This window comes from Dendrobates tinctorius, unplaced genomic scaffold (assembly GCF_039654945.1).
Source record: "Dendrobates tinctorius isolate UK_male_01 unplaced genomic scaffold, ASM3965494v1 ptg000136l, whole genome shotgun sequence".
Taxonomy (NCBI): domain Eukaryota; kingdom Metazoa; phylum Chordata; class Amphibia; order Anura; family Dendrobatidae; genus Dendrobates; species Dendrobates tinctorius.
The window spans coordinates 4,134,091-4,204,827 of NW_027361804.1; the positions used below are offsets into that span (position 1 = coordinate 4,134,091).

Genomic DNA, 70,737 nt, shown 5'->3' on the forward strand with positions numbered 1-70,737 from the left:
ATGGGACTCCTCCTATAAGGACACAGGTGATAGATGTATATGAGGCTCCCCTCCTATAAGGACACAGGTGATAGATGTAATTAAGGCTCCCCTCCTATAAGGACACAGGTGATAGATGTACATGGGGCTCCTCGTCCTATAAGGACACAGGTGATAGATGTACATGAGGCTCCTCCTATAAGGACACAGGTGATAGATGTATATGGGGCTCCTCTTCCTATAAGGACACAGGTGATAGATGTACATGAGGCTCCTCCTACTATAAGGACACAGGTGATAGATGTAGATGAGGCTCCTCCTCCTATAAGGACACAGGTGATAGATGTATATGAGGCTCCTCCTCCTATAAGGACACAGGTGATAGATGTATATGGGGCTCATCCTCCTATAAGGACACAGGTGATAGATGTATATGGGGCTCCTCTTCCTATAAGGACACAGGTGATAGATGTACATGAGGCTCCTCCTCCTCCTATAAGGACACAGGTGATAGATGTATATGGGGCTCCTCTTCCTATAAGGACACAGGTGATAGATGTATATGGGGCTCCTCCTCCTATAAGGACACAGGTGATAGATGAACATGAGGCTCCTCCTCCTATAAGGACACAGGTGATAGACGTACATGAGGCTACTCCTCCTATAAGGACACAGGTGATAGATGTACATGAGGCTCCTCCTATAAGGACACAGGTGATAGATGTATATGGGGATCCTCTTCCTATAAGGACACAGGTGATAGATGTACATGAGGCTCCTCCTATAAGGACACAGGTGATAGATGTAGATGAGGCTCCTCCTCCTATAAGGACACAGGTGATAGATGTATATGAGGCTCCTCCTCCTCCTATAAGGACACAGGTGATAGATGTATATGAGGCTCCTCCTCCTATAAGGACACAGGTGATAGATGTATATGGGGCTCCTCTTCCTATAAGGACACAGGTGATAGATGTACATGAGGCTCCTCCTCCTCCTATAAGGACACAGGTGAAAGATGTATATGGGGCTCCTCTTCCTATAAGGACACAGGTGATAGATGTATATGGGGCTCCTCCTCCTATAAGGACACAGGTGATAGATGTACATGAGGCTCCTCCTCCTATAAGGACACAGGTGATAGATGTACATGAGGCTACTCCTCCTATAAGGACACAGGTGATAGATGTATATGAGGCTCCTCCTCCTCCTATAAGGACACAGGTGATAGATGTATATGAGGCTCCTCCTCCTCCTATAAGGACACAGGTGATAGATGTATATGAGGCTCCTCCTCCTCCTATAAGGACACAGGTGATAGATGTATATGAGGCTCCTCCTGCTCCTATAAGGACACAGGTGATAGATGTATATGAGGCTCCTCCTCCTATAAGGACACAGGTGATAGATGTATATGAGGCTCCTCCTCCTCCTATAAGGACACAGGTGATAGATGTATATGAGGCTCCTCCTATAAGGACATAGGTGATAGATGTACATGAGGCTCCTCCTCCTATAAGGACACAGGTGATAGATGTATATGAGGCTCCTCCTATAAGGACACAGGTGATAGATGTATATGAGGCTCCTCCTCCTCCTATAAGGACACAGGTGATAGATGTATATGAGGCTCCTCCTCCTATAAGGACACAGGTGATAGATGTATATGAGGCTCCTCCTCTTCCTATAAGGACACAGGTGATAGATGTATATGAGGCTCCTCCTCCTCCTATAAGGACACAGGTGATAGATGTATATGAGGCTCCTCCTCCTCCTATAAGGACACAGGTGATAGATGTATATGAGGCTCCTCCTCCTCCTATAAGGACATAGGTGATAGATGTACATGAGGCTCCTCCTCCTATAAGGACACAGGTGATAGATGTACATGAGGCTCCTCCTCCTATAAGGACACAGGTGATAGATGTACATGAGGCTCCTCCTCCTATAAGGACACAGGTGATAGATGTACATGAGGCTCCTCCTCCTATAAGGACACAGGTGATAGATGGACATGAGGCTCCTCCTCCTATGACACAGGTGATAGATGTATATGAGGCTCCTCCTCCTCATATAAGGACACAGGTGATAGATTTATATGAGGCTCCTCCTCCTATAAAGACACAGGTGATAGATGTACATGAGGCTACTCCTCCTATAAGGACACAGGTGATAGATGTACATGAGGCTCCTCCTCCTATAAGGAAACAGGTGATAGATGTGTATGGGGTTCTCCTCCTATAAGGACACAGATGATAGATGTATATGGGGCTCCCCCTCCTATAAGGACACAGGTGATAGATGTATATGGGGCTCCTCCTCCTATAAGGACACAGGTGATGTATATGAGGCTCCTCCTCCTATAAGGACACAGGTGATAGATGTATATGGGGCTCCCCCTCCTATAAGGAAACAGGTGATAGATGTGTATGGGGTTCTCCTCCTATAAGGACACAGGTGATAGATGTATATGTGGCTCCCCCTCCTATAAGGACACAGGTGATAGATGTATATGGGGCTCCTCCTCCTATAAGGACACAGGTGATAGATGTATATGAGGCTCCTCCTCCTATAAGGACACAGGTGATAGATCTATATGAGGCTCCTCCTCCTATAAGGACACAGGTGATAGATCTATATGAGGCTCCTCCTCCTATAAGGACACAGGTGATAGATGTATATGGGGCTCCCCCTCCTATAAGGAAACAGGTGATAGATGTGTATGGGGTTCTCCTCCTATAAGGACACAGGTGATAGATGTATATGGGGCTCCTCCTCCTATAAGGACACAGGTGATAGATGTATATGGGGCTCCTCCTCCTATAAGGACACAGGTGATAGATGTACGTGAGGCTCCTCCTCCTATAAAGACACAGGTGATAGATGTATATGGGGCTCCTCCTCCTATAAGGACACAGGTGATAGATGTATATGAGGCTCCTCCTCCTATAAGGACACAGGTGATAGATGTATATGAGGCTCCTCCTCCTATATGGACACAGGTGATAGATGTATATGAGGCTCTTCCTCCTATAAGGACACAGGTGATAGATGTATATGAGGCTCCCCCTCCTATAAGGAAACCGGTGATAGATGTATATGAGGCGCCTCCTCCTATAAGGACACAGGTGATAGACGTATATGAGGCTCCTCCTCCTCCTATAAGGACACAGGTGATAGATGTATATGAGGCTCCTCCTCCTATAAGGACACAGGTGATAGATGTATATGAGGCTCCTCCTCCTATAAGGACACAGGTGATAGATGTATATGAGGCTCCTCCTCCTATATGGACACAGGTGATAGATGTATATGAGGCTCTTCCTCCTATAAGGACACAGGTGATAGATGTATATGAGGCTCCCCCTCCTATAAGGAAACCGGTGATAGATGTATATGAGGCTCCTCCTCCTATAAGGACACAGGTGATAGACGTATATGAGGCTCCTCCTCCTCCTATAAGGACACAGGTGATAGATGTATATGAGGCTCCTCCTCCTATAAGGACACAGGTGATAGATGTATATGAGGCTCCTCCTCCTATAAGGACACAGGTGATAGATGTATATGAGGCTCCGCCTCCTATAAGGACACAGGTGATAGATGTATATGAGGCTCCTCCTCCTATAAGGACACAGGTGATAGACGTATATGAGGCTCCTCCTCCTATAAGGACACAGGTGATAGATGTATATGTGGCTCCTCCTCCTATAAGGACACAGGTGATAGACGTATATGAGGCTCCTCCTCCTCCTATAAGGACACAGGTGATAGATGTATATGAGGCTCCTCCTCCTATAAGGACACAGGTGATAGATGTATATGAGGCTCCGCCTCCTATAAGGACACAGGTGATAGATGTATATGAGGCTCCTCCTCCTATAAGGACACAGGTGATAGATGTATATGAGGCTCTTCCTCCTATAAGGACACAGGTGATAGATGTATATGAGGCTCCCCCTCCTATAAGGAAACCGGTGATAGATGTATATGAGGCGCCTCCTCCTATAAGGACACAGGTGATAGATGTATATGAGGCTCCGCCTCCTATAAGGACACAGGTGATAGATGTATATGAGGCTCCTCCTCCTATAAGGACACAGGTGATAGATGTATATGAGGCTCTTCCTCCTATAAGGACACAGGTGATAGATGTATATGAGGCTCCCCCTCCTATAAGGAAACCGGTGATAGATGTATATGAGGCTCCTCCTCCTATAAGGACACAGGTGATAGACGTATATGAGGCTCCTCCTCCTCCTATAAGGACACAGGTGATAGATGTATATGAGGCTCCTCCTCCTATAAGGACACAGGTGATAGATGTATATGAGGCTCCGCCTCCTATAAGGACACAGGTGATAGATGTATATGAGGCTCCTCCTCCTATAAGGACACAGGTGATAGATGTATATGAGGCTCTTCCTCCTATAAGGACACAGGTGATAGATGTATATGAGGCTCCCCCTCCTATAAGGAAACCGGTGATAGATGTATATGAGGCTCCTCCTCCTATAAGGACACAGGTGATAGATGTATATGAGGCTCCGCCTCCTATAAGGACACAGGTGATAGATGTATATGAGGCTCCTCCTCCTCCTATAAGGACACAGGTGATAGATGTATATGGGGCTCCCCCTCCTATAAGGACACAGGTGATAGATGTATATGAGGCTCCTCCTCCTATAAGGACACAGGTGATAGATGTATATGAGGCTCCTCCTCCTATAAGGACACAGGTGATAGATGTATATGGGGCTCCTCCTCCTATAAGGACACAGGTGATAGTTGTATATGGGTCTCCTCCTCCTATAAGGACACAGGTGATAGATGTATATGGGGCTCCTCCTATAAGGACACAGGTGATAGATGTATATGAGGCTCCTCCTATAAGGACACAGGTGATAGATGTATATGGGGCTCCTCCTCCTATAAGGAAACAGGTGATAGATGTATATGGGGCTCCTCCTCCTATAAGGACACAGGTGATAGATGTATATGGGGCTCCTCCTATAAGGACACAGGTGATAGATGTATATGGGGCTCCTCTTCCTATAAGGACACAGGTGATAGATGTATATGGGGCTCCTCCTCCTATAAGGACACAGGTGATAGATGTACATGAGGCTCCTCCTCCTATAAGGACACAGGTGATAGATGTATATGAGGCTCCTCCTCCTATAAGGACACAGGTGATAGATGTATATGGGGCTCCTCCTCCTATAAGGACACAGGTGATAGCTGTATATGGGGCTCCTCCTCCTATAAGGACACAGGTGATAGATGCATATGGGGCTCCTCCTCCTATAAGGACACAGATGATAGATGTATATGGGACTCCTCCTATAAGGACACAGGTGATAGATGTATATGAGGCTCCCCTCCTATAAGGACACAGGTGATAGATGTAATTAAGGCTCCCCTCCTATAAGGACACAGGTGATAGATGTACATGGGGCTCCTCGTCCTATAAGGACACAGGTGATAGATGTACATGAGGCTCCTCCTATAAGGACACAGGTGATAGATGTATATGGGGCTCCTCTTCCTATAAGGACACAGGTGATAGATGTACATGAGGCTCCTCCTACTATAAGGACACAGGTGATAGATGTAGATGAGGCTCCTCCTCCTATAAGGACACAGGTGATAGATGTATATGAGGCTCCTCCTCCTATAAGGACACAGGTGATAGATGTATATGGGGCTCATCCTCCTATAAGGACACAGGTGATAGATGTATATGGGGCTCCTCTTCCTATAAGGACACAGGTGATAGATGTACATGAGGCTCCTCCTCCTCCTATAAGGACACAGGTGATAGATGTATATGGGGCTCCTCTTCCTATAAGGACACAGGTGATAGATGTATATGGGGCTCCTCCTCCTATAAGGACACAGGTGATAGATGAACATGAGGCTCCTCCTCCTATAAGGACACAGGTGATAGACGTACATGAGGCTACTCCTCCTATAAGGACACAGGTGATAGATGTACATGAGGCTCCTCCTATAAGGACACAGGTGATAGATGTATATGGGGATCCTCTTCCTATAAGGACACAGGTGATAGATGTACATGAGGCTCCTCCTATAAGGACACAGGTGATAGATGTAGATGAGGCTCCTCCTCCTATAAGGACACAGGTGATAGATGTATATGAGGCTCCTCCTCCTCCTATAAGGACACAGGTGATAGATGTATATGAGGCTCCTCCTCCTATAAGGACACAGGTGATAGATGTATATGGGGCTCCTCTTCCTATAAGGACACAGGTGATAGATGTACATGAGGCTCCTCCTCCTCCTATAAGGACACAGGTGAAAGATGTATATGGGGCTCCTCTTCCTATAAGGACACAGGTGATAGATGTATATGGGGCTCCTCCTCCTATAAGGACACAGGTGATAGATGTACATGAGGCTCCTCCTCCTATAAGGACACAGGTGATAGATGTACATGAGGCTACTCCTCCTATAAGGACACAGGTGATAGATGTATATGAGGCTCCTCCTCCTCCTATAAGGACACAGGTGATAGATGTATATGAGGCTCCTCCTCCTCCTATAAGGACACAGGTGATAGATGTATATGAGGCTCCCCCTCCTATAAGGAAACCGGTGATAGATGTATATGAGGCTCCTCCTCCTATAAGGACACAGGTGATAGATGTATATGAGGCTCCGCCTCCTATAAGGACACAGGTGATAGATGTATATGAGGCTCCTCCTCCTATAAGGACACAGGTGATAGATGTATATGAGGCTCCGCCTCCTATAAGGACACAGGTGATAGATGTATATGAGGCTCCCCCTCCTATAAGGAAACCGGTGATAGATGTATATGAGGCTCCTCCTCCTATAAGGACACAGGTGATAGACGTATATGAGGCTCCTCCTCCTATAAGGACACAGGTGATAGATGTATATGTGGCTCCTCCTCCTATAAGGACACAGGTGATAGACGTATATGAGGCTCCTCCTCCTCCTATAAGGACACAGGTGATAGATGTATATGAGGCTCCTCCTCCTATAAGGACACAGGTGATAGATGTATATGAGGCTCCGCCTCCTATAAGGACACAGGTGATAGATGTATATGAGGCTCCTCCTCCTATATGGACACAGGTGATAGATGTATATGAGGCTCTTCCTCCTATAAGGACACAAGTGATAGATGTATATGAGGCTCCCCCTCCTATAAGGAAACCGGTGATAGATGTATATGAGGCGCCTCCTCCTATAAGGACACAGGTGATAGACGTATATGAGGCTCCTCCTCCTCCTATAAGGACACAGGTGATAGATGTATATGAGGCTCCTCCTCCTATAAGGACACAGGTGATAGATGTATATGAGGCTCCTCCTCCTATAAGGACACAGGTGATAGATGTATATGAGGCTCCTCCTCCTATATGGACACAGGTGATAGATGTATATGAGGCTCTTCCTCCTATAAGGACACAGGTGATAGATGTATATGAGGCTCCCCCTCCTATAAGGAAACCGGTGATAGATGTATATGAGGCTCCTCCTCCTATAAGGACACAGGTGATAGACGTATATGAGGCTCCTCCTCCTCCTATAAGGACACAGGTGATAGATGTATATGAGGCTCCTCCTCCTATAAGGACACAGGTGATAGATGTATATGAGGCTCCTCCTCCTATAAGGACACAGGTGATAGATGTATATGAGGCTCCGCCTCCTATAAGGACACAGGTGATAGATGTATATGAGGCTCCTCCTCCTATAAGGACACAGGTGATAGACGTATATGAGGCTCCTCCTCCTATAAGGACACAGGTGATAGATGTATATGTGGCTCCTCCTCCTATAAGGACACAGGTGATAGATGTATATGAGGCTCCTCCTCCTATAAGGACACAGGTGATAGACGTATATGAGGCTCCTCCTCCTATAAGGACACAGGTGATAGATGTATATGTGGCTCCTCCTCCTATAAGGACACAGGTGATAGACGTATATGAGGCTCCTCCTCCTCCTATAAGGACACAGGTGATAGATGTATATGAGGCTCCTCCTCCTATAAGGACACAGGTGATAGATGTATATGAGGCTCCTCCTCCTATAAGGACACAGGTGATAGATGTATATGAGGCTCCGCCTCCTATAAGGACACAGGTGATAGATGTATATGAGGCTCCTCCTCCTATAAGGACACAGGTGATAGATGTATATGAGGCTCCTCCTACTATAAGGACACAGGTGATAGATGTATATGAGGCTCCTCCTACTATAAGGACACAGGTGATAGATGTATATGAGGCTCCGCCTCCTATAAGGACACAGGTGATAGATGTATATGAGGCTCCTCCTCCTATAAGGACACAGGTGATAGATGTATATGAGGCTCCGCCTCCTCCTATGGTTGCCGTGGTGACCCGTCAGGACGGGGTGTAAGTGGTGTGGGCGTGTTTCTTACTTTTTTGGGCGTGACTTATCCCCGAGTCACCGGTCAGCTGACACGGATGTGGGCGGGGCGCCGCTGCAGTCAGGTGACCGCCGTATAAGAGGAAGCTGCCGGCGCTCGCTGTCATTGTCGCCTCCGATCTTCGGTGTTTTCATCTCCAGCTGCGGCAATAATCTCCCGGCACCATGGCCCTGAGCGACGCCGACGTCCAGAAGCAGGTGAGCGGGGAGGAGCGTGGGGCCGCGGGCGGACGCTGGGGGGCGCTGCGTCTTCAGGGGCGGCCCGGGGGCCGGAGGCCGCAGTGTCATCAGGAGGAGGCGGTGCGGGGGGATCTTTGTTATGGGGTTTTCCCTTAGGGGGTCCTCTTCTCCTTGTCCGGGGGGGGGGTCTTCCTCTCCTTGTCCGGGGGGGAGGGGGGGGTCTCCTTCTCCTTGTCCGGGGGGGAGGGGGGGGTCTTCTCCTTGTCCGGGGGGGAGGGGGGGGTCTTCTTCCCCTTGTCCGGGGGGGAGGGGGGGGTCTTCTTCCCCTTGTCCGGGGGGGAGGGGGGGGTCTTCTTCCCCTTGTCCGGGGGGAGGGGGGTCTTCTTCTCCTTGTCCGGGAGGTCTTCCCTTGGTTCCCCTGTTCTCGGGTGGGGGCTGCAGTCTCCCCCCCGGTAGCCTCTGCCCCCGCGTTGATGAGTGGGCTCCTTCTTCCTCTGAGTCGCCTGATGTCTCCGGTCACATGATGATCGGCTGCAAATACAGGAACTCCCCCCATCCCCCACCCCCGCCGCTGGGTGGAAATCCTGAGTGCAGATCACATTGGGGACCCCCCTCCCATGTGACGCAGCCGTCCAGCAGTTGTTGGGTTAATGATCCCTTTGTTGGGGAGCAGTGACCCCTGATAGTGCACCGTGCCCCCCTCACTGTGCAGGTCGCCGCTCCGGACCCCCGGGTGGTTTTGTCCGTCACTTGGGCCGGGGCCGAGGTCTGATCAGGACGCTTCAAGGACGGCGGCGGCTGTTTACTGTAAGCGGTGGCCGTGGTGCAGGCGGCTCCCAGAGGTGGTCGGGGACGGTTCCTGTAGGATCTGACCGACCGTCTGTTTACATGAAAACACGTCGTGTGCAGATTTCCCCCCCCCAAGACTAGAGTGTGTACCAGGTGGTGCTGGATGAGCAGACGGACACTGGTGGGAGGACTTGACATTTATTCCACATCTGTGATTGTCCCGGTGTATAAAGACAATAATGGATACGTGCGGCCATTACACCGGGCAGGGGGGGTCCGATGAGATGCAGGGGTGATACATTCCTCGGCTCGGCGGGTGCCGGGTGAGGTGCTGGGGGTGACGCATTCCTCGGCTCGGCGGGTGCCGGGTGAGGTGCTGGGGGTGACGCATTCCTCGGCTCGGCGGGTGCCGGGTGAGGTGCTGGGGGTGACGCATTCCTCGGCTCGGCGGGTGCCGGGTGAGGTGCTGGGGGTGACGCATTCCTCGGCTCGGGGGGTGCCGGGTGAGGTGCTGGGGGTGACGCATTCCTCGGCTCGGGGGGTGCCGGGTGAGGTGCTGGGGGTGACGCATTCCTCGGCTCGGGGGGTGCCGGGTGAGGTGCTGGGGGTGACGCATTCCTCGGCTCGGGGGGTGCCGGGTGAGGTGCTGGGGGTGACGCATTCCTCGGCTCGGCGGGTGCCGGGTGAGGTGCTGGGGGTGACGCATTCCTCGGCTCGGGGGGTGCCGGGTGAGGTGCTGGGGGTGACGCATTCCTCGGCTCGGGGGGTGCCGGGTGAGGTGCTGGGGGTGACGCATTCCTCGGCTCAGTGTCGCGCCTCTCGGGACGCTCCTGGTATAACAATCTCCCCCGTCTGCCTCTGAGTGACAGAAAACTGCTAATAATCCAATTCCTATAGAAGCTGAAATGTCGCAACTCTAGTTCACCGGCCATTTAAAAGAATGACCTTTCTGGGGGTCTTCATAGTGATGGGGGAGCCTTTTGGGCCAGACCCCACATTCTTCCTGATTTCACCATCTGCCGTTGTTCTCGCACAGCTGAGGGTTCGTTACAGATGTGAAGCGGCAGAAAATGTTGGAATTCTTCCTCAATAATGTTCATAGGGTCGGTGCGTATCCCCTGCAGAAAGACCCCAGAAACCGCACGGCCCGGACCTTCCCAGGAGCAGTCAGACCCCTCCAGTCACATAGATGGGGGGGGGGGGGGGGGGAATGTTCTTTTTGGGATGATGGCTTTAAGAATGTTATTCACTGACAGTAAGCGGAGGCGCGGGCTCTGGTGCGGGCGGACGGGTGTCGGCGCCGTCTGTTCTCACCGCCGTCTTCTGTCCCGTAGATCAAACACATGATGGCGTTCATCGAGCAAGAAGCCAACGAGAAAGCCGAGGAGATCGACGCCAAGGTAAAGGGAGCGGGAACGTGGAGGGCCGCGTGTTCCCCCTGAATGGCTGGAGGGCCGCGTGCTCCCCACCCTATATAACCGCATTCGTATGATGACTGTCGGACTCTTGAATGCATAAATGTGGTGCTCCCCTTCAAGCAAATCGGGGGGGGGCCCCTTTAAGACCCTCATATTTTCTGTTCTCCCGTTAGGCGGAGGAGGAGTTTAATATTGAGAAGGGTCGTCTGGTGCAGACGCAGAGGCTGAAGATCATGGAGTACTACGAGAAGAAGGAGAAGCAGATCGAGCAGCAGAAGAAGATGTAAGTGGCGGCAGCTCTATGTGCCGTCTGGGGGGGTCTTCCCTGTGGGGTGGGGGGGTCTTCCCTCTGTGTCGGCTGGGCTAGGGGTGGGGGGCTCACCTGTGTGCTGGCTGGGGGGGGGGGTCTTCCTTGTGTGTCGGCTGGTTGTGGGGGGCTCACCTGTGTGCTGGCTGGGCCGCTGATCTCTACCTGTTTTTACCCGCTACAGTCAGATGTCCAACCTGATGAACCAGGCCCGACTGAAGGTCCTGAAGGCTCGGGACGACCTCATCTCTGTGAGTATCTGGCGATGGGGACACGAGGGTCACTCCCCAGGTTTGGGGGTCTCTGCTGATCATTCTCTCTTCTTCTAGGATTTACTGAACGAGGCGAAGCAGAGGTTGGCCCGTGTGGTGAAGGACACGGCGCGGTACCAGGCGCTGCTGGACGGACTCATCCTGCAGGTGGGGATTGTAGTCACGATACACGGGAGCTCCTCTGCCTTCCGCCTTCTGATCACCATGTTCCCTCCACATCCAGGGTTTCTACCAACTGCTGGAAGCAAAAGTGCTGATCCGATGTCGTAAGCAGGATCTGCCCTTCATCAAGGTGAGAGCCACATCCTAAAAGACATCTCATCTGTGCTGCCTACCCAATTATATACCTGTAGAAACATTGTACTGCGCCAAAGCCTCTGCCTAGTTCTCAAGTTAACATAACTACTGGCAGATGCCACCAGGAGGCGCCCACTTCACAGCTACTGATGTCAATGTACACTCCCCCTAGTGGTGACTGCAGACAGGATCTTATCATGTATCTCTGTATACAGGGAGCTCCCCCTAGTGGTGGCTGCAGACAGGATCTTATCATGTATCTCTGTATACAGGAAGCTCCCCCTAGTGGTGGCTGTAGATACAGTAGTGAGAGTGTGTATGTTGTAATAACAGATCATGTCTATCTACATAACACTTTTTTTTAGCCCTATTTATGGAGTTTCTCTGGCGCTGTAACACGACTCTTGCTCCTGTGCTTGCTGGTCTGTGACATTCCGGTGGACGCTCGCTGGCGCTGAGTATGAAGGCTGTCATTGTTATTATACACCTGTGACTATTTCTTTTCCGCTTCCCTTTTTTCCAGGCCTCTGTACAGAAGAGCATCCCCATCTACAAGGCAGCCACAAAGCGAGAGATTGAGGTGATCGTTGACCAGGACACGCACCTCGCCCCGGAGATGTAAGTGAGCGCTTCTTCTGCCCGTTTCCTGCAGTGACCACAGAAATGACTGTTTCCTCCTCTCTCAGCTCCGGAGGCGTTGAGCTTTATAACGGGGATGGAAAGATCAAGGTGGCGAATACTCTGGAGAGCAGACTGGACCTGATCGCTCAGCAGGTGAGGCCGGGGGGTGGAGAGCAGCATTATTGCTGCGTCCCACCATCGGTTCGGTGCCAGTCCTCCATGCTCTTCATTCTCCCCTACAGATGATGCCGGAGATTCGAGTCGCTTTATTTGGGGCCAACACAAACCGCAAGTTCCTGGACTGAGTGCGGCCGTCCGTTGTACAGAGATCATGTGCTGAATATTTTCCGTTGTCGTTTTCCCATGTGTCGCCTTCTTTGTGTGCTAGATGTGAGGCCGCCGCGGGTTCACTGTCATGGAGGAATCAGGCAGAGACCAACGTGTAGCTGGAAGTAGAGATTCTGCCGGACTCAGTCCCCACCATCCTGTCTGCCGGCCGCCATTGTGATGAAGTCCTATTTTATTTATTACAATTAAACCTGTGACTCTCGCCTCCGTGTCTCGCTTATGAAATGTGATCAGGGGAAGGGAGCGTCGCTGGCAGCACGGCCGGGGGAGAAGGGTCACAAGTAGTGGGGAGAGTTGTAAGCAGTGATTTATTAACGCTTCTGAGGTTTATATTATTACGGTACAAACCAGCGCCGGTGCGGCCTCGCTCCAGGTTCTTTGCCAATCTGGGGAGAACTAAAAGTCCCAGCAGTGCCGATCAGACTGATGTTACGGCCCCGTCAATGATGGCAGCTCCGACGATGTCCTGCAGCAATTGGCTCTTTGGGTTTATTTTTAGTAACTTTATAAGTTGTGGTTTTTAAACTTTGTCACATGATTGCGGTCCACCGATAGACTGGCATGACAGAGGTCTCCAGCAGATCCCGGATTGCTCTGCCCGTGGTCGACACTCATAGCAAGTGAGCATTGCTGCTACATTCAGACAACGGCCACTTTTAGTCTCCCATGGAAACAAGTGAAAAGTTTTTAAAATATAAAAGTTAATCTTCCCCTTTCACCTCATTCAAAACATGACACATATTTGGGATCGCCCGATCTATAAGAAGGATTAATCTGATCGCTAAACGGCGACGCGACAAAAAAAAAAAAACTGTCAGAATTGTGTTTTATTTCATCGCTGCCACATTGCATGAACAGGAGGTCAGAAGATCGTATCTACGCCGAAGTGGCAGCACTAAAAAAGCTCAGCGCGCAAATAATCAAGACGCAACCGGGCGCTGAAAACAGCAACTTTTTTTTTGCCGCTTAAAAAAGAACCTCGACATGTTTGGTGTCTGTGAACTCGTAATGATCGGGAGAATCATAATGGCCGGGCAGATTAAGCAGTTGAAAAACATGGTAAAAAACACTGGCATTGCAATTTACTTGGATTTTTTTCCCAGTACACACGATAAGGTAAAACCAATGGTGTCATTCAAAAGTACAACTCTTCCTGCAAAAAACAAGCCCTCACATGGCCATATTAACGGAAAATAAAAAAAAAATAAAGCTCTGGGGAAAAAAGGGGCAAAACCTGAAATACCTCTGGTCATTAAGGGGTTAACCCTGTGATTAAAGGTAATGTTACAACCCCATGCCATGTACTGCCTCTAGAGAGCGAATGAAAATGAAACTTGCAAAATGATTGGTCCCAAAATAACAATTTGCCCGCAGTACTCGCAATCTACCACTGGATGGACATGTCACAAGCTGCAGTAACTTCTTATCAGCCACTAGATGGTGCTGCTGTAGTCAATGCACCTACAGTAACTTCACTCTATACAGCAGCACCATCTGGTGGCAGTCAATAATACACCTGCAGTAACTTCACTGCCACCAGATGGTGCTGCTCTATAGTCAATAATAGAACCACAGTAACTTCACTGCCACCAGATGGTGCTGCTGTAGACAATAATACACCTGCAGTAACATCACTCTGCCACCAGATGGTGCAGCTGTACAGTCAATAATACATCTGCAGTAACTTCCCTCTGCCTCCAGATGGTGCTGCTGTATAGTCAATACAGCTGCAGTAACTAAACTCTGCCACCAGATGGTGCTGCTCTATAGTCAATAATAGAACCACAGTAACTTCACTGCCACCAGATGGTGCTGCTGTAGACAATAATACACCTGCAGTAACATCACTCTGCCACCAGATGGTGCAGCTGTACAGTCAATAATACACCTGCTGTAACTTCCCTCTGCCTCCAGATGGTGCTGCTGTATAGTCAATACAGCTGCAGTAACTTCACTGCCACCAGATGGTGCTGCTGTAGACAATACACTTGCAGTAACATCACTCTGCCACCAGATGGTGCTGCTCTATAGTCAATACAACTGCAGTAACTTCACTCTGCCACCAGATGGTGCTGCTGTATAGTCAATAATACTCCTGCAGTAACATCACTGCCACCAGATGGTGCTGCTGTACAGTCAATAATGCACCTGCAGTAACTTCACTCTGCCACCAGATGGTGCTGCTGTACAGTCAATACCTGCAGTAACTTCACTCTTATACAGCAGCACCATCTGGTGGCAGAGTGATGTTACTGCAGGTGTATTGACTATACAGCAGCACCATCTGGAGGCAGTCAATAATACATCTGCAGTAACTTCACTCTGCCACCAGATGGTGCTGCTGTACAGTCAATAATACACCTGCAGTAACATCACTCTGCCTCCAGATGGTGCTGCTGTACAGTCAATAATACAGCTGCAGTAACTTCACTCTGCCTCCAGATGGTGCTGCTGTACAGTCAATAATACATCTGCAGTAACTTCACTCTGCCACCAGATGGTACTGCTGTACAGTCAATAATACAGCTGCAGTAACTTCACTCTGCCACCAGATGGTGCTGCTCTATAGTCAATAATACAGCTGCAGTCTGCTGTACAGTCAATAATACCTGCAGTAACTTCACTCTATACAGCAGCACCATCTGGTGGCAGAGTGATGTTACTGCAGGTGTATTATTGACTATACAGCAGCACCATCTGGTGGCAGTCAATAATACACCTGCAGTAACTTCACTCTGCCACCAGATGGTGCTGCTCTATAGTCAATAATAAAACTGCAGTAACTTCACTCTGCCACCAGATGGTGCTGCTCTATAGTCAATAATAAAACTGCAGTAACTTCACTCTGCCACCAGATGGTGCTGCTCTATAGTCAATAAAACTGCAGTAACTTCACTCTGCCACCAGATGGTGCTGCTCTATAGTCAATAATAAAACTGCAGTAACTTCACTCTGCCACCAGATGGTGCTGCTGTAGACAATAATACACCTGTAGTAACATCACTCTGCCACCAGATGGTGCTGCTCTATAGTCAATAAAACTGCAGTAACTTCACTCTGCCACCAGATGGTGCTGCTCTATAGTCAATAATAAAACTGCAGTAACTTCACTCTGCCACCAGATGGTGCTGCTCTATAGTCAATAATACACCTGCAGTAACATCACTCTGCCACCAGATGGTGCTGCTCTAGTCAATAATACACCTGCAGTAACTTCACTCTGCCTCCAGATGGTGCTGCTCTATAGTCAATAATACACCTGCAGTAACATCACTCTGCCACCAGATGGTGCTGCTCTATAGTCAATAATACAACTGCAGTAACTTCACTCTGCCTCCAGATGGTGCTGCTCTATAGTCAATAATACACCTGCAGTAACATCACTCTGCCACCAGATGGTGCTGCTCTATAGTCAATAATACACCTGCAGTAACTTCACTCTGCCTCCAGATGGTGCTGCTCTATAGTCAATAATACACCTGCAGTAACATCACTCTGCCACCAGATGGTGCTGCTCTATAGTCAATAATACAACTGCAGTAACTTCACTCTGCCTCCAGATGGTGCTGCTCTATAGTCAATAATACACCTGCAGTAACATCACTCTGCCACCAGATGGTGCTGCTCTATAGTCAATAATACAACTGCAGTAACTTCACTCTGCCTCCAGATGGTGCTGCTCTATAGTCAATAATACACCTGCAGTAACTTCACTCTGCCTCCAGATGGTGCTGCTCTATAGTCAATAATACACCTGCAGTAACATCACTCTGCCACCAGATGGTGCTGCTCTATAGTCAATAATACAACTGCAGTAACTTCACTCTGCCTCCAGATGGTGCTGCTCTATAGTCAATAATACACCTGCAGTAACATCACTCTGCCACCAGATGGTGCTGCTCTATAGTCAATAATACACCTGCAGTAACTTCACTCTGCCTGCAGATGGTGCTGCTCTATAGTCAATAATACACCTGCAGTAACATCACTCTGCCACCAGATGGTGCTGCTCTATAGTCAATAATACACCTGCAGTAACTTCACTCTGCCTGCAGATGGTGCTGCTCTATAGTCAATAATACACCTGCAGTAACATCACTCTGCCACCAGATGGTGCTGCTCTATAGTCAATAATACAACTGCAGTAACTTCACTCTGCCTCCAGATGGTGCTGCTCTATAGTCAATAATACACCTGCAGTAACATCACTCTGCCACCAGATGATGCTGCTCTATAGTCAATAATACAACTGCAGTAACTTCACTCTGCCTCCAGATGGTGCTGCTGAATAGTTGATAATTCAAATTCAAATGAGCTTTATTGGGAGGACTAAGTACATGTTAGCACTGCCAAAGCAAATGGTAAAAATAGGGGGGCATATAGGAGTCTATGACATGTCAGCCACCTCTTAGTCTGTGGCAGGAACTGACATCCCGCTGCTGTGGCCGCTGCACTTTTCCCTTCCCCCAGATAATACACCTGCAGTAACTTCACTCTGCCACCAGATGGTGCTGCTGTAACATCAATTACACACCTGCAGTAAGCTCGGTCTGCCGCCAGAGGGTGCCCGTGTCCCTCTCCATTTTACTCCCCGGGGCAGTTCTGTGCTGATAAGTAGTGTTGAGCATTCCGATACCGCAAGTATCGGGTATCGGCCGATACTTGCTGTATCGGAATTCCGATACCGACTTCCGATATTTTTTCAATATCGGAATTCGGCATCGGAATCGGAAGTTCAGTTGATTGACGGCCTGACGTCATCATGATGCGCGGTGTGTGCGCATCATGATGCGCCGTCATTTCGGGCCTTCCGGGGGTCTCTGCCGGCCTGCCGGGGGGCTGTGCCGGCCTGCCGGGGGGCTGTGTGGACTGCCCGGGGTCTGTACCGGCCTGCCGGTGGTCTGTGCACCCTGTGGGGGTCTGTACCGGCCTGCCGGGGGGCTGTGCTGATGTCCGGGGGTCTGTGCAAGCATCGTCCGATGGGACTACAAGTCCCATCGGGCGATGCCTGCTACCATGACAGTGATTGACACATTAGCCAATGATGGGACAGTAGTAGTCCCATCATCCGGCTAATGTGTTAAATGTAAAAAAAAAAAAAAAAAAATACTACATACATGCTACATGCATGCTACATACATACTACATGCTACATACATACTACATGCTACATACATACTACATGCATGCTACATACATACTACATGCATGCTACATACATGCTACATGCATGCTACATGCATGCTACATGCATGCTACATGCATGCTACATACATACTACATGCATGCTACATACATACTACATGCATGCTACATACATACTACATGCATGCTACATACATACTACATGCATGCTACATACATACTACATGCATGCTACATACATACTACATGCATGCTACATACATACTACATGCATGCTACATACATACTACATGCATGCTACATACATACTACATGCATGCTACATACTACATGCATGCTACATACATACCACATGCTACATACATACCACATGCTACATACATACCACATGCTACATACATACCACATGCTACATACATACCACATACATACTACATACATACTACATACTACATATATACTACATGCATGCTACATACATACTACATGCTACATACATACTACATACATACTACATGCTACATACATACTACATATATACTACATGCATGCTACATACATACTACATGCTACATACATACCACATACATACTACATACATGCTACATATATACTACATGCATGCTACATACATACTACATATATACTACATGCATGCTACATACATACTACATGCTACATGCATGCTACATACATACTACATACATATTACATGCTACATACATACCACATATATACTACATACATACTACATGCATACTACATGCTACATACATACCACATACATACTACATACATGCTACATATATACTACATGCATGCTACATACATACTACATATATACTACATGCATGCTACATACATACTACATGCTACATGCATGCTACATACATACTACATACATATTACATGCTACATACATACCACATATATACTACATACATACTACATACATACTACATGCTACATACATACTACATATATACTACATGCATGCTACATACATACTACATGCTACATACATACCACATACATACTACATACATGCTACATATATACTACATGCATGCTACATACATACTACATATATACTACATGCATGCTACATACATACTACATGCTACATACATACCACATACATACTACATACATACTACATGCTACATACATACTACATGCTACATGCATGCTACATACATACTACATACATATTACATGCTACATACATACCACATATATACTACATACATACTACATACATACTACATGCTACATACATACTACATATATACTACATGCATGCTACATACATACTACATGCTACATACATACCACATACATACTACATACATGCTACATATATACTACATGCATGCTACATACATACTACATATATACTACATGCATGCTACATACATACTACATGCTACATGCATGCTACATACATACTACATACATACTACATGCTACATACATACTACATATATACTACATACATACTACATATATACTACATGTGGGAATTTCCCACACAGCAATGGCATAAAGTGAGACCAGGGACTTTTTTTTTTTTAAGTGGCGGAGGAATACAGTGCGGAAGGATACCTACCTTCCGTCATTGGATTCCTGCAGCCCGTAGAGAACGGCAGCAACAGCTGATGCTGCAGTTCTCTACCCAAGATCGTCGTGGGACACACTCGTGGACTGCTTCGGATCGTGGGTGAGTATTTTTGTGGTTTGTTATGTTAATATTTATTCCGGAAAAGACAATGGCTTCGGGGAACAATGTGACAAGTATTGGTAAGTATGTTACTCTATGTTATATGTACTGTATGTCTATGTATGTATTGTATGAATGTATTGTATGTATGTAGTATATATGTGGTATGTATGTAGCATGTAATATGTATGTAGTATGTATGTAGCATGTAGTATGTAGCATGCATGTAGTATGTATGTAGTATGTATGTAGTATGTAGCATGTAGTATGTATGTAGCATGCATGTAGTATATATGTGTTATGTATGTAGCATGTAGCATGCATGTAGCATGCATGTAGTATATATGTAGTATGTAGCATGTAGTATGTATGTAGCATGCATGTAGTATATATGTGTTATGTATGTAGCATGTAGCATGCATGTAGCATGCATGTAGTATATATGTAGTATATATGTGGTATGTATGTAGCATGCAGTATGTATGTAGTATGTATGTAGTATATATGTAGTATGTATGTTGCATGTAGTATTTATGTAGTATGAATGTAGCATGTATGTAGTATGTAGTATGAATGTAGCATGTATGTAGTATGCATGTTGTATGTATGTAGCATGTAATTTTTTTTTTTTTTTTTTTTACATTTAACACATTAGCCGGATGATGGGACTACTACTGTCCCATCATTGGCTAATGTGTCAATCACTGTCATGGTAGCAGGCATCGCCCGATGGGACTTGTAGTCCCATCGGACGATGCCTGCACAGACCACCGGCAGGCCGGCACAGCCCCCCGGCAGGCCGGCACAGCCCCCCGGCAGGCCGGCACAGACCACCGGCAGGCCGGCACAGACCCCCTGGCAGGCCGGCACAGCCCCCCGAAAGGCCCGTACAGACCCCAGAGAGGCTGTACAAGGGCAGGAAAGGGTTTTTCTTATTCCGATACCGGAAGTCCCATAGACTTGAATGGGACTTCCGGTATCGGAATCGGCGATACCGATACTTTTTTTAAAGATCGCCCGATACCATCCGATACGATACTTTGAAGTATCGGACGGTATCGCTCAACTCTACTGATAAGTAATTATTAATTCCGATAATCTGCACATTGCGGAGGCAGAAGACTCTGGATGATCAGGACAAGCTCACATTCCTCGTGTTAGGTCACAGTCATCGCTTCTGTCTCTATTCTCATTAACAGAAGCTAAAAACCTAAACTTTTCCCATTACCCCTCACCCCCAATATTGTATAAAAACACGATATGAAATCAGTTTTTGTAAAAATAATTAAAAAAAAAAAACCCTCGGTATTGGCTATGACTCTGCCCCATGAAGAGCAGCGCCCCCAATATGGCCGCCACGTCCACGCTATCATCGGTTATCACTCATCGTCCCCAAGTTGAATCCCTTCGATCCCGATGACTTCACTTCCACAATTGTCCGTTTTGGTCGGTTCCCGCATCGTCAGGTGCTGGGGGTCTTCGAACCCTCATGGCCCCCCAATTACTGGAGAAACCCGAGGACGTATTCTCCGATGCCGATGAAATACACAACTTGGGCAATTCCAAAGAGAGGAGCGATGACCAGCGCCCGGCACCAGGCCCCCTTCATGAATGCCGTCGGACCCTCATTCCGCCATATCTTCCTGTTTGAAGAAGCAAAAAGAAAAGCGCAGGGTCAGCGCAGGGTCCTGTCTCCGGTATTGGGGTCTCCGGTCAGCGCGGCCCACCTGGCGCAGTCCACGATCCCGCTGTACGTGTCTTCCCCGTGCCCCTTCTTCAGGGTCTGGATCCGCGTCTTCAGCACTAAATGAGACGCAGAGTTAAGGGTCCAGGACAGAGACACCGACAGGACCGGTCACCAGCCAGGCCGGGACAATCCCTCTAAGACGAGGAAGCTGCTTTACACCCCGCAAGTAGAGAAGACTCACCGTCCAGAGGCGTCACCGCGACGGCCGCCACCGAGCCAGCAACGCACCCGGCCATGAAGGAATGGTAAAATGGCGCCTTCTCCCACGGAGACGTCTGTCCGAGTTTGTTAATGTTGGCGAAGAGGGGAAAATAGATGATGGAGAAAGGAACGTCCCTGCGGACGAGACAAGATCCCGCTGTGACGCAGGCAGTCCATGCTGATGGCAGTGTGCCGGATTATTGGACAACCCCCTGCTAATCCGGAAGGTTACTACATTGGGATTAGCTTTACCTCCTTACCTCAGCAGCGTGGCCCCCAGACCCTTATAGACCCCCGATACTCCCTGAGTCCGGAGCAGATCTCTCGCGATCAGCAGGGCGGAGGGTCTCTGAGGAGCGGCGGCTGCTGCGTCTCCGGCTGCAACCTTCTGTTTTGCTAAAGACAAAAAAAGAATAAAACCCAAAATCATTTCATGATCCAATTCATGTAGCAGCTGCAAAGGCCTGCAAGAGAGCGGTGTCCACAAAACGGCACGGGAGCAAGGCTACGTAATGTGGACTGTGGCAGCATTTCTATAGTGTAGAAAAGAGGGTCAAAAAGATTAAAAATGAATACTGGGGAAGGATTCTTTACAGTATAAGGAGTGAAGGTAAAATCCATGCAAAGGCAATATCCCAACTGACCACCAGGGGGCGAGAGACAAAACCCAGCGCTGCCACCTAGTGGCCTTGTGTGCAGGTGCATTCGAAAGAGTTATAACTACGGAGTACCCAGGCGGCCGGCATCCTGCAGCTGGATCTTCAGCATCTCCATAGGCGACGTGACCACCACCTGGCAGGTCCCAGCACCGCAGCCGGCCATCATCTCCCGCACCAACGTCAGCTCCTTCCTGCAACCAAAAGAGGAAATGTCAGCGAACGACCAGAGCGTCTCTTCCGCATCAAAGTCTGTGACCCCTCTCTCCCCTCTTCCTGCCATTACTCATTTCCACAGGTCGCCCACTCACCCGATTGTCACCCCATTGATCGAAAACGGCAGATTCCACATGAAATTCCCATTCAATATCATCTGCTAATCCGAAAGGTTCACAAACTTTTACCACTTACAGCGTGCGATATAGAAAATGCTACAGGAAAATATCTACAGAAGGGCCCAGAATAAAGAAGGACGACAACATCTAAAGAAAGACGCACCCCTCCTGGGACAGAACATTCCGGAAAAAGTCATTGGCTGCTAGTTTTATAGCCTTCTCTGGAGTCACCAGGGTGAGATTCACAGCAGCCCCTGTACAGGAGGAGAAAGACATAATTATACCGCCCCCTATGTACAAGAATATAACTACTATACTACTGCTCCTATGTACAAGAATATAATTACTATAATACTGCCCCCTATGTACAAGAATATAACTACTATAATACTGCCCCCTATGTACAAGAATATAACTACTATACTACTGCCCCCTATGTACAAGAATATAACTACTATAATACTGCTCCTATGTACAAGAATATAACTACTATAATACTGCTCCTATGTACAAGAATATAACTACTATAATACTGCCCCCTATGTACAAGAATATAACTACTATACTACTGCCCCCTATGTACAAGAATATAACTACTATAATACTGCTCCTATGTACAAGAATATAATTACTATAATACTGCCCCCTATGTACAAGAATATAACTACTATACTACTGCCCCCTATGTACAAGAATATAACTACTATACTACTGCCCCCTACGTACAAGAATATAACTACTATAATACTGCCCCTATGTACAAGAATATAACTACTATAATACTGCTCCTATGTACAAGAATATAACTACTATAATACTGCCCCCTATGTACAAGAATATAACTACTATAATACTGCCCCTTATGTACAAGAATATAACTACTATAATACTGCTCCCTATGTACAAGAATATAACTACTATAATACTGCCCCCTATGTACAAGAATATATCTACTATAATACTGCCCCCTATGTACAAGAATATAACTACTATAATACTGCCCCCTCTGTACAAGAATATAACTACTATAATACTGCTCCTATGTACAAGAATATAACTACCATAATACTGCCCCCTATGTACAAGAATATAACTACTATAATACTGCCCCTATGTACAAGAATATAACTACTATAATACTGCTCCTATGTACAAGAATATAACTACTATAATACTGCCCCCTATGTACAAGAATATAACTACTATAATACTGCTTCCTATGTACAAGAATATAACTACTATAATACTGCCCCCTATGTACAAGAATATAACTACTATAATACTGCCCCCTATGTACAAGAATATAACTACTATAATACTGCCCCTATGTACAAGAATATAACTACTATAATACTGCTCCCTATGTACAAGAATATAACTACTATAATACTGCCCCCTATGTACAAGAATATAACTACTATAATACTGCCCCCTATGTACAAGAATATAACTACTATAATACTGCCCCTATGTACAAGAATATAACTACTATAATACTGCTCCCTATGTACAGAATATAACTACTATAATACTGCCCCCTATGTACAAGAATATAACTACTATAATACTGCTCCTATGTACAAGAATATAACTACTATAATACTGCCCCTATGTACAAGAATATAACTACTATAATACTGCTCCCCATGTACAAGAATATAACTACTATAATACTGCCCCCTATGTACAAGAATATAACTACTATAATACTGCCCCTATGTACAAGAATATAACTACTATAATACTGCTCCCTATGTACAGAATATAACTACTATAATACTGCCCCCTATGTACAAGAATATAGCTACTATAATACTGCCCCTATGTACAAGAATATAACTACTATAATACTGCCCCCTATGTACAAGAATATAACTACTATAATACTGCCCCCTATGTACAAGAATATAACTACTATAATACTGCCCCCTATGTACAAGAATATAACTACTATAATACTGCCCCCTATGTACAAGAATATAACTACTATAATACTGCCCCCTATGTACAAGAATATAACTACTATAATACTGCCCCTATGTACAAGAATATAACTACTATAATACTGCTCCCTATGTACAGAATATAACTACTATAATACTGCCCCCTATGTACAAGAATATAACTACTATAATACTGCTCCTATGTACAAGAATATAACTACTATAATACTGCCCCTATATACAAGAATATAACTACTATAATACTGCTCCTATGTACAAGAATATAACTACTATAATACTGCCCCCTATGTACAAGAATATAACTACTATAATACTGCCCCCTATGTACAAGAATATAACTACTATAATACTGCTCCTATGTACAAGAATATAACTACTATAATACTGCTCCTATGTACAAGAATATAACTACTATAATACTGCCCCCTATGTACAAGAATATAACTACTATAATACTGCCCCTAGGAATGTTCCTCCTCATTTCTCACCTCTGTACATTCCAAAAAATCCTTCTGATCGCACCGTCTTTATCAGGCAATCAAACCTGCGGGTGATTACATAGCAGTGTTAGATTAGTGCACAATCCTGCGTGTTCCTTGAGGCGTTAAATATCTGGGGTCACATTTCACCTACTGAATCTGTTCATCCTGATCTTCCAGGCTCACATGCAGAGAGTCTGGTGCAGTATAATAACGCAGGACGATGGCGGTATTTATAACGGCGGCTCCCGTGATCTCGCATTTTTCTCATATCTGACGTTTTGCCTTGTGGACAAGGATGAACCCTGTGACATTACCCACTTCTAGCGTCGTGTCTGTAGGTGACAGGTGCACTGTATACACCCGTACATGGGACGTCTAAGTGTCCGGCGTCTGCCCCGCCTGGTATCCCGGCTGCAGCCGCATCATTACCCATGCAAACCTCCATTGTGGCGCAGACTTTTCCTGCGCTGCACCTTTCCTCTGGATTGCTCTTCCCCTAGATGTCAGGGATATAATGTATCAGCAGGGACACGACTGCTGTACATAGCACTCAGTGACAGTTCGCGGAGCGCGCTGTCGGGGTGCGGTCAATAATAACAGATTTTGTAACATTTTGGATGTGGCAGAGCGTGAGTCATCCTCGGGGAGGAAGGGCAGATGCCATTGAAGGAAATGATGTTTGTGTGCCAGTCTGAGAGTCAGGACCTGAAGCCGACAACGTGAAGATCAACTTTTTACGGCACAACGCTTTTGATCGCAGGACCACGCGGGCAGATCCCGCTTCTTAAAGGGGCAGTAGTAAAACCTGGAGATTTAGGGCACTTAAAGGGAATGTGTTGTCACCATGTGCACGGCCGTCCCCAGGGTGGCGGCACTTACATGCCTCTGTAGATGCCCTGACCCTGCTGGTTCTGTAGTCGCGTCTTGGCGAGGTCGATGGGAAAGACACAGGTGACGCCCACAAGTCCGGCGATTCCGCCATTGATCAGTTTTGCAGGTAAGCTGTAATATAGAGGTTCCAATGTCAGCAGATACAGGGCTCCCCTCCCCCACATAAGGCTTAGTATCGGACGTGTCGCCTGCGCGCTCACCTGATCTTCTCAGCCATATTTCCCTTCTGTGGTTGTCACGTTGTGAGCAGCAGTCCCGGTCCTTGGCCTATAGGGGGAGACAGTGAGCCGGAGAGAAATCCATCATTTCTTGGTGACTCCCCGTTTTCCTCAGGTGCAGTACTCCACCACTGCTGCAGGTGGCGCCATTTACACATTTCACAACACTGACACCTGCTGTTCGTTAGGGGTACTACACCAACTTGCAACTCAAAACTCTGGAGCTGTTGTGAAACTACAACTGCCAGCACGGAAAGCAACTGGAACTTTCCCAATGTTTACCCAGGAGTCGCCACATGTGACCTCCGCACACAGCGCTGTGCACACACTGCGGCCCCTCATCCCTGCGCACGAGGCGGCGACTACAGAGGAGCGGAGGCGCACCTAACTACCACCCGCTGACCCCACAGGTGACCTCTGACCCCATCACCTGTACCCAGCAGGTCAGCTGACCACCCTACAGGTGAAGGTGCATCCACACACAGTGTACCACACAGGAGAGGATTAGATACACGGCTCAGCAGTCAGTATCACACAGGAGAGGATTAGATACACGGCTCAGCAGACAGTATCACACAGGAGAGGATTAGATACACGGCTCAGCAGACAGTATCACACAGGAGAGGATTAGATACACGGCTCAGCAGACAGTATCACACAGGAGAGGATTAGATACACGGCTCAGCAGTCAGTATCACACGGGAGAGGATTAGATACACGGCTCAGCAGTCAGTATCACACGGGATAGGATTAGATACACGGCTCAGCAGTCAGTATCACACGGGAGAGGATTAGATACACGGCTCAGCAGTCAGTATCACACGGGAGAGGATTAGATACACGGCTCAGCAGTCAGTATCACACGGGAGAGGATTAGATACACGGCTCAGCAGTCAGTATCACACGGGATGGGATTAGATACACGGCTCAGCAGTCAGTGTCACACGGGAGGGGATTAGATACACGGCTCAGCAGTCAGTATCACACGGGAGGGGATTAGATACACGGCTCAGCAGTCAGTATCACACAGGAGGGGATTAGATACACGGCTCAGCAGTCAGTATCACACAGGATAGGATTAGATACACGGCTCAGCAGACAGTATCACACAGGATAGGATTAGATACACGGCTCAGCAGACAGTATCACACAGGATAGGATTAGATACACGGCTCAGCAGTCAGTATCACACAGGAGAGGATTAAATACACGGCTCAGCAGTCAGTATCACACAGGAGAGGATTAGATACACGGCTCAGCAGTCAGTATCACACAGGAGAGGATTAGATACACGGCTCAGCAGACAGTATCACACAGGAGAGGATTAGATACACGGCTCAGCAGATGATATAACAGATTCTAGGTGGAAGTAAATTAAAAGAAAAAGTTGTAATAAAGTTTATTACAGACTCCCAGAACTTTCCGTTCTATAATTTCTCTTTGCGCCGCAGTTCCTACATGAAGGGGTTAATCTTCCGTGCCCCTCACTACTGTGGCCCCCATTAGATGCTCCTGGTGTAGAATAATTTCCGCTACCATGGCGACCTTTGATGCGCTGCCCATCGCCATGGAGACAATTTGGCGGCAGCGTGAAGCTAAATCTAGGCCAGGCCTGAGGCCTTTGTGACTAATGAGTCAGTAGCAGCTGAGACCTGAAAACAGTTTAACCCCTTCATGGCGATGTGACAGAGACCTCCAGGAGGTGACGGCCCCCCATGTCCGGGGGCAGATGATGGCGGTGATCTGCCGGTCATCTCCTCGTTGCTCAATGTTGCGGTTCAGGTCATTGTCGTCTCCGCTGGCAACGACCCCCTCATATTAATGATTACACAGCCGCTTCTTCCTGACCGAGACCACGAGTGAGCGCCACGTAATTCTGCTATAATACGGCCACCTGGACAATAAGGGCCAGTAGCACCGCCATATTGGGAGCTGTGGTGTCAGTAGGGTCACACTACGCAGAGCGGAGAAATGGTGCAGGCCCAAAGCCTGAGGCTGCACTACTGAGACTGACAGCTCGCTCTGTCCTCGTCTGTCATGATCCCCCAGTTGGCGCCCACCTCAGTGCTGACCCCAACCATTGATGCAGATGCTTTTTAGATCTAGGTCTCGTCTCAGTAGTGCAGCCTCAGGGTTGGGCCCGGCAGACATTACTGCATCCTAAGGGGCACATTGACAAACTAGAAAGAAATTTGGAGATTCTTCATTGAGGCCGACCATCACGGGTCCGTCCTAGTATTGGCCTCATCATATGGGGCCCCTGCAAGGTACCAGGGTCCAGGTGCACCTCCTACACCCACTATAGTTATGCCCCCATGGAAGCGTTTTTGTGAGAGGTGGGCAAACAGGACGACTCCGTCCCCGCAGTCCATCCCATGAGGCTCCATTCCATCATGGAGGTCCACATGGCGCCGTGCAAAGATCAGGTATCTCCCCGCCCGCCAAAGCTCACAGATCCCAAAACGTTACAGATCAGGAGCCATTTTTATTTGCTTTTTTCTTTAAGGTCCCCCCCCCCCCCCAAAAAAAAAAAAAAAAAAAAAAAAAAAAAGAGCAAAACAGGGCCGACAATGGACCGCACCACAGCGGTGAACATCGTCCGTCCTTACGTCAAGATTCACCACAATTGAAAACAAATGTCTAAGAAAAATTCCAAAAATTCCACTACAAAAAGCGACCGATCGTCGCTGCCAGATCCGTAGTTGGAGAAGTACTTACAAAGTTCTGACTTTCTTACCCTTGTCAGTGCCGCGGTGGTCTCCACGCAAACACAAAACCACGGTTTCCTCAAAATTTTCTAAAAAAGAAAAAAAAAAAAAAGTTAAAAAGGAAACGAAAACTTTGTGTAGGGGCAGAACACCCGGCGTGTGCGCTGCGACCTGGGGGTGGTAGGAGATGTAGCAGAGCTGGATGCAGATCGGTATCAGGACACTCACCAGGTACTGCACCTCACACTGCTCACCCCGCTATCTGCTCCTCTGCTGGGACTCCCAAGAGCAAGATCCTGGGCTTGGTCTCTGGGAGGGACAGGAAGAGCAAGAGGAGGAGAGACCGGCACCAGGGCTCCAAAGTGCAAGTCAGAAACTACAAGCCGGGTCTGGAGCTGGAGGCTCAATCCAGTGATGAGAGAACGTCCCAAATACTTCACACGAATGTCAAATAACGCCGAATACACAGAGCAACGTCAGAGGAAATACTGCAGCAAAGAAGTATAAAACTGCTATAATACTGCCCCTATGTACAAGAATATAACTACTATAATACTGCTCCTGTGTACAAGAATATATCGACTATAATACTGCTCCTATGTACAAGAATATAACTACTATAATACTGCCCCTATGTACAAGAATATAACTACTATAATACTGCTCCTGTGTACAAGAATATATCGACTATAATACTGCTCCTATGTACAAGAATATAACTACTATAATACTGCCCCTATGTACAAGAATATAACTACTATAATACTGCCCCTATGTACAAGAATATAACTACTATAATACTGCTCCTGTGTACAAGAATATATCGACTATAATACTGCTCCTATGTACAAGAATATAACTACTATAATACTGCTCCTATATACAAGAATATAACTACCATAATACTGCCCCTATGTACAAGAATATAACTACTATAATACTGCTCCTATGTACAAGAATATAACTACTATAATACTGCTCCTATATACAAGAATATAACTACCATAATACTGCCCCCTATGTACAAGAATATAACTACTATAATACTGCTCCCTATGTACAAGAATATAACTACCATAATACTGCCCCTATGTACAAGAATATAATTACTATAATACTGCCCCTATGTACAAGAATATAACTACTATCATACTGCTCCCTATGTACAAGAATATAACTACCATAATACTGCCCCCTATGTACAAGAATATAACTACTATAATACTGCCCCCTGTACAAGAATATAACTACCATAATACTGCCCCCTATGTACAAGAATATAACTACTATAATACTGCTCCTATGTAGAAGAATAACTACTATAATACTGCCCCTATGTGCAAGAATATAACTACTATAATACTGCCCCTATGTACAAGAATTTAACTACTATAATACTGCCCCTATGTACAAGAATATAACTACTATAATACTGCCCCTATGTACAAGAATATAACTACTATAATACTGCCCCTATGTACAAGAATATAACTACTATAATACTGCCCCTATGTACAAGAATATAACTACTATAATACTGCCCCTATGTACAAGAATATAACTACTATAATACTGCCCCCTATGTACAAGAATATAACTACTATAATACTGCTCCTATGTAGAAGAATAACTACTATAATACTGCTCCTATGTACAAGAATATAACTACTATAATACTGCCCCTATGTACAAGAATATAACTACTATAATACTGCCCCCTATGTACAAGAATATAACTACTATAATACTGCTCCTATGTAGAAGAATAACTACTATAATACTGCCCCTATGTACAAGAATATAACTACTATAATACTGCCCCTATGTACAAGAATATAACTACTATAATACTGCCCCTATGTACAAGAATATAACTACTATAATACTGCCCCCTATGTACAAGAATATAACTACTATAATACTGCTCCTATGTAGAAGAATAACTACTATAATACTGCCCCTATGTACAAGAATTTAACTACTATAATACGGTCTTCTCAAATATCTAAAGGATCCGTACCACCTGCAAAAAACCAAGCCTGTGTCTCCTTTAGCAACACAGTATAAGGGGTTAATATTTCCGGATGAGTTGCACTAGATATAATTGAGCGGCCGCCAAGCATAAGGTAAACATCACTGAGCGTCTGGGGAGGCGTTACTTACTTCCAAAATGACGGCATAGGAGGTGTGGGGTGTCATCACATCCAAATCAGAAACCTCACACTCCAGTAATATAATTCTCAAGAGTTTCATGTACAGGGGGGGGCAAGAAAGGAAATATGTGCATGGAAATAAAGTATGTGAACCCCAAGTATTCCTTACACTCCATAAACCTCTGAAAAGATACATACATTCATGACCGAAAGTGATGACACCCAGAAAGTGAAGTATTTCTCCCAGAAAATTATTGCAATTTCCTATGTTTTGTTATACAAATGTCTATTTGGAAGAAAAAAAAAAGGCAAAAATGGACAGGACAAAATTGTGAGTAAACAACTTTATTTCCAGCATGTGATGCTCATTCACACTCACCTGTGGCAAGTAACAGGTGAGGGGCAATATGAAAATCACACCTGAAACCAGATAAAAAGGGGAAAAGTTGCCTTAATCTTTGCATTGTGTCTCTGTGTGTCACACTAAGCTTAGAGAACAGAAAGATGAAAGAGAACTGTCTGAGCAATATCACCTATCTCCAGAGATCTTGATGCTCCTTTGTCCACAGTGCTCACAACATACTCAAGATGTTTACAACCCATGGCACTGTAGCTAATCCCCGTGGACGTGGACGACAGAGAAAAACTGATTAATGCAGAATAGTCTGGATGGTGGATAAGGTCCAAAGAAATCCAAGCTGCCCTGCAGGCTCAGGGTGCGTCAGCGTCAGAGTGAACTATGCCTCCACATGTGAATGAAACGCTATGACAGGAGCTCCCGGAGGACCCCACTGCTGGCATAAAAATAAAAAAAAAAATAAAAAAAAAAGCTTGACTGCAGTTTGCCATAATCGACTGAGTAAGCCAAAATCCTTCCAGGAAAGTGTCATGTGAACAGATGAGACCAAGCTGTAGCTTTTTGGTAAAGCACACCATTCTAATGTTTACTAAAAACAAAATGAGGCCCACAAAGAAAAGAACACAATACCTACAGTCAGATATGGTGGAGGGCCACAGATGTTTTGGGGTTGTTTCACTGCCTCTGGCACTGGGGGCCTCGACTGTGCGCAAGCCATAATGACATTTGAAGATTACCACAGGAGTTTGCGTCCTAGGTCTTGGGTCTTCCAGCAGGACAATGACCCTAAACATACTTCAGGAAGTCCCCGGAAATAGATGGAAACAAAGTGCTGGAGAGTCGTGAAGTGGCAGCAATGAGTCCGGACATGAATCCCACTGATCCCCTGTGGAGAGATCTTACAATCGCTGTTGGGAGAAGGTGAAATATGAGACCGGGAGCGGATTGTAAGAAGAGTCCAAGATCCCGGCTGCGAGGAGGAAGAGGCTTGTGGATGGTTATAGGGAGCAACTGATCGCAGGGATTTATTCCAAAGGAGGCGACCAAATAGTAACCTGAGGGCGCCAACAATTCTGTCTGGACCATTTCTGGGGTTTTGCGGGAAATTACGTCCAATTTGTCCTTTTCTCTTTTTTTTCGTGTTCTTCCAATAAACACAAAGGAAATAAACATCATGTGTAACAAAACACGGGGATGTGATAATGTTCTGGGGAAATACGTCATTTTCTGGCACAATTTCTAGGGTGCCGATACTTTCAGCCATGACTGTAGACTGTCTTTACATGGGACTGTCGGTCCGAGCGTCGTGTTCCCCGTGATCATCACTGGCGTTTTTGCGCCATTCCTCCGTTTTTCTTCTTGGACATGAGCCAGTGAGTGACCGCCGCGGCCATTATGGGGGCGACAGTCACTGACCGGACGGGTAAAGAAGAGACCAGAGAGCAGACTGAAGCCACCTAACGTGTTTATTCTAATACCGGGCTTGTACAGTGCAGCGGCGCGGACCCCCGATCTCCGGCACTCGGCCTTCCCTTTTATTATAGAATAAAATTAGAATTAAAAAAAAAAAAAATTCATCTTAAATCAGGAACGCTGGACTCGACCGATGCGACTTCTCCCGCTCAGGGCGGCCGATGAGGTAATTGGAGGTTGTGTGACGCAAAGCACCAAAATAATTCATACAAATATATACAGACAATAAAATAGTACAAAAAATAAATACAATTCACATTCTGTGGGAGAATACTTGTAGACAAGGGGGCGGGGCTAAACACCTGAAGTATCAGGGCATGCTGGTCCTTGTAGTTTTGCAACAGCTAATGCAAAACTATAACTCCCAGCAAGCCCTGACAGTCCAGCTAATGCAAGACTACACGTACCAGCAAGCCCTGACAGTCCAGCTAATGCAAGACTACAAGTACCAGCAAGCCCTGATACTGCTAGTGTTGTAAATCCTACAATCTTACAGCATTCCCCAGCCTCAGCTGTTGCAAAACTACAACTCCCAGCATGCTCTGACGGGACAGCTTAAGCCAGAGTATGCTGGAAGATGTAGGTTTTTAACATTTGAAATATCAAGGCATGCTGGTACTTGTAGTCTTGCATTAGCTATACCGTCAGCACATGCTGGTACTTGTAGTCTTGCATTAGCTATACCGTCAGCACATGCTGGTACTTGTAGTCATGCATTAGCTGGACCATGCTGGGCATTCTGGAGGTTGTAGCTTTGCAAAAGCCAGGAATTAAAAGGTTAAATATAGTTGATCTGTGCAATTTTAGAAAAACAATGCAAGGATAATTTAAAGGGACAGCGATTCTGCGGAGCCGGGACTGTGCCGCACCCACTGCATTCACTCCAATTCATGTGTAAATCCATCAGTCTGTTGTAGGGCTCCACCTGGTGGACAGCAGCGTTACTGCAGATATCACATCCCCCTTTACCAGATGCGTTCGTTGTTGCACAAAACTTCCAGCAACACACTTTGCTCTTGTCGTTTTTTACAATCCGCCTCACGCTGCATTTCACCGTTCTTCATCATTTTCTTCTGCCATCAGCCCCTCCAACGTGACACCCAGAAAATAACACCGAAAATTTTTTTTTTCAAAAGTTCAGTCCCCAAAAATAATAAGTGTTGAAGGCAGCAATGAGTGGAGTGGACACAGGGCGCCGCGGGCACCGAGTACGGGGATTCCTGAGAACATTGACTCCATGAACCTCACCAGGAGGGGGCGCCGCATAATCCGACCGGTCTCTGCTGGACACTCGGCATAGGGGGGCCGGGAGAGGAGCCCCCAGAAGGCACGGACCACGGTGCTGAGACGGAGTCCCGAATTTCACCAGCGCTATGTCTGCCGGAAAAATGAAGGAGATTAGACATGGAGGAGATAAAGCTTCACCTTTAATTATACGTAGTTTGTCCAGTTTTAGAGTTGGGGGTCTTGGACCTGCACTCGTCTGTATCACGCGAATCGTCGTCAATGTACAGACCCTCCAGTGTAACCTGGACGTGAAATTACCAATATGGAAAGTGATCTGAGCCAACTCCGATCTCTGCTGTCCGAGGCCGGCACACGCTAACGACACAGGCAAGATGTGAAGTCCCAATCGTCGCAGTAGAGAATGAGCCCCCCGCACTCACGTCACATTGCCGAGATAGGGGTGGTCTCGCCTCAGTTGGAGGGTGGCAAAAAAACAATGTGGTGGTCAATAAGGGGTTAACCAATGGGCCCTGACTTACCTGATCCAGCGGTAACATGGGGGGTCTCTCCATCATCTCCCCCTGCCGCGGACCTCTGCCTTTGGGAAAAGATGGCAACTGCATCTGTGGAGGCAGCCTACAATGTGTAAACGACAAAAAAAGGGAATCAGCAAAGAAGGCAGGTGCCCGAGGGGGTCTATAAAGGGATACGTGGCTAGGACTCCCCACTGATCACCAGAAAACACCAATGGAGCAGCAACGTCCCCAGAATAGAGGATTGGGGTCCCTGCTCCAGCGATCAGTGGGCATCCAGGCGAGTGTGACTGGGCGAGCTGCCATCTAGTGGTGCCTCCTGGTCATTGCATTTTTCCCAACAGCCATGAAATCTAGCGACGGGCCTGAACACACCTTTGTGGCCGGTACAGGTCAGTAAATGGCTGCTCCATCACAGTAGCATGGAAGTGCCCCCAACTGTCCAGCGGGGGGAAACCGGAGCCCATCTGGGGGTGTCCGTTGGTCTGTCCAGGCACAGGGTGGCGTTGCTGGTGTACAGGCGGGTGCAGGTACCCTCGGAGTTGGTACTGCTGATGGGCAGGGTAGTGCGACTGAGCCATCATACGGGATGGGGGTCGGTAGTTGGGACTGGCCCAGCCAGGTGCCTGTCCGTAGCCGTAGGGGTCACTCTGCCTCTTGTGACTGTCCAGATCCAGAAACTGTTTAGGGCTCTCAGGACGGCCGGAGGGGTCGTCGTCCTTCTTTGTTTTCTCCTCCGGGCCCTCCGCGCTGTCGCCTGGCACTGCTCGGGGCTGTCCCTCCAGCAGAGGGGACATGAGGAGGCGCCGCAGCTCCTCCATGTTTTGTGCACTCCTGTCGGGTCGGATGAAACCCCCAGAGCGCTGGGGGGTCAGCTGTCCGTTGTGTTGCCAACGCTGGTACTCCTCAGGGTAAAAGGGAGGCCGCTGGTAAGGCTGCGCGTGTGGGGGCCGCTGATAAGAGTAGACATCATCCTGAGGATGGTACCGGGGGAACGGCCCAATATGAGGCGGTGGGGATCTGTTTCCCAATGGCTGAAGGGGTTGAGGTGGTCCTGGCGGCTGACACGTAACGGCTTGGGTACCGGGTGCTGGAACCACAGGTGCAAAGTCATTTCTTTGTTCTCGTCCTGTCATATCTACAGGGGCCAACGGGCGAGGAACGTCCTGGAGAATTACGACCACAGGTTCTGACGGCTCAGAGAGTGCTGCATCCAATCCATTCTGAGGGCTTACAAGAGACCCCGAGGCCTGAGGGGTCTCATCATCTGGGACATGGCAGGGAACCAGATTACTCCGACCGTCCGAGCTCAGCACAGCAGGGGGAACGGAAATAGGGTCTGTGATCGAGGGCAAGACAGGAGGAGGGCGATCCAGCGATGGCACCGGAGAGGCAGAAACACCTAAAAAAGACAAAATATTACAGGAATGAGACAATAAGTAGAAAACCCTCTAGAATCTGCAATACATAGCGTGTGTCAACCTCCAGAGCTGAGCTCACTATTCTGCTGGTGCAGTCACTGTGTACATACATTACATTACTGATCCTGAGTTACATCCTGTATTATACTCCAGAGCTGCACTCACTATTCTGCTGGTGCAGTCACTGTATACATACATTGCATTACTGATCCTGAGTTACATCCTGTATTATACTCCAGAGCTGCACTCACTATTCTGCTGGTGCAGTCATTGTGTACATACATTACTGATCCCAAGTTACATCCTGTATTATACCCCAGAGCTGCACTCACTATTCTGCTGGTGCAGTCAATGTGTACATATATTACATTACTGATCCTGAGTTACATCCTGTATTATACTCCAGAGCTGCACTCACTATTCTGCTGGTACAGTCACTGTGTGCATACATTACCGATCCTGAGTTACCTCCTGTATTATACTCCAGAGCTGCACTCACTATTCTGCTGGTGCAGTCACTGTGTACCTATATTACTGATCCTGAGTTACCTCCAGTATTATACTCCAGAGCTGCACTCGCTATTCTGCTGGTGCAGTCACTGTGTACATACATTACATTACTGATCCTGAGTTACATCCTGTATTATACCCCAGAGCTGCACTCACTATTCTGCTGGTGCAGTCACTGTGTACATACATTACTGATCCTGAGTTACATCCTGTATTATACTCCAGAGCTGCAGTCACTATTCTGCTGGTGCAGTCACTGTGTACATACATTACTGATCCTGAGGTACCTCCTGTATTATACCCCAGAGCTGCACTCACTATTCCGCTGGTGCAGTCACTGTACATACATTACTGATCCTGAGTTACATCCTGTATTATACTCCAGAGCTGCACTCACTATTCTGCTGGTGCAGTCACTGTGTACATACATTACATTACTCATCCTGAGTTACCTCCTGTATTATACCCTAGAGCTGCACTCACTATTCTGCTGGTGTTGTCACTGTGTACATACATTACTGATCCTGAGTTACATCCTGTATTATACCCCAGAGCTGCACTCACTATTCTGCTGGTGCAGTCACTGTGTACATACATTACTGATCCTGAGTTACATCCTGTATTATACTCCAGAGCTGCAGTCACTATTCTGCTGGTGCAGTCACTGTGTACATACATTACTGATCCTGAGGTACCTCCTGTATTATACCCCAGAGCTGCACTCACTATTCCGCTGGTGCAGTCACTGTACATACATTACTGATCCTGAGTTACATCCTGTATTATACTCCAGAGCTGCACTCACTATTCTGCTGGTGCAGTCACTGTGTACATACATTACATTACTCATCCTGAGTTACCTCCTGTATTATACCCTAGAGCTGCACTCACTATTCTGCTGGTGTTGTCACTGTGTACATACATTACTGATCCTGAGTTACATCCTGTATTATACCCCAGAGCTGCACTCACTATTCTGCTGGTGCAGTCACTGTGTACATACATTACTGATCCTGAGTTACATACCGTATTATACCCCAGAGCTGCACTCACTATTCTGCTGGAGCAGTCACTATGTACATACATTACATTACTGATCCTGAGTTACATCCTGTATTATACTCCAGAGCTGCACTCACTATTCTGCTGGTGCAGTCACTGTGTACATACATTACTGATCCTGAGTTACATCCTGTATTATACCTCAGAGCTGCACTCACTATTCTGCTGGTGCAGTCACTGTGTACATACATTACTGACCCTGAGTTACATCCTGTATTATACCCCAGAGCTGCACTCACTATTCTGCTGGTGCAGTCACTGTGTACATACATTACTGATCCTGAGTGACATCCTGTATTATACCCCAGAGCTGCACTCACTATTCTGCTGGTGCAGTCACTGTGTACATACATTACATTACCGATCCTGAGTGACATCCTGTATTATACCCCAGAGCTGCACTCACTATTCTGCTGGTGCAGTCACTGTGTACATACATGATTACCTCTTACGTGTGTGGCTCCGTCCGTCGGTTGTTCAGGGCTGGGTGAAGGGTCTGGTCTATCGTTCCCAGTGTGGACATCACTGGGCTGGACTGCTATGGTTGATGGCTGACACTGGTCAGGGGTGAAGGACGCCTGCGACGGGTAAGAGGTGGTTAACGGGGGCGTCTGTGATGTGTAGGGGGTTGAGGACGCCCGAGTTGCGGAGCGCTCCGTTGCTGCACAGACAAAGGACGTCAATCTCTGCATCGCAATCATCTCAGGACTGTCCATCATGGGATTTCCAGAGGAACCAAATGCATGTCTGACCCCGAGGTTGGGTCCTGGAGAACTAAATCGAGGATCTAATGGATGGGAGTAGGGTGGAGGGTCTGATCTCGGACCAGGGTCATTTCCATTCCACATGGCTGGCTGAAGTCCATATCTGTAGGTGGGATTAGTGGCGCCAGAGAGGGGCATTTTTCCGTCAGGTGCAGGGAGTCTCATTGGTGCTATATATCCAGAAGGACACTTAGGCTGTGGATGTCGGCTCCATTCTTGGACAGACGTCCTCCCGGGATCAGACGCCTCAGACGTTCGCGGAGCTCCGAAATCCGGACATTTATCATCAGCCTGCAAGAAAGACGCGGGTTACATGGTGGACAACGTAGAGTATAACACCCAATGTACACAACACCACACACCTGAGCGCCGAAACTCTGATCCCCAAGAATAGGATCACCCGGGAGCGGTTCTGGGAATCTCAGGGGCCCAAAGCCAAGACCAGTGTCCGAAACCTGAAGAGGCGCAAGCTTCAACGGTGCGGCCGGCTGAAGAAAGGGAAAACGAGCAAAATAGCCAGTACAGAGGGGCAGTATTATAGTAGTTATATTCTTGTACATAGGAGAGCAGTATTATAGTAGTTATATTCTTGTACATAGGGGCAGTATTATAGTAGTTATATTCTTGTACATAGGAGAGCAGTATTATAGTAGTTATATTCTTGTACAGAGGAGCAGTATTATAGTAGTTATATTCTTGTACATAGGAGAGCAGTATTATAGTAGTTATATTCTTGTACATAGGGGGCAGTATTATAGTAGTTATATTCTTGTACAGAGGGGCAGTATTATAGTAGTTATATTCTTGTACATAGGGGGCAGTATTATAGTAGTTATATTCTTGTACATAGGGGGCAGTATTATAGTAGTTATATTCTTGTACATAGTGGGCAGTATTATAGTAGTTATATTCTTGTACAGAGGAGCAGTATTATAGTAGTTATATTCTTGTACATAGGGGCAGTATTATAGTAGTTATATTCTTGTACATAGGAGAGCAGTATTATAGTAGTTATATTCTTGTACATAGGGGGCAGTATTATACTAGTTATATTCTTGTACAGAGGAGCAGTATTATAGTAGTTATATTCTTGTACATAGGGGGCAGTATTATACTAGTTATATTCTTGTACAGAGGAGCAGTATTATAGCAGTTATATTCTTGTACATAGGGGGCAGTATTATACTAGTTATATTCTTGTACAGAGGAGCAGTATTATACTAGTTATATTCTTGTACATAGGAGAGCAGTATTATAGTAGTTATATTCTTGTACATAGGAGAGCAGTATTATAGTAGTTATATTCTTGTACATAGGGGCAGTATTATAGCAGTTATATTCTTGTACATAGGGGGCAGTATTATAGTAGTTATATTCTTGTACAGAGGAGCAGTATTATAGTAGTTATATTCTTGTACATAGGGGGCAGTATTATACTAGTTATATTCTTGTACAGAGGAGCAGTATTATAGCAGTTATATTCTTGTACATAGGGGGCAGTATTATACTAGTTATATTCTTGTACATAGGGGACAGTATTATAGTAGTTATATTCTTGTACATAGGAGCAGTATTATAGTAGTTATATTCTTGTACATAGGGGACAGTATTATAGTAGTTATATTCTTGTACATAGGGGACAGTATTATAGTAGTTATATTCTTGTACATAGGGGACAGTATTATAGTAGTTATATTCTTGTACATAGGGGGCAGTATTATAGTAGTTATATTCTTGTACAGAGGAGGAGTATTATAGTAGTTATATTCTTGTACATAGGAGAGCAGTATTATAGTAGTTATATTCTTGTACATAGGAGAGCAGTATTATAGTAGTTATATTCTTGTACATAGGAGAGCAGTATTATAGTAGTTATATTCTTGTACATAGGGGCAGTATTATAGCAGTTATATTCTTGTACATAGGAGCAGTATTATAGTAGTTATATTCTTGTACATAGGAGCAGTATTATAGTAGTTAAAGTCTTGTACATAGGGGCAGTATTATAGTAGTTATATTCTTGTACATAGCGGCAGTATTATAGTAGTTATATTCTTGTACATAGGAGCAGTATTATAGTAGTTATATTCTTGTACATAGGAGCAGTATTATAGTAGTTATATTCTTGTATATAGGGGACAGTATTATAGTAGTTATATTCTTGTATATAGGGGGCAGTATTATAGTAGTTATATACTTGTACATAGGGGCAGTATTATAGTAGTTATATTCTTGTACATAGGGGCAGTATTATAGTAGTTATATTCTTGTATATAGGGGGCAGTATTATAGTAGTTATATTCTTGTATATAGGAGCAGTATTATAGTAGTTATATTCTTGTACATAGGAGCAGTATTATAGCAGTTATATTCTTGTACATAGGAGCAGTATTATAGCAGTTATATTCTTGTACATAGGAGCAGTATTATAGTAGTTATATTCTTGTACATAGGAGCAGTATTATAGTAGTTATATTCTTGTATATAGGGGGCAGTATTATAGTAGTTATATTCTAGAAAATAGGGGGCAGTATTATAGTAGTTATATTCTTGTATATAGGGGACAGTATTATAGTAGTTATATTCTTGTATATAGGGGGCAGTATTATAGTAGTTATATTCTTGTATATAGGGGGCAGTATTATAGTAGTTATATTCTTGTATATAGGGGACAGTATTATAGTAGTTATATTCTTGTATATAGGGGGCAGTATTATAGTAGTCATATTCTTGTATATAGGGGACAGTATTATAGTAGTTATATTCTTGTATATAGGGGGCAGTATTATAGTAGTTATATACTTGTACATAGGAGCAGTATTATAGTAGTTATATTCTTGTACATAGCAGTATTATAGTAGTTATATTCTTGTACATAGGGGCAGTATTATAGTAGTTATATTCTTGTACATAGGGGCAGTATTATAGTAGTTATATTCTTGTACATAGGGGGCAGTATTATAGTAGTTATATTCTTGTACTAATAATGTACAGTAATGGATAGCTTAATATTTACCGTGTCCCTGGGGTGGAAGGAGCTCCGGTTTGTGACTCCACACTGCAGGGGGTGTGGGTACGCTGGTCCTTTGGCAGTTCTGCTCACCGCCGGCTGCAGTCGCTCATCTCCATCTTCGCTGGGAGATGACTGGTGGATCATGCTGCTCTCTGAACTCTGCCGCTTTCTGCCCCCTTCCTCCTTAGTCTTCCTCCAGCCTCCAGCCCTGGAGCGTCTCCTTTGGCTCCGCCTCTTCGAGGGTTTCTCCTTTTCGTCATAGCGGATCCAGGTGTCTCCATCAGACTCTGCATCATCATCCGGGAGGTGCTTGAGCAAAGCCTTCTTAAAGCAGCGCTCCAGACTGTCGGCCATCTCTGTGTATTCTGTAAGGAGCCGTGTCGGTGATGATTATGAGGAGACGTCAGTGATAATAGTACAATAATATAATGCCGTAAGATGAACTCACCGCTATCAGGCCCATTGTACTTGACGCAGTTTTTAAAAATGGTTCTCATATCCTTGACAAACTGATCCTTAGTAAAGTAATATCCGGAGCCGAGCCGCTGCTCCACCTTGGAGATGTCCATAGGGCACTGGGGAGTAAAGCAGCGATCATGTGCTTTATATGGGGAGAGGAGACGGGCAGCCGCCGGAGGCGAGAGGAGACGGGCAGCCGCCGGAGGCGAGAGGAGACGGGCAGCCGCCGGAGGCGAGAGGAGACGGGCAGCCGCCGGAGGCGAGAGGAGACGGGCAGCCGCCGGAGGCGAGAGGAGACGGGCAGCCGCCGGAGGCGAGAGGAGACGGGCAGCCGCCGGAGGCGAGAGGAGACGGGCAGCCGCCGGAGGCGAGAGGAGACGGGCAGCCGCCGGAGGCGAGAGGAGACGGGCAGCCGCCGGAGGCGAGAGGAGACGGGCAGCCGCCGGAGGCGAGAGGAGACGGGCAGCCGCCGGAGGCGAGGATGGCCGTTCACCTCCCAGGGGAATAGAGGATCGGTGACCTACCGTGATTATATCGTAATAATTTGGGGCGTAAGACTCGTCTACCGGCTCCAGAAACGGCCATGAGTCCTTGTGAGCCTTCACTGCATCGAGAACTGGAAGAGAAGATGTTACCGAAATTACATGTGACCCAATGTCGGCCCTGAATGGTGGCGGGAACCATAGTTAAAAGGGATATTTCAATTCTTTAAGGCAAATCCATAGGAGCTGAGAATAAGGAGGTGTCCGCACGTGCATCGCAGGCTCCATCACTTCTACGGGAGTCTCAGAGGTCGTCGGGACGCACTCACCCTTATACATGGCCGTGTACTGATCGTCCAGGTCAATCCCCAGCCTGTGAGGTAAAAGTCACATTATGTGAATGCCGTATACCGCTATATACCGTACACCCCATATGCAGATACACTCACAGATCCGACACTCGGTAGTCACCCTGGATGGGTGAGGTGGGTTCTAGGTGGCATAATTCCGGGGGTAACTGTTTGCCCTGTGACAGCAGCCAGGAGCGCTCCTCCCTCAGCTTCCTCCTCCGGGCCCGATCTGTCATTGATGGAGCACAGGGGACGGTTGTGATATAGGAGAATGCAGGCGCATCACACACAGACGGCCACACGTATTGCACAGCGGTGCACGTACCGCACAGCGTCTGTCGCACAGGCACCCCCGCACCTGTCACACAGCAACACACATACTGCACAGCGGAACCCACACCAGTTGCACATACTGTACAGCTACTCCCGCACAGGACGCACAGCAACGCACATACTGCAGAGAGACGCTGGCACGTGCCGCACAGCGAAACCCACACCACTTGCACATACTGCACAACGACCACACTTGTCGCACAGCAGTACACATACTGTACTGCGACCCCCGCACGTGCCGCACAGCAAAACCCACACCAGTCGCACATACTGCACAACTACGCCTGCACCTGATGCACAACGACCACACCTGTCGCACAGCAATGCACATACTGTACTGCGACCCCCGCACATGCCGCAGAGCAAAACCCACACCAGTCGCACACACTGCACAGCGAAGCCCGCTCCTGACGCACAGCAACGCACATACTGCACAGCGAAGCCCGCTCCTGACGCACAGCAACGCACATACTGCACAGCGACGCACATACTGCAGAGACACGCCGGCACGTGCCGCACAGCGAAACCCACACCAGTCGCACATACTGCACAACTACGCCCGCACCTGATGCACAACGACCACACCTGTCGCAAATCAACGCACATACTGCACAGCGAAGCCCGCTCCTGACGCACAGCAACGCACATACTGCACAGCGAAGCCTGCACCTGACACACAACGACAGCACAGCAGTGCACATACTGCAAAGCTACATCCGCACCTGACGCACAGCAGCGCACATACTGCAGAGACGCCCGCACGTGCCGCACAGCAAAACCCACACCAGTCACACATACTGCACAGCTACGCCCGCACCTGATGCACAACGACCACACCTGTCGCACAGCAACGCACATACTGCACAGCAACGCACATACTGCACAGCGAAGCCTGCACTTGACGCACAACGACAGCACAGCAGTGCACATACTGCACAGCTACACCCGCACCTGACGCACAGCAACGCACATACTGCAGATAGAAGCCCGCACGTGCAGCAAAACCCACACCAGTTGCACATACTGCACAACGACGCCTGCACCTGACGCACATAATGCACAGCGACGCCCGCTGCAGCATCCTGCAGATCTCTACATTACCTTCCACCGATCGGACTTTCTCGGCCATCGCTCGCTTCCTCTCCTCCTTCTGCAGGAGCTCATGTTCCTTCCTCTGCATCATCATCAGCAGCTGCCGTTCCTCCTCCTGAGCTCCAGGGTCCTGCAGAACACAGGGTCGGCATATCAGCAGTGCCAAAACTTAGAGAGGACGTCTAATGGAGCGTGATACATGCAGTCAACACATTTTAAAAGTTGGTGTCGCCATTAATAGACTGGATAAAGTGGCTGCCAATTTGCTGTGCTATGCAGTTTTCTACTTCTACCAGCAGAGGGCGCCTGAAAACCAGCAAAAACTTCATCCGTTACCTCAAAGAACAAATATGGAGGCGATCACATGGGAGGTGCAAGTCTGGGCCAGCTCTAACTCACCTTCTACGCTATGGTCCCGATGTCAAGATGAAGAGTAAAATGGCAGAATTAATGAGCGCTGCTGGTGACGGGATCCACTGGATAAACGCTATATGCAATCCCCATGTGCAATATGAAGTGATATCACATACGTTACACTGGGAGGCGCTAATTAGCATTTTTTTTAATTAATTTTTTTGCACAATTTTTTTTTTTTCCTTTAAACACCTTTTTTTTTTTTGGCTCACCTCCTGCCGGAAAGATCTGAACCCAGAGTGGTTGGACGGTCTCTTGGATGTGAAACGCGTCTGTTCATTCTGAATTTTGGTTTCCTGACGATAACAATAAATAAGATAAGAAGCGTGGCAGCTCATCCCTGATGAGAATAAAGGATCGGACATGCTGAAATCCGACATGCCCGATCCGTCTCCAACGTCTGCCATAGAAGCAGATTGCTGGCTCTGGCTGACCCCTATCTCCTGGGCACGGACCCCCTGCTGCGCCCCGCACCCACCTTCTGGGAGATCATATTGCAGATTTCCGGTAGGAACTCGTCGCTCAGGATCTTATAAAGATGGCGGTCCTTGTGAGATGTCTTGTCCCGGAAGCTCTCCGTCACCTCTCGCCATTCCTGCTCCGTCTGGCACAGGAGACACCAAGATCCCTCCCCGGGAGAACTGGCTGAGAAAATAAGGGCTCCGCTCGTGACTCCAGCACCACATTCACTGTCCTAATAAAGGAGCACTGGTTCTTTAAGAGTTAAAGAGGAGCTCCACCAAAAAAGCGCATACGATCTCCAGTACCCCGTCACTCCAGCTCAGCATGTCCTCAGCTCAGAGTCCAATACTCCGCAGCAATGTCAGGACAAGGGGAAGACAAAGCAAACCCTCAGCTGTGACAAGTATCAGACCTGTGACACGCGCAGAATAACGGAAGCTTCACCACGTAATGGCGGCATTATATCTCGTACCGTACTTGTTCTTCAGTTCCTCGATCACTGATGGCGTCAGCTCCAATCTCTCACTGTGGAAAAAAATAAATATAAAAACACACAAGGGATTAAAAAGGAGTCTGCGCTGATTAATACGGGTGCAGCGGTGCTGGGATATCCTGCCCCCGGGGACAGTCGCGCACCTGACGACCGGCTCCTCCGGGAATTTCTTCTTCTTGGGAGGCCGTCCTCTCTTCCTTACGGGCTTCTCCAGCGCGGCGGCTGCAGCTCTGAGGTCACAAGGAAAATGGGAAAAAGGAGGAGAGCACATTAATCAGAGATCCGATGCACCAGAGCTGCAATCACAATTCAGCTGCACATCATAGAAAACGGTCAGCAGCAGAATAGTGAGTGCAGCTCTGGGGTATAATACAGGAGGTAACTCAGGATCAGTAATGTAATGTATGTACACAGTGACTGCACCAGCAGAATAGTGAGTGCAGCTCTGGGGTATAATACAGGGTGTAACTCAGGATCAGTAATGTAATGTATGTACACAGTGACTGCACCAGCAGAATAGTGAGTGCAGCTCTGGAGTATAATACAGGGTGTAACTCAGGATCAGTAATGTAATGTATGTACACAGTGACTGCACCAGCAGAATAGTGAGTGCAGCTCTGGAGTATAATACAGGATGTAACTCAGGATCAGTAATGTAATGTATGTACACAGTGACTGCACCAGCAGAATAGTGAGTGCAGCTCTGGAATATAATACAGGGTGTAACTCAGGATCAGTAATGTAATGTATGTACACAGTGACTGCACCAGCAGAATAGTGAGTGCAGCTCTGGAGTATAATACAGGATGTAACTCAGGATCAGTAATGTAATGTATGTACACAGTGACTGCACCAGCAGAATAGTGAGTGCAGCTCTGGAGTATAATACAGGATGTAACTCAGGATCAGTAATGTAATGTATGTACACAGTGACTGCACCAGCAGAATAGTGAGTGCAGCTCTGGAGTATAATACAGGATGTAACTCAGGATCAGTAATGTAATGTATGTACACAGTGACTGCACCAGCAGAATAGTGAGTGCAGCTCTGGCGTATAATACAGGATGTAACTCAGGATCAGTAATGTAATGTATGTACACAGTGACTGCACCAGCAGAATAGTGAGTGCAGCTCTGGGGTATAATAAAGGATATGTATGGACACAGTATAATTATACGGGGGTCTTGGCAGTAGATATAATCCGTACTCTTCCAGTGCCCGCTGTCTCTTCTCCCAGGACGGTTCTTCCTTGTAGAGTCTGGTCCCATAGAAATACCAGTACAAGTTGGCCTCGGAGTCCTCTCCCAGAGGCTCCACGCGCAGACTGTCCCCGTCCAGACCCTAATGATAGAATACATTAATAATTCTACTTTTTTGCCCTTAACCCTCAGCAGTTTTTAGGGATGGACAGGAGGGGGACGAACCTTAAGGAGTTCGAAGACGTCGTCAGCGTCCAGCCGGTAGTCGCACAGCCGATGCAGGATCTCCAGGCGGCTGCGCAGCGGCAGCTGGTGGTACGTTGCCCCCTTTAGCGGGTTGGGTTTCCCTTCTTCCAGTTCCCAGCGGTAACTAATGATGTCCTCCAGGTATATGTGGAAGGTCTGAGGCCTGAGAGCGACAGAGACCGTGAGGAGTTATATGGACAGAGTTGAACTACCTCCGACCTTAAAGGGGTCCTGCACTTACGTGATGTCGTGCCGCTGATAGCAGCCCTGCAGCAGACAGGCCAGGAGCTCGCCCAGGAACTCCATATCGTCGCGGTACAAGGCATCCTCCAACTCCTGGTGCAAAAGCAAGGAAAGGAACATTAGCGGACCGAGGGCGAAACAGCAGCTCACGACATTCTATTGTCCTCAGTTATCAGCCACCAATGTCACCCTGTAGCAGAGAGATGCAGAATGAAAATTTCACAAAAAATAATGTCCCATAAAAGGCTGGAGATGAGTTCAGGCCCGGGCAGCATCTAAGGGGTTAAAAGTCCCAGCTGTCAGTGCAGGCGCAGATTTCGCTTACTTCTGCTGTCCTGACTTTAGACAGACAAGGTGGCAGCAGGGGAGGGGCGGCCGGGGGTGGGGGACCCCCTTACGCATTATGCACGCACATGCAGAAGCCCCTCACACAGCAGAATTAAACAAACAGGGAATGAAAGGAAAGAGTTGATAAAAGAAAAAGCCTTTAAGAGCGGCCCAGGGCCCTGCGGAGCGCCGGAGACGTACAGAGTCTTCCCGGGGTGAGGAAGACAATGGGCGAGAGACAGAAGAAGGGGGGATCACGCCCCATCGCCAACGTCAGGACGCGGACACAACAGGTCATTAGTGACATCGCTCAAGACTGGCAGCCCCCTAAATCAGAGCGATCTGCAGCATCCAGGCACAAGGGTCTGCCCATCTGTCACCAAATCCTGGCGGAATGGGGGGGCGCTACCACCGCGGCTAAAGCCGCCCACGATCCAACATCAGAACACCATGGTGGAAAAAGCATTAATCCGTGTAGTTTTATAAACCTGCGTCCGTAAAGGTATCAACGGCGGCTTCAAAGAGGTTTTCATGAGGCAGCGATGGTGCACAGTTCCATACAGCGCCAAGTCCTGCTCCACAACTGTCCTAAACCAGAAAAAGGCACAAAACACTCAACTAAGGAAAGAGAAACCAGGATCCATCATTACTGTAAGACATGAAGATAGGGAAAATTACTAGAACCTTGAAGGTATCCTCAAGTGCAGTCATGAAACCGGCTCAACAGGAAAGGAAGACCAAGAATGACCTCTGCTGCAGAGGATAAGTTCATCAGAGTCATCCGATAAGAAAACGGAAAATCGACAGCACCTCAGATAACATTGTAAATGATGAACCCATATCAAGGAGCAGAAATAGCCTTTATGGTCAAAGTGCTGAGAAGAAGCCACCGCTGAGGACCACAAATGATAAGAGACTTGTTTGAGCTAAACAACACAAGGACCGGACTTTAAATCAGTTGAGTCTATACTGGGGTCCGAAGAGACCAAATTTTTAGTTTTTTTGGTTTCAACCGACACAAAAAAGAGAGAAGTGAATGGTTTCTACATGTGTCGTGCCCACTGTAAAGTCTGGAGGGGTAGGTGTGATGTTTGTTGGTTAAATCCCCCAGTCACAGGTCTCTCATTCAGTCCTATTAGACGTCTTGCTTTGTACTGATGAGGGGCAAACATAAGTCTGCAAAAAGAAGTGACGACACGAAAAACTCGGCGGGCTCTCCTGAGTATAAGAGGTCTTGTGTGCACAAGGCCTTACCAAGGGTGGCCACCGCAGCTTTCTGCAGTAGCCACCATCCCATCTGGTCTCCACTTAGTGTGGATGATAATGCCAGACCCCTCGGGCGCTGTGGCCGAGAAGGAGATCGTGTTTCCCGTTATATTCCTCCATTCCTGGTTTTGCCGCCTTCAGTCTGAATCTGCACATGCACAATCTAGTATGAACAGGAGAGTCTGGACTTCTCATCAGTACTGTGGCAGATCTACCCTCCTAGAGCGCAAGGCCTGCGTCAAGATAAGAACCTCTTACAGATGGGTGGTGGGCTTTGGGCTTTTTATGGGTCTTTCCTCACACAGGTCATCAGAGCAGAGTACGGTCGGGTTCAGACGCCTGCGTTTTCGTTCCGTCTGAGCCCGCTGAGTCTCCTAGCCCTTTCCTCCAGCTCAGACAGATCATGATTGCAGCCACCACTGATTGGCTGCAGCGGTCACCTGATGCCTCCACTGAAAAAGGAAGCCAAGAAGACCATCAGGGAACCCCAGTAGCAGTATGGAGGCGCAGCGGGGGTTCGATAGATGGGGATATTAGGAAATTATGCATAAAGGCTAATGCATTTTTTTTTCAGGGGGCTAAACGCATGGATTTTGCAAAAACTGCAGAAAAAAAATGCCCAATGTGAGTTAAGTGCATGAGTCAGACGACAATGGGGGCAGCTCTGGTGACTGGTGCTTGACCACTGTTTCTGTCCTCCATAGGAAGGGGGTGGAGGAGGTTTAGGCTGCGGACCCTCCTGTATGGGAATCTACATCACATCCCCCTCTGATGTCCTGCTGAACTTTTAACCTGGCCGAAACCAGATTCCCACAATCCTTTGCCCTTGGGGGCCATACACAAACTCTAGGATTCAGATATTTTAGGGGCTCTTAGAAGGGACGTACACAGCAAAGTATCTGTCACCACGGCATCCACTGTCCCATAGGAAAGTTTTAAAACTTTTTGTTTGCTCTTTTAAAAAGTTTTGAAAACAAAAGTTTTTTTTCTTGGTCCGTTCTCACTGTGGAAGCAAAGCGGATCACTATGAGGACGGTGGAAATGGTGCTGGCACCTAGCGCCCAATCACCCCCTTAGACGGATCCCGGTCGGCGCCTATCCAGACTCCGGAACGCTCCATATACCCCACGATCCTGCAGTTTTGATCACAGGAGGAATGAGCAGGTTAAACCGGACATAGGCTCCAATGAACAACCTATTTGACATATGAAAAGCAAATGGCCTGGGGGGGCTGGGGTGTTTACAACCCTGCACAACCATCCCCTGCAGGGCGTCCTCCCCCATAATAGGGCCTGGGACAGGGAGATCTGGGGTCCTGCAGCTAAGCGGCCCACTAAACTGCTTATACCAGAATCACAGGGAGCTAAGAAAGTATGTGAACCCCCATGACGGGCCATATCTGTGGTCCACCAGGCACATGAGCCCATAGTAGCAATTCCAGATGAATGACACATTGGAGGGGTCTGACAGCAGATCAGGATGGGGCATATGGATTTCAACATGCCCAGTCCTCATCTAGCGTCCAGCATCAAAGATTGCCCAAAATCAATGCTAGAATCTGATTGGTCGAGACCAGCATACTACATCCAACCACAAAGTTTTCTCAATTAGCTTGATAACGTGCTTATCCGGGCATGCTGGGAGTTGTAGTGAAGAGACCCCTGTAAAAACACCCGCTGGTTGTGAGGAGTTAAGGCAGGGGTGACAGCGGTTGTTTTCTCGCTCGCCTCCTCCAGGACCCGTGTGACAGGACTGCTGATGAGAGAATTCAGAGGGTCTGGGGCCGCTTTACAGGTCCCATCTCGCCCCTATAATCAGTGATGCAGCTGCCGCACTGCACCTGGGATCTCCCAGTTGGCCGCCTGGTAACGAGCGCAGAGAGGGGAGATTACACAGGCGGGCGGCATGCCAGATGATGGAATACGCCAGCAATACCCCGGGTGGGCACAGACTAACAGCACACGCGCGATCCGTCAGGGCTTGTATCTGCGCCGCAGCATAGGGTGGTGCTATATAAAGAATAATGACTCCTGTGGCAACAGAACAGCTCCCCTAGTGGACAGTGAAAAAACAATAGCAAACTGTCCCTTTAAGAATAATTTAAAAGGATCCCAACAATAAGCTGGTCTTTATAAATAAGTGCTCAATGCCCCCACAGTGCCACCGCAGGTGAAAGACGGTATTACACTGCTCACAATGATACCAAGAATGCGCTTTCCCTACCAGCTTGGTAAATGAGGGTCCTAACTAGACGATCACCCCCCACCCCATAACGCCTTCCTAACAAAGTACTAATATGGCATTTTCTCATTTTGGCCACCTACTAGGAAAATTAAGTACACCTCAGCCGACAGCTCGACCTCCCTATATGCCTGCATCCTTGCCCCAGCCAAGAGGTCACGTACTCCTGATGGGGAGAGGGGAATGAGCGGCTACCAGAATCCTCAGGTGGCAGCTAACGTGCTTAGATAAGGAAGGACTGGGCATGTTGGCAGTGGAGAGGTCCGATCTTTCTTCCATACACATTATATGGTGGGGGCTCGGCTCATTCCATGTCACAGGCAGCAGGGGGGACGCTGAAGGTGGTCTATAGTGAAGTCCAGCAAGTAGCCCCCCATATCTCAGCTCACAAAGTAGGGTCACCCCCTAATACCAGATGCACATGCGGAGGGGGCAGCGACAGCAGGGGGCGAGGACGGCCGATGGGCGTCTCTGATCCACAAGAAAGAGCCAGAGTCGTCCCCTCATCTCCACCATAACACAAAGCCACGTGTGTGATGCATCAGCGGAGGCCGGGGAGCTGAACAAGGGGACACAATCCCCCAAAACTGGCCATACACACCCCACAGCATGGGGGGGGACTCGATTACAAGCTCTTGAGACTACTTAAAGGGCCGGTAATGTAAGGTCTGCGGCGTTAAAAGGTCCAACCGTTATAAAATCCCGTGTGCCCTGAAGTCACGCAACAGTTGCATTCGTGGATGTCAAGTCTGTGGCACCAGCTGACAGCAAGTTTGGCGCAACAATGGCCCCGGACCAGCTGCACTACAACAAAGGCGACCATGGCCCCCGGCGGTCATGTGACCTGCCCCATTCACTTCTAAAAGAGGGGGGGGGGGGGGGACAAAAAAAAGTGACTTATGCAAAATCTGCAGGGTCACATGACCGAGGCTGTGCAAAAAGTTCCAGCAAGTGATGGGTTAGTTCTCCCCCACCCCCCCATAGGTGAGTCACTTATCAGACCCCAAACTTCATTTACACTACAAACAGCTTCACATTGTCCTGCAAAGTGACAGGAGGGGGGCAAAGACAAAAGGAGGGGAGGAGGACAGACCCTCACAGGCTGCAGGGTCAATTAACCAATTCAGGAACAAAAGAGAGGCAACAACACTGGGTGATGGGGGGACAAGTCCTAGATCCCTCCCTGGGAAAGCTGGGTGATACCCCAATGGGGACAGACCGAGAGCAAGAGCAATGCAGACGTGAAGGAGTTAACAGATGCGGCAGCGCAGCCCCTGCGCCCCTCCCTCAGGGTATTGTCCCCTCTGGAAGCCATGCTGCCCCTGGAAGCCCCAGAACAAAACAGAGGGGTTTCCCCGGAGCGAGAACCCCCCCCCACATCCAGAACAAAACCCCTCCATTATATACAGCAGACTGCATCCAAAAAGGCATGGGAGAGAGAAGCAGCTCCCTCCCCAGCCACAGCTGAAGCCTCCAGACAGCACTGCAAGGGTTAAGTCAACACTAGAGTGTCAGCTCCTGGGACCAAAGAGAAGTGGGAGGCCAGGCATCCTGGCACGTAACGGGTTAATCTCAGGAGCCAATGAGCAAACTAAGAAAAGTTTACACCCACAACAGCAGCACATGCTGGGGAGGGGCGTCTCCTCGGGTGACCCCAAAGACAGTGGGGGTCACACTGATCCCCCCACAGTCCACATTCTCACCCCAAAACACTGCCCTCTCCATGACCCCAAAATTTATGCTGCCGCCACAGGGCGCCCCCTCCCATTGTCACTGTGACTTCTGGACTTTGATCACCCAAACACTGACAGCAGCACAGACCCCCACACACGCCCCAGGACCCCCAGCATGAAACATTTTCTGAACCTGTCTCTCACCCCGGGAGGAGTTGGCTGCAAACTGCAAATACAGTCCTGACCCCATAACAGCATCACCTGCCAAAAATATACAGGACCCCATAATACCAATAAGCCCTCACCCCCCAATACTCAGGACCCATAATACCAATAAGCCCCCACCGCCCAATACTCAGGACCCCATAATACTAATAAGCCCTCACCCCCCAATACTCAGGACCCATAACACCAATAAGCCTCCACCGCCCAATACTCAGGACCCCATAATACCAATAAGCCCTCACCCCCCAATACTCAGGACCCCATAATACCAATAAGCCTCCACCCCCCAATACTCAGGACCCCATAATACCAATAAGCCCCCACCCCCCAATACTCAGGACCCCATAATACCAATAAGCCCCCACCCCCCAATACTCAGGACCCCATAATACCAATAAGCCCCCACCCCCCAATACTCAGGACCCCATAATACCAATAAGCCCCCACCCCCCAATACTCAGGACCCCATAATACCAATAAGCCCCCACCCCCCAATACTCAGGACCCCATAATACCAATAAGCCCTCACCCCCCAATACTCAGGACCCCATAATACCAATAAGCCTCCACCCCCCAATACTCAGGACCCATAATACCAATAAGCCTCCACCCCCCAATACTCAGGACCCCATAATACCAATAAGCCCCCCACCCCCCAATACTCAGGACCCCATAATACCAATAAGCCCCCCACCCCCCAATACTCAGGACCCCATAATACCAATAAGCCCCCACCCCCCAATATTCAGAACCCCATAATACCAATAAGCCCCCAATACTCAGGACCCCATAATACCAATAAGCCTCCACCCCCCAATACTCAGGACCCCATAATACCAATAAGCCCCCCACCCCCCAATACTCAGGACCCCATAATACCAATAAGCCCCCACCCCCCAATATTCAGAACCCCATAATACCAATAAGCCCCCAATACTCAGGACCCCATAATACCAATAAGCCCCCAATACTCAGGACCCCATAATACCAATAAGCCCCCACCCCCCAATACTCAGCACCCCATAATACCAATAAGCCCTCACCCCCCCAATACTCAGGACCCCATAATACCAATAAGCCCTCACCCCCCAATACTCAGGACCCCATAATACCAATAAGCCCTCACCCCCCAATACTCAGGACCCCATAATACCAATAAGCCCTCACCCCCCCAATACTCAGGACCCCATAATACCGATAAGCACCCAATACTCAGGACCCCATAATACCGATAAGCACCCAATACTCAGGACCCCATAATACCAATAAGCCCCCACCCCCCAATACTCAGGACCCCATAATACCAATAAGCCCCCAATACTCAGGACCCCATAATACCAATAAGCCCCCAATACTCAGGACCCCATAATACTAATAAGCCCCCACCCCCCAATACTCAGGACCCCATAATACCAATAAGCCCCCACCTCCCAATATTCAGAACCCCATAATACCAATAAGCCCCCAATACTCAGGACCCCATAATACCGATAAGCACCCAATACTCAGGACCCCATAATACCAATAAGCCCCCACCCCCCAATACTCAGGACCCCATAATACCAATAAGCCCCCAATACTCAGGACCCCATAATACCAATAAGCCCCCACCCCCCAATACTCAGGACCCCATAATATCAATAAGCCCCCAATACTCAGAACCCCATAATACCAATAAGCTCCCAATACTCAGGACCCCATAATACCAATAAGCCCCCACCGCCCAATACTCAGGACCCCATAATACCAATAAGCCCCCACCCCCCAATACTCAGGACCCCATAATATCAATAAGCCCCCACCCCCCAATACTCAGGACCCCATAATATCAATAAGCCCCCAATACTCAGAACCCCATAATACCAATAAGCTCCCAATACTCAGGACCCCATAATACCAATAAGCTCCCAATAACTCAGAACCCCATAATACCAATAAGCTCCCAATACTCAGGACCCCATAATACCAATAAGCCCCCAATACTCAGGACCCCATAATACCAATAAGCTCCCAATACTCAGAACCCCATAATACCAATAAGCTCCCAATACTCAGGACCCCATAATACCAATAAGCCCCCAATACTCAGAACCCCATAATACCAATAAGCCCCCACCCCCCAATACTCAGGACCCCATAATACCAATAAGCTCCCAATACTCAGGACCCCATAATACCAATAAGCCCCCAATACTCAGAACCCCATAATACCAATAAGCCCCCAATACTCAGAACCCCATAATACCAATAAGCCCCCAATACTCAGAACCCCATAATATCAATAAGCTCCCACCCCCCAATATTCAGGACCCCATAATACCAATAAGCCCCCAATACTCAGGACCCCATAATGGAGATTGAGAGGTCACTCCTCAGAGATGCAGTGGCCCCTTCTCCTAGGTGCTACTGGCAGCCGAGTATTGTGGGGGGAGATGTGAATAATAAAGGCTAAGGCTATGTGCACACGCTGCGGATTCACTCCGCGGATCCGCAGGTAAAACCGCAGGTAAAGTGACCTGCGGATTGGCCTGCGGTTTTCCCCTGCGGTTTGACACCAGGACAATGGAATAGGTGGCAAATCGCAGCGGAATCTGCAGAAAGAATTGACATGTCTATACTTTCTGCGGATTCAAAACCGCAGCTTTTCCACAGTTGAAAAACCGCAGCGTGTGCACATAGCCTTAGTCTGGGGTCACATGATTGCATTAAAAAATAAATAAAATAATCAGTCCCACCAGGACAGCGGACGAGGTTTTCTCACTTGTCCTTCCTGTACAGTCCGTTTCCTCCTCAGCTATTAATCAGTTTCCTGCTCCAAGACTGAGACGTATCGGTGACGATCGGGATCTTACACCGAGGCCCCGCGTGACGTATCGGTGACGATCGGGATCTTACACCGAGGCCCCGCGTGACGTATCGGTGACGATCGGGATCTTACACCGAGGCCCCGCGTGACGTATCGGTGACGATCGGGATCTTACACCGAGGCCCCGCGTGACGTTTCGGTGACGATCGGGATCTTACACCGAGGCCCCGCGTGACGTTTCGGTGACGATCGGGATCTTACACCGAGGCCCCGCGTGACGTTTCGGTGACGATCGGGATCTTACACCGAGGCCCCGCGTGACGTTTCGGTGACGATCGGGATCTTACACCGAGGCCCCGCGTGACGTTTCGGTGACGATCGGGATCTTACACCGAGGCCCCGCGTGACGTTTCGGTGACGATCGGGATCTTACACCGAGGCCCCGCGTGACGTAGCGGAGACGATCGGGATCTTACACCGAGGCCCCGCGTGACGTAGCGGAGACGATCGGGATCTTACACCGAGGCCCCGCGTGACGTTTCGGTGACGATCGGGATCTTACACCGAGGCCCCGCGTGACGTAGCGGAGACGATCGGGATCTTACACCGAGGCCCCGCGTGACGTATCGGTGACGATCGGGATCTTACACCGAGGCCCCGCGTGACGTATCGGTGACGATCGGGATCTTACACCGAGGCCCCGCGTGACGTATCGGTGACGATCGGGATCTTACACCGAGGCCCCGCGTGACGTATCGGTGACGATCGGGATCTTACACCTAGGCCCCGCGTGACGTAGCGGAGACGATCGGGATCTTACACCTAGGCCCCGCGTGACGTAGCGGAGACGATCGGGATCTTACACCTAGGCCCCGCGTGACGTAGCGGAGACGATCGGGATCTTACACCGAGGCCCCGCGTGACGTAGCGGTGACGATCGGGATCTTACACCGAGGCCCCGCGTGACGTAGCGGTGACGATCGGGATCTTACACCGAGGCCCCGCGTGACGTAGCGGTGACGATCGGGATCTTACACCGAGGCCCCGCGTGACGTAGCGGTGACGATCGGGATCTTACACCGAGGCCCCGCGTGACGTAGCGGTGACGATCGGGATCTTACACCGAGGCCCCGCGTGACGTAGCGGTGACGATCGGGATCTTACAACGAGGCCCCGCGTGACGTATCGGAGACGATCGGGATCTTACACCGAGGCCCCGCGTGACGTAGCGGTGACGATCGGGATCTTACACCGAGGCCCCGCGTGACGTAGCGGTGACGATCGGGATCTTACACCGAGGCCCCGCGTGACGTAGCGGTGACGATCGGGATCTTACACCGAGGCCCCGCGTGACGTAGCGGTGACGATCGGGATCTTACACCGAGGCCCCGCGTGACGTAGCGGTGACGATCGGGATCTTACACCGAGGCCCCGCGTGACGTAGCGGTGACGATCGGGATCTTACACCGAGGCCCCGCGTGACGTAGCGGTGACGATCGGGATCTTACACCGAGGCCCCGCGTGACGTAGCGGTGACGATCGGGATCTTACACCGAGGCCCCGCGTGACGTAGCGGTGACGATCGGGATCTTACACCGAGGCCCCGCGTGACGTAGCGGTGACGATCGGGATCTTACACCGAGGCCCCGCGTGACGTAGCGGTGACGATCGGGATCTTACACCGAGGCCCCGCGTGACGTTGCGGTGACTATCGGGATCTTACACCGAGGCCCCGCGTGACGTAGCGGTGACGATCGGGATCTTACACCGAGGCCCCGCGTGACGTATCGGAGACGATCGGGATCTTACACCGAGGCCCCGCGTGACGTATCGGAGATGATCGGGATCTTACACCGAGGCCCAGCGTGACGTATCGGTGATGATCGGGATCTTACACCGAGGCCCCGCGTGACGTATCAGTGATGATCAGGATCTTACACCGAGGCCCCGCGTGACGTATCAGTGATGATCGGGATCTTACACCGAGGCCCCGCGTGACATATCGGTGATGATCGGGATCTTACACCAAGGCTACGGACCACATAGAACTCATGGAATAATCAGACTGAGTGCATCTTCCAATTCATAGCCAAGTGTGAGCGAGGCTTTAAGCTCAGTATTATGGTGACAGAGTATAACGGGGTCTCAATCTTACAGGGGGGCTGATACTGCTCAGTAGGGGGGCTGAGTAATATGGAGGACTAGTCTTACAGGGGTTGTTGCTGCTCAGTATTGGGGGCAGAGTATAACAGGGAATCACTATTACAGGGGGCTAATGCTACTCAGTATTGTGGGAGCAGAGTCTCAGTACAGGGGGGCTGATACTGCTTACTACAGGGGGAGGGGGGGCGGGGGGTTGAGGTTGGGGGCTCAGTATTAGGGGGCTTATACTGCTCAGTACAGGGGTGGGGTGCTCATCATTGGGGCAGACTTTCAATACAGGGGTGGGGGGATCAGCATTGGGGCCTGATGCTGCCCAGTATGGGGCGGAGAGCTCGGTATTGGGGAAAGATTTTACATACAGAGGTGAATGGCTTAGTATTAGGGGGGCGGATGCTGCTCTCAGTAGGGGGGGGGGGGGGGGGGGGAGGAGGCTCAGCACTAGGGTGATGAGCTCAGTATTAGGGGGGCTGGCACTGCTCAGTATGGGGGGCTCAGTATTAGGGGGCCTGATACTGCTCAGTACAGGGGGGGCTCAGTATTAGGGGGGCTGGCACTGGTCAGTACGGGGGGGCTCAGTATTAGGGGGGCTGGCACTGGTCAGTACGGGGGGGCTCAGTATTAGGGGGGCTGGCACTGGTCAGTACGGGGGGCTCAGTATTAGGGGGGCTGGCACTGGTCAGTATTAGGGGGGCTGATACTGCTCAGTATTAGGGGGGCTGAGTATTAGGGGGCTGATACTGCTCAGTATGGGGGGCTCAGTATTAGGGGTGCTGATACTGCTCAGTACGGGGGGGGATCAGTATTAGGGGGGCTGATACTGCTCAGTATTAGGGGGGCTCAGTATTAGGGGGCTGGCACTGGTCAATACGGGGGGCTCAGTATTAGGGGTGCTGATACTGCTCAGTACGGGGGGGCTCAGTATTAGGGGGGCTGGCACTGGTCAGTACGGGGGGATCAGTATTAGGGGGGCTGATACTGCTCAGTACGGGGGGGATCAGTATTAGGGGGGCTGATACTGCTCAGTATTAGGGGGGCTCAGTATTAGGGGGGCTGGCACTGGTCAGTATGGGGGGCTCAGTATTAGGGGTGCTGATACTGCTCAGTACGGGGGGGCTCAGTATTAGGGGGGCTCAGTATTAGGGCGGCTGATACTGCTCAGTATGGGGGGCTCAGTATTAGGGGGGCTTGCACTGCTCAGTATGGGGGGCTCAGTATGGGAGTGGAGGGCTCAGTATTAGGGGGGCTGATACTGCTCAGTATGGGGGGCTCAGTATTGGGGGGCTGATACTGCTCACTATGGGGGGCTCAGTATTAGGGGGGCTCAGTATTAGGGGGGCTGATACTGCTCAGTATTAGGGGGGCTCCGTATTAGGGGGGCTGACACTGCTCAGTATTAGGGGGGCTCAGTATTAGGGGGGCTGATACTGCTCAGTATGTGGGGGCTCCGTATTAGGGGGCTGATACTGCTCAGTAGGGGGGGCTCCGTATTAGGGGGGCTGACACTGCTCAGTATTAGGGGGGCTCAGTATTAGGGGGGCTGATACTGCTCAGTACGGGGGGCTCAGCATTAGGGGGGCTGATACTGCTCAGTACGGGGGGGCTCAGTATTAGGGGTGCAGATACTGCTCAGTACGGGGGGGCTCAGTATTAGGGGGGATGGCACTGGTCAGTATTAGGGGGGCTGATACTGCTCAGTATTAGGGGGGCTCAGTATTAGGGGGGCTGATACTGCTCAGTATTAGGGGGGCTGATACTGCTCAGTACGGGAGGCTCAGCATTAGGGGGGCTGATACTGCTCAGTACGGGGGGGGCTCAGTATTAGGGGTGCAGATACTGCTCAGTACGGGGGGGCTCAGTATTAGGGGGCTGGCACTGGTCAGTACGGGGGGCTCAGTATTAGGGGGGGCTGGCACTGCTCAGTACGGGGGGCTCAGTATTAGGGGGGCTGGCACTGCTCAGTACGGAGGGCTCAGTATTAGGGGGGGCTGGCACTGGTCAGTACGGGGGGCTCAGTATTAGGGGGGCTGACACTGCTCAGTACGGGGGGCTCAGTATTAGGGGGGCTGACACTGCTCAGTACGGGGGGCTCAGTATTAGGGGGGCTGACACTGCTCAGTACGGGGGGCTCAGTATTAGGGGGGCTGACACTGCTCAGTACGGGGGGCTCAGTATTAGGGGGGCTGACACTGCTCAGTACGGGGAGCTCAGTATTAGGGGGGCTGGCACTGCTCAGTACGGAGGGCTCAGTATTAGGGGGGGCTGGCACTGCTCAGTACGGGGGGGGCTCAGTATTAGGGGGGCTCAGTATTAGGGGGGCTGGCACCGCTCAGTATTAGGGGGGCTCCGTATTAGGGGGCTGATACTGCTCAGTAGGGGGGGCTCAGTATTAGGGGGGCTGGCACCGCTCAGTATTAGGGGGGCTCAGTATTAGGGGGGCTGGCACCGCTCAGTATTAGGGGGGCTCAGTATTAGGGGGGCTGGCACTGCTCAGCATCAGTAGCTCCCATCATCCTCGGAGCATTCGCTCGCTCCGGAGAACTTTCCCCATTGGCCGCCTTTCTGCCCGGACGCCGCCGTCCCCCGGACCCCGCGCTCAGGCTGCTGTCCCCGGACTCACCTCAATCTCGAAGTCGGGCAACTGGAAGGCGGTGCGGAAAAGGGAGCAGAAGTGCGCGATGGCCGGAACCCGCCAGCAGGAGCGGAGCTCAGCCAGAGCAGCGTCCGGGGGCATCCCGAGGGCAGCACCCCGAGCCCGGACACAGCGTGCAGGAGAGCGGCCACAATGTGAGCCCCGGCCGGGGAGGAACAGATGGGCTGTGGGCGGGACCGAGGCAGGACACCGCCCACTGCACGAGGAACACCACGCCCCCAGCCCGAGCACAGAGGGAACAGAGCAACAAGAGTAATAGTGACGTCATCACTGACAGGAACAAGAGTAATAGTGACGTCATCACTGAGAGTAACAAGAGCAATAGTGACGTCATCACTGACAGGAACAAGAGTAATAGTGACATCATCACTGAGAGTAACAAGAGCAATAGTGACGTCATCACTGACAGGATCAAGAGTAATAGTGACGTCATCACTGAGAGTAACAAGAGTAATAGTGACGTCATCACTGACAGTAACAAGAACAATAGTGACATCATCACTGAGAGTAACAAGAGTAATAAGTGACATCATCACTGAGAGTAACAAGAGTAATAGTGACATCATCACTGAGAGTAACAAGAGTAATAGTGACATCATCACTGAGAGTAACAAGAGCAAAAGTGACATCATCACTGAGAGTAACAAGAGTAATAGTGACGTCATCACTGACAGGATCAAGAGTAATAGTGACGTCATCACTGAGAGTAACAAGAGTAATAGTGACATCATCACTGAGAGTAACAAGAGTAATAGTGACATCATCACTGAGAGTAACAAGAGTAATAGTGACATCATCACTGAGAGTAACAAGAGTAATAGTGACATCATCACTGAGAGTAACAAGAGTAATAGTGACGTCATCACTGAGAGTAACAAGAGTAATAGTGACATCATCACTGAGAGTAACAAGAGTAATAGTGACATCATCACTGAGAGTAACAAGAGTAATAGTGACATCATCACTGACAGGATCAAGAGTAATAGTGACATCATCACTGAGAGTAACAAGAGTAATAGTGACATCATCACTGACAGGATCAAGAGTAATAGTGACGTCATCACTGAGAGTAACAAGAGCAATAGTGACATCATCACTGAGAGTAACAAGAGTAATAGTGACATCATCACTGAGAGTAACAAGAGTAATAGTGACGTCATCACTGAGAGTAACAAGAGCAATAGTGACATCATCACTGAGAGTAACAAGAGTAATAGTGACGTCATCACTGACAGGATCAAGAGTAATAGTGACGTCATCACTGAGAGTAACAAGAGTAATAGTGACGTCATCACTGAGAGTAACAAGAGTAATAGTGACGTCATCACTGAGAGTAACAAGAGTAATAGTGACATCATCACTGACAGGATCAAGAGTAATAGTGACGTCATCACTGAGAGTAACAAGAGTAATAGTGACGTCATCACTGACAGTAACAAGAGCAATAGTGACATCATCACTGAGAGTAACAAGAGTAATAGTGACGTCATCACTGACAGTAACAAGAGTAATAGTGACGTCATCACTGACAGTAACAAGAGCAATAGTGACGTCATCACTGACAGTAACAAGAGCAATAGTGACGTCATCACTGACAGGATCAAGAGTAATAGTGACATCATCACTGACAGGAACAAGAGCAATAGTGACATCATCACTGACAGTAACAAGAGCAATAGTGACGTCATCACTGACAGGATCAAGAGTAATAGTGACATCATCACTGACAGGAACAAGAGCAATAGTGACATCATCACTGACAGGATCAAGAGTAATAGTGACGTCATCACTGAGAGTAACAAGAGTAATAGTGACGTCATCACTGAGAGTTACAAGAGTAATAGTGACATCATCACTGACAGGATCAAGAGTAATAGTGACATCATCACTGACAGGAACAAGAGCAATAGTGACATCATCACTGAGAGTAACAAGAGTAATAGTGACGTCATCACTGAGAGTAACAAGAGTAATAGTGACGTCATCACTGAGAGTAACAAGAGTAATAGTGACATCATCACTGACAGGATCAAGAGTAATAGTGACGTCATCACTGAGAGTAACAAGAGTAATAGTGACGTCATCACTGAGAGTAACAAGAGTAATAGTGACGTCATCACTGACAGGATCAAGAGTAATAGTGACGTCATCACTGAGAGTAACAAGAGTAATAGTGACGTCATCACTGACAGTAACAAGAGCAATAGTGACGTCATCACTGACAGTAACAAGAGCAATAGTGACGTCATCACTGACAGGATCAAGAGTAATAGTGACATCATCACTGACAGGAACAAGAGCAATAGTGACATCATCACTGACAGGATCAAGAGTAATAGTGACGTCATCACTGAGAGTAATATCTCTGATGTTAATATTAACAGCACTAAAATCATTATCAATTATATTAATATAATAATTTATGTTATCAGTACTACAAGACTAAAGAGAAATATCATTAATACTAAGTAATAGAATAGTAATAATCAAAGTCCTATAATAATACATTAATAATCTTATTACCATTATCAGTAATACTAGAGTTTTAGTTAAAATAATAATACTAATCACATCTCTTGTACCACAGTAATAATTACAATAATTATATTTTTGCAATCAATAGTACAGGAATAATAAAGTTACAATATCATCACTAATACTATAGCTGTCATAATAATCACAGTAACAGTATGAATTGTAACAAATAATACTAATATAATAATTAGTAATAATGATATAACTAATTGTAAACAATGACAGAGGTAATAACAATTATAATAATACCATCACTAATGCTGTAAAAATGACAGCAATAATACTGATAACTAAAAATACAATAATATGAGTTATAGTATTAGTTATAGTATTAGTAGTAGCAGTAAAAGTAACAATACAATTCAGTTTATCATCATTAATATTATTTCCACAAAAATACTCATAACACCAAAGCTAATATGAGAATAATTATATTAATAATATGTTGATAAATACCAGTGTAATAATCACAGTAATTAACAAACTAAAAAAACAATAATAGCAGTATGAATACTCCCATCAATAATTCCAGAGCAGCTATCATACTTATTGTCATGGTTTGAACAGGGTTCTTGCCCTGCACTCACAGGGTTAAGTATTTGTGGCCCCTTCTGGATCTGGGAGGGGTATTTATACTCGCTCTTTACCAGGGTTCCCTGTTAGCTATACTGTTGTTCTGGTGTGTCTGACCCCTGGTGTGCGTGTATTCTGCATTGCTTGTTTGATTCCCGTGTATGACCCGGTCCGTTCCCTCACTCTGTTCTCCGTCTCTTGCTTTGGTATTATTGTCTTCTCCGGTTCTGACCTCCTGGCTTGGCTATCGTTACTCCGTCACAGTTTGTCCCTATTGTACTGTCCATTGCCCGTTCTGGTTTTCTGATCTATTGCTACGTCCTGACTATTTGCTCTGTCTAACCCTTTGGTACTGTCCTGCTATCTCGTGCTTTGACCCCGGCTTGATCTGGTTTCTGTCTTTGTCTATGCCCCTTGGTAACATTGTCCTGTAGTTACCTTTCTAGGAGATTTCCTTCAGCTCCTCGCTCTGTGGCGCTGAGGCCACTCCCCCAGCAGTCACGTGATTCAGGTCCTGTGAGCTTGGAGCATGCACTGTCACCACTGAGACCCCGCTCCGCAGGTATCTTTGAGCACTGTCTTTGTACTCAGGACACCCGCACTGGCTCAGTGAGCAAGTGCAGTGCGGTGTTCCTGACATTATAGCTAACCGTTTCAGGTTTTTTTTTCCTCTGAAGGAAAAAAAAAAGTGTGTTATCCTCATGGATCCCATACAAGCTTTGGCTGATCAGGTCAAGCACCTGACCCAAATGTTCCACAGACTTAATGTGGAACAGCGCACGATGGCCCAGACCCAGCACCAGTTGGTGGTTACTGTGCAGGGGGCTGTCGCTGCAGGGGCTTCTAGTGCTGGGGATAGTGATGTGTCATTGGCATCCCCCGAATCTCCGGTCAAATTGCCAGACCCTTTCTCAGGGGATAAAAGTGAGTTCAGGTCGTTCAGAGAAGGATGCAAGTTTTTTTTTTCTCTGAGGCCCCGCTCCTCCGGGGATGAGTTCCAGAGGGTGGGGGTTGTCATTTCCCTACTTCGGGGGGCTCCACAGGCATGGGCTTTCTCTCTCTCTTCCTCTGCTCCTGAACGTATGTCTGTGAATTTGTTCTTTGAGGCTCTGGGGCACATTTATGATGAGCCTGATAGAGTGCGTCTGGCAGAGGATATGGTGATGAGTGTGACACAGGGGAGGCACTCTGCTGAATGGTTCTGCTCTGAGTTCAGACGCTGGGCAGCGGAGGTCTCCTGGGATGATGCTGCCCTCCGGGGTTTGTTCTGTAGAGGCCTGTCTGAACGTTTGAAAGATGCCCTAGCCCTTCATCCTCCACCGGATTCTTTGGAGGACGCTATGATCCAGGCTGTCCGCATGGACCGTAGGCTGCAGGCAAGAGGGGTCATGCTGCAGGAGACCCCTTTATTCTCCAATCTGAGAGACTCTGCATCTAGTCCTGAGCCCATGGAGGTTGGTGCCACGTCATTGGAGGAAAAAGAGAGGAGACACCGAAGAAACAACCAATTGTGCTCATACTGTGGATCCGCTGGACATTGGAGAAGGAACTGTCCTTCTTGCCCTTCTTCAGTGAAGCCGTCAGGAAAACGACTGAGTCTGGGTAACAATCGAGGAGGTTGCCCAGACTCCCAGGTACCCTTTTCCTCACTTACTAAAATTCTGCTTCCGGTGGAACTAGAACTTACAGGCGGTCCGGTTGGGACTACCGCCTTTGTTGACTGTGGTTCTTCTATTAATCTGATCGATGCCAAAGTTGTGACTTTTCATAAGATAGGGACAGTCAGGTTAAAAGATCCTGTTAAAATTGTGGCAATTGATTCTTCTCCTATCACCCAGGAGGGAATTTGTTTCATGACTGATACCTTTTCTCTGAAAGTGGGTCCCACTCGCGTGGAAAAATTAAGGTGTTTTGTTCTAAATTATCTGCCGGCTGGACTGGTACTGGGTATGCCTTAATAATCTTATAATAATAATCTTTTTTTTTATATAGCGCTAACATATTCCGCAGCGCTTTACAGTTTGCACACATTATCATCACTGTCCCCGATGGGGCTCACAATCTAAATTCCCTATCAGTATGTCTTTGGAGTGTGGGAGGAAACCGGAGTGCCCGGAGGAAACCCACGCAAACACGGGGAGAACATACAAACTCCTTGCAGATGTTGTCCTTGGTGGGATTCGAACCCAGGACCCCAGCGCTGCACTTGCAGCGCTAACCACTGAGCCACCATGCTGCCCATGATGCCTTGGCTTCAACGTCACAATCCTACTATTGACTGGGTCACGGGGGAGATCATTCAGTGGGGTTGTATGACTAACGGTCTAGGTTGTAACTTGACAACTCTTGTCACCCCAGTAAAATCTGTGTCAGTGTCGTCTGTCGATCTGGAAGGTATTCCGGAGTACCTGAAAGATTTTGAAGACGTATTTTCTGGTGCCAAGGTGAGGATGAGGCGCTACCACCACATAGACCCTTTGACCTTTGATTGTGCCATTAATCTAGTCCCTGGAGCCAAGTTACCCAAGGCTCGCCTGTTCAATTTGTCCGGGCCCGAACGTCTAGCCATGAAGGAGTACATTACCGAGAGTCTCCGCAAAGGGCATATTAGGCCTTCTCTTTCACCTGTGGTGGCGGGCTTCCTTTTTTGTTAAGAAAAAAGATGGTGGTTTGCGGCCGTGCCTCGACTTTCGGGAATTAAAATTACTATGAAAAATACATACCCTCTCACCCTAATTCCTGACCTATGTAACCAACTCACCGGGGCCAAGTAGTTCTCTAAACTGGATTTACGTGGGGCATATAACCTTATAAGAGTCCGGGAAGGGGACGAATGGAAAACAGCATTCCTGACGACTGAAGGGCTGTTCGAAAACTTGGTTATGCCCTTTGGTCTCACCAACACTCCTGCTGATTTTCAGAATTTTATTAATGTAATTTTCTCTGATTTAATTGGTCGTTTTGTGGTCATCTATTTGGATGACATTCTGGTGTACTCGGTGGACAGTCAATCTCACTTGCACCATTTGCGGATGGTTCTCATGAGACTGAGGGAGAATCATTTGTATGCCAAGTTGGAAAAATGCTCATTTTTCATGCAAGAAGTATCCTTTCTGGGGTTGATTATGTCAGGGGAGGGGTTCCGCATGGATCCTAAGGAGGTCCAGGCTGTTACAGATTGGGTGCAGCCTCATGACTTGAAAGGGTTGCAGCGATTTTTAGGCTTTGCTAACTGTTATAGGAAATTTATTAAGGGCTTCACGCAGGTGGTAAAGCCTCTAACGGACCTCACTCTCAAGGGAGCTGATGTAAAAAATTGGTCTGTAGCTGCAAAAAATTCTTTCATGACATTAAAAAAGTGCTTTTCTTCAGCCCCTGTATTGGTACAACCCGACCCGTCAAGACCTTTTATCGTGGAGGTTGACGCCTCGGAAGTAGGGGTGGGGGCAGTTTTGTCTCAGGGTCCGCCTACCCTTACTAATCTGAGGCCTTGCGCCTTCATCTCTAAAAAATGTTCCTCTGCCGAGAGAAATTACGATGTCGGCAATAGAGAGTTGTTGGCGGTAAAGTTGGCTTTTGAAGAATGGAGGCATTTCCTGGAGGGGGCTATTCATCCCATTACAGTCATCACTGATCACAAAAATTTGGCCTATATCGAGTCTGCCAAGAGATTGACCCCCAGACAGGCTCGGTGGGCGCTTTTTTTTTTCTCGATTTCAGTTTACCATCACATTCCGCCGGGTTCTAAAAACATCAAGGCTCATGCCTTATCCCGAAGCTTTGATTCGGTGTCCCCTCCAGAACCTCCCTCCTTCTTTCTTCAGCCAGGAGTAGTGGTGGCCGAAATCTCTTCGGAGTTACAGAGAGAAATTTTGGTGGCCCAGGCTCGGGCTCCTGGTGGTAAACCCCCGGGTAAATTGTTTGTACCGAAACGTTTCCATCTCGGACTTATGCAGGAATTTCACGATTCTATGTTGAGTGCTCACCCTGGGATTGCAGCTACCCGGGGGGGCAAGTGCGAGGGGTTTCTGGTGGCCCTCTATGGTAACAGATATTAAAAAGTTTGTGACTGCATGTGGGGTGTGCGCTCTTTCTAAAAGTTCTCAGGTCCGTCCGTCCGAGGAGTTGGTGCCTTTGCCAATTCCGGATAGACCATGGACACATTTGTCCATGGATTTTATCACAAATCTTCCTCCTTCCAGGGGCAACTCGGTGATATGGGTGGTGGTGGATAGGTTTTCAAAACAAGCCCACTTTGTACCTCTCCCCACGTTACCATCTGCTGAAACCCTGGCCCGCTTATTTATGCAGCATATAATTCGGTTGCATGGAGTGCCTATGAATGTGGTGTCAGACAGAGGGGTACAGTTTGTAGCCAGGTTCTGGAGGGCTTTTTGCAAAAAGCTGGGGATTTCGTTGTCCTTCTCCTCTGCCTACCACCCAGAGTCTATAGGACAGACGGAGCGCATAAACCAATCGTTGGAGCAGATTATGAGATGCTTGGCCTCTTCCAGGCAGGAGGACTGGTGTGAGGTATTGCCCATGGCAGAGATTGCATTCAACGGTCGTGTGAGTCAATCTACTGGGAAGTCTCCCTTTCAGATCAACTATGGGTTTAACCCACATTTTGGAGAGTTTTCCCGCATGGATTCAGGTTGTCCTGGAGCTGAGGGTGCGACACAACGTCTTAGAATTCTTTGAAGGGAGGTTCAGAGGAATATTTCCAAGGCCCAGGAAAACTATAAGCGGTTTGCTGACAGGAGGAGGGGGCCAGGTCCAGCATTTGCAGTAGGGGAGAAGGTGTGGCTATCCACCCGCAATATCAAGCTTAAGATACCATCTAGCAAGCTGGGCCCCAAGTTTACTGGCCCATACAAAGTTGTGGAGGTTGTTAACCCAGTAGCCTACCGACTGCAGCTGCCCACCTCCTTTAAAATTTCTGATGTCTTCCACAGGTCCCTGTTAAAGCCTGTGGAGACGGTGGTAGAGGATCCCTCATCAAATGCTCCGCCAGTGCTGGTAAAGGGGCAGCTGGAGTATGAAGTAGGGCGCATTGTTGACTCCCGGAGGGTGTGCTGGAGACTCCAGTATCTGATACACTGGAAGGGGTACTCTCTGGAGGATCGGTCATGGGTTCCGGCCAGTTCGGTGCATGCCGATCGTCTGGTGCGGGCTTTCCACGCCAGATACCCAGACAAGCCTGGGGGTCCAGTGGCCCCCTGTTAAGAGGGGGGTACTGTCATGGTTTGAACAGGGTTCTTGCCCTGCACTCACAGGGTTAAGTGTTCGTGGCCTCTTTCTGGATCTGGGAGGGGTATTTATACTCACTCTTTACCAGGGTTCTCTGTCAGCTATACTGTTGTTCTGGCTGTGTGTCTGACCCCTGGTGTGCATGTATTCTGCATTGCTTGTTTGCTTCCCGTGTACGACCCGGTCCGTTCCCTCACTCTGTACTCTGTTTCTCATTTCGGCACTATTGTCTTTTCCGGTTCTGACCTCCTTGCTTGGCTATCGTTACTCCGTTACAGTTTGTCCCTATTGTACCGTCTATTGCCCGTTCTGGTTTTCTGATCTATTGCTACGTCCTGACTATCCATTCTCTCTGACCCTTTGGTACTGTATTGCTATCTCGTGCTTTGACCCGGCTTGATCTGGTTTCTGTCTCTGTCTATGCCCCTTGGTTACACTGTCCAGTAGTTACCTTTCTAGGAATTTCCCTGCAGCTCCTCGCTCTGTGGCACTGAGGCAACACCCCCAGCAGTCACGTGCTTCAGGTCCTGTGAGTTTGGAGCATGCATTGTCACCACTGAGACCCCGCTCCGCAGGTATCTTTGTGCACAGTTTTTGTACTCAGGACACGCGCACTGGCTCAGTGAGCAAATGCAGTGCGGTGTTCCTGACACTTATAATAGAAGTAATAAAATATTAAAAACTATACTACTGCTCATAATAACCCCAATACTAATAATACTGATAATAACCCCCAATACTAATAATAATACTGATAATCCCCAATACTAATAATACTACTGATAATAACCCCAATACTAATAATAGTACTGATAATAACCCCCAATACTAATAATACTACTGATAATAACCCCCAATACTAATAATACTACCGGTAATAACCCCCAATATTAATAATACTACTGATAATAACCCCCAATACTAATAATACTACTGATAATAACCCCAATACTAATAATACTACTGATAACCCCCAATACTAATAATACTTCTGATAATAACCCCAATACTAATAATACTACTGATAACCCCCAATACTAATAATACTTCTGATAATAACCCCAATACTAATAATACTACTGGTAATAACCCCCAATACTAATAATACTTCTGATAATAACCCCCCCAATACTAATAATACTACTGATAACACCCCAATACTAATAATGCGACTGATAGGCCCCAATACTAATAATACTACTGATAATAACCCCAAATACTAATAATACTACTGGTAATAACCCCCAATACTAATAATACTACTGGTAATTACCTCCAATACTAATAATACTACTGGTTATTACCTCCAATACTAATAATACTACTGATAATAACCCCCAATACTAATAATACTACCGGTAATAACCCCCAATATTAATAATACTACTGATAATAACCCCCAATACTAATAATACTACTGATAATAACCCCAAATACTAATAATACTACTGGTAATAACCCCCAATACTAATAATACTACTGATAATAACCCCGATACTAATAATACTACTGGTAATAACCCCAATACTAATAATACTACTGATAATAACCCTCAATACTAATAATACTACTGATAACACCCCAATACTAATAATACTACTGATAATAACCCCCAATACTACTGATAACACTCCAATACTAATAATACTACTGATAATAACCCCCAATACTAATAATACTACTGATAATAACCCCAATACTAATAATAATACTGATAACCCCCAATACTAATAATACTACTGGTAATAACCCCCAATACTAATAATACTACTGATAATACCCCCAATACTAATAATACTACTGATAATAACCCCAATACTAATAATACTACTGATAATAACCCTCAATACTAATAATACTACTGATAACACCCCAATACTAATAATACTACTGGTAATAACCCCCAATACTAATCATACTATTGGTAATAACCCCCAATACTAATAATACTTCTGATAATAACCCCAATACTAATAATACTACTGGTAATAACCCCCAATACTAATAAT

At 47.9% G+C, this 70,737-nt stretch overlaps 3 protein-coding genes across 3 annotated transcripts; 1 reads left to right on the plus strand and 2 right to left on the minus strand.

Moving 5' to 3' along the window:
- The first annotated feature begins 8,469 nt into the window (after nt 1–8,469).
- Nucleotides 8,470–12,867, plus strand: ATP6V1E1 (ATPase H+ transporting V1 subunit E1). The gene is made up of 9 exons (XM_073544119.1): nt 8,470–8,631; nt 10,737–10,802; nt 10,994–11,103; nt 11,312–11,378; nt 11,457–11,546; nt 11,623–11,691; nt 12,220–12,314; nt 12,383–12,470; nt 12,560–12,867. The coding sequence occupies exons 1-9, from the start codon at nt 8,599–8,601 to the stop codon at nt 12,620–12,622; spliced, it is 681 nt and encodes a 226-aa protein (XP_073400220.1). The 5' UTR covers nt 8,470–8,598; the 3' UTR covers nt 12,623–12,867.
- Nucleotides 12,868–20,521: 7,654 nt separating this feature from the next.
- On the minus strand, nt 20,522–29,111 carry SLC25A18 (solute carrier family 25 member 18). The gene is made up of 11 exons (XM_073544115.1): nt 28,961–29,111; nt 28,762–28,821; nt 26,007–26,073; nt 25,795–25,917; nt 24,922–24,977; nt 22,633–22,723; nt 22,210–22,328; nt 21,739–21,874; nt 21,459–21,613; nt 21,258–21,333; nt 20,522–21,173 (listed from the first exon to the last, which is right to left on the minus strand). Exons 3-11 carry the CDS (start codon nt 26,021–26,023, stop codon nt 21,032–21,034), a joined length of 915 nt encoding a protein of 304 aa, XP_073400216.1. The 5' UTR covers nt 26,024–26,073; nt 28,762–28,821; nt 28,961–29,111; the 3' UTR covers nt 20,522–21,031.
- A 3,580-nt stretch (nt 29,112–32,691) lies between these two features.
- On the minus strand, nt 32,692–60,524 carry CECR2 (CECR2 histone acetyl-lysine reader). Its single transcript, XM_073544113.1, has 19 exons — nt 60,338–60,524; nt 47,018–47,112; nt 46,756–46,939; nt 46,539–46,672; nt 45,475–45,561; nt 45,311–45,363; nt 44,855–45,021; nt 44,589–44,672; nt 43,972–44,092; nt 42,637–42,766; nt 42,517–42,560; nt 42,230–42,321; nt 41,695–41,821; nt 41,250–41,611; nt 38,596–38,721; nt 37,915–38,524; nt 34,852–35,878; nt 34,483–34,579; nt 32,692–34,093 (listed from the first exon to the last, which is right to left on the minus strand). Exons 1-19 carry the CDS (start codon nt 60,449–60,451, stop codon nt 34,088–34,090), a joined length of 3,660 nt encoding a protein of 1,219 aa, XP_073400214.1. The 5' UTR covers nt 60,452–60,524; the 3' UTR covers nt 32,692–34,087.
- Nucleotides 60,525–70,737: the final 10,213 nt, after the last annotated feature.

Excerpts from the sequence above, each read along its gene's own strand:
- ATP6V1E1 (XM_073544119.1), top strand. The coding sequence starts at position 8,599 with ATGGCCCTGAGCGACGCCGACGTCCAGAAGCAG. Across the intron at positions 8,632-10,736 it reads ACGCCGACGTCCAGAAGCAG|ATCAAACACATGATGGCGTT; the intron begins GTGAGCGGGGAG and ends TCTGTCCCGTAG. Across the intron at positions 11,547-11,622 it reads TGGACGGACTCATCCTGCAG|GGTTTCTACCAACTGCTGGA; the intron begins GTGGGGATTGTA and ends CTCCACATCCAG.
- SLC25A18 (XM_073544115.1), bottom strand. Across the intron at positions 21,614-21,738 it reads CTGGGGGCCACGCTGCTGAG|GGACGTTCCTTTCTCCATCA; the intron begins GTAAGGAGGTAA and ends TCTCGTCCGCAG. Across the intron at positions 21,174-21,257 it reads GGGATCGTGGACTGCGCCAG|GAAGATATGGCGGAATGAGG; the intron begins GTGGGCCGCGCT and ends TTCTTCAAACAG.
- CECR2 (XM_073544113.1), bottom strand. The coding sequence starts at position 60,451 with ATGCCCCCGGACGCTGCTCTGGCTGAGCTCCGCTCCTGCTGGCGGGTT. Across the intron at positions 38,525-38,595 it reads ATCAGAGTTTCGGCGCTCAG|GCTGATGATAAATGTCCGGA; the intron begins GTGTGTGGTGTT and ends TCTTTCTTGCAG. Across the intron at positions 35,879-37,914 it reads CGGAGCCACACACGTAAGAG|GTGTTTCTGCCTCTCCGGTG; the intron begins GTAATCATGTAT and ends TGTCTTTTTTAG.